Here is a 71234-nt window from a genome sequence, read left to right as displayed (position 1 = left end):
GCTATTACTATTTTGGCTATTATTACTGTGCATTCCCGCTGTCAGCACCCTGAGCAACGGGGCCGTTTCGTCCGTTCTGTCCCATGCTCTCTCTATTCTGCAAGCACGTGGAGACCCTCCTAGGTGCCAGGCTTCAAAATTCATGCTGAGTCTACAGACCTCTGCACAGAGCTGGGACCTGGCAGGGGGAGACAGCAGAAACAGACAGTTCAGAATTTAGTGCTGGACTTTGCCACTCCCCTTAAAGTCTGTCCCTCCTGAGACAGCCCTGTGCAATGGCCATGACAATTTACAGTTCAAACAGGGAGCCCCAGAGGGGCCAGAGGCTGCAAACATCTAGGTCTGACCTCTTCCCTTCGGCTCTCTCTGTCTCCCGGAAGGCGGAAGGACGCAGAACCTTCTAGAACCCGAGGCTTTGCTCCCAATTCCTCCCTCACTAAAATGATGCCTCTCTTTCCTTAATCCTTTCTTGGGGCTGTGCCATCTTTTCCAGTTTTCATCATCATTAGGATTGGGGCGTGCTGACCCACACGCCGAAATGAAGCAAATCAAATAAAATATAAAGAGGCCTGTCGAAGTCCTTTCAAGACAGCCAAGGGGAAGTTACCCCAAATTAAGGCAGCGCCTGTGAGCACGGTTTCTCAGAGAGAAAACCTTTTAGCTGAAACCAAGAACATTCCCGGGTGAGGTATTTCATTATTATAATGGTCTATCTTGGATGAACAATTTAGGAGAAAGGTTAGCGGCTGAATACAGTTCTTACCAGAAGAATGCTGGAAGGGCTGTACAGGAACCTGTACATTCTTCAGTTCGAGGCAGGGAATTTGATTCAATTCATGGAGCTTTTAGATTTATTTCCCTGGGTTTGAGGCCTGTGCATTGTAGGTGATCTTTGTTTTCAAACTTCCAAAGGAAGGCTTGGCTGTCATACTCCGATGGGAGTCTAATTACGTCCAGCCACCCATTAGTTAATTGCTCCCAGGAGAGGTGAGAAGCTAGGCGCATGATGATCCCAGGGTACCTACTAGTCGTGGGACTCAGAGAGTGGGATGGGGCAGACACAAGTCTCCAGGCCCATCTGAGTTCAGAGTCCTGACTGCGTGTCCCCGTGAGAGAGGAGTCCTATCGGACGGAAGCTGTCGTGGCTGTGTGGCTCTCGGGTGACATAAACAGTGACAGCCCTTGATAACACTCGACTAACATGGTGCGAAGGAGCCTGAATTCATGTATGCATGCAAGGACTGTTTACCGAGGACCTACTGTGTGCTCCTGACAAGACACGGTTGATGCTCTCGTGGGGTTGACATTTACCGGGCAGATGGCCAGCACAGAAATCGCGTAGGATAGGGTATGTGTTCATTTCCCGAGGGCTTCGAACAACAGAAATGTATTCTCTCGCAATTCTGGAGGCCAAAGTCCTTACTCAGGGTAGGGCCCTCCTCTGTCGGAAGCCTGGACTCTTCCTGGACTCTTTCCTTAACTCTTCCAGCTTTGGGAGGGGGCACATCCTCCTTGGCTGCGTCACCTCAAGTCCCGCCTCTCTTTTCCCATGGCGTTCTTCCTGTGTGTCTCTTCTCACCGTCTCATGAGGACATCAGTCATATTGGATCCGGGCCCTCCTTAGGACCTCATCTTGACTTGATGACATCTGCAAAGACCCTGTTTCCAAATCAGGTCACATTCACCGGCAATCTGGGCTTACGACCTCAACGTGTTTGTTTTAGGGGACGTAATTCAACCCCTAGCAGGGCATAATGGAGGCACCGCTCAAGCCTTGGAGGGGAGGTGGTGGTGCATCGGGGGGATCATAAGGCTTCTCGGAAAAGCAGAAGGCTGGAGAATGTGGAAGACACGACGTCTGTCTTTGGGGAGTGGGCAAATGGAGTTGGCGGGGGTTTGGACCGAGTCATAAACGCAATTCAAAAACCAGGAGAACACCTAGTGATTAGCTCCCAGGTCTTTAAACCTGTGCTGGCATCCTCACAAGTCAAGTGCATCTTTATCAAACCCCGCCCCCCCCCCAAATTAACTGGCTACACTTTTCTTTATTCCTAAGAGCTTGCTTGGTGCCCGGTCTATGCCTGGCGTTATACCCAGGCTGCAGGTAAAGAAAAGGAAATCAAACTAAGGTAGAAAACAATACAATTAAATTGACGGTACTCTCCAAGTGTCCTCCACTTGAATGATGACGGAAAGGCAGATAATCCTAAGAGGTGGTCCACCAAGGGGACAACGGTCAGGCTTTAGGATACAGAGAAATGGGTCTAATTCTAGCTTTGTTGCTTCCGAGCTTATGTGAACTTGGCCGGGCGAGGTGACCTGTCGGTGCCTTAGTTTCTTATCAGCAAAATGAGATGCTAATCCCCGTCTTTCCAGCTGGCGGTCCAGAACAGGTGAGTTAGTTAGCGTTGGCAAAAGTTCAAGTGCTTTGTTGGGCCCGTAGGAAGTGCCCAAGAGATGGTGATGACGATTTAGCCAGGCAGCTAAGGAGGTAAAATGTCCACATATAAGAAATGAAATCCTAAAACGCTTGACCCCAACGTCAAGGTGGGGATAGAAGCCATATTACAGAGAGTAGTTAACCGCCCGCTAAACTGTACGAATAATAACTGGTGTAAGAGACTGGGCTTGAGAGGGGAGATTTGTGGGTGAAAAGGGGCCAAAATGGGGGCATCCCTTGCAGAGACGATGGGGTAAATGGAGTCGTGGGGTGGGCAAGTTTGGAGTGTGTTTTTGTCTTTTTAATTATTTATTTATTTAATTGTATTTATTTTTTGAGAAAGAAAGAGAGACACAGAGTGCAAACAGGAAAGAGGCAGAGAGAGAGGGGAGACACAGAATCCGAAGCAGGCTCCGGGCTCTGAGCCGTCGGCACAGAGCCTGACGCGGGGCCGGAACCCATGAGCTGTGAGATCATGACCTGAGCCGATGTCGGGTGCTTCCCCGACTGAGCCACCCAGGCGCCCCTTGAGTGTGTTTTTAAAATAATGAGTAGACATAAGCGGATCTTGAGAAACTTAACCGGAGACCATGGGGGAAGGAGAGGGGGAAAACAGTTATAAGGAGAGGGAGAGAGGCAGATCATAAGAGACTCTTAAATACAGAGAACTAACTGAGGGTTGATGGGGGGACGCGGGGGAAGGGGAAAATGGGTGACGGGCATCGCGGAGGGCGCTTGTTGGGATGAGCGCTGGGTATTGTATGTAAGCAATGAATCATGGGAATCTCCTCCCGAAGCCAAGAGCACACTGCATACTCTGTATGTGAGCTAACTTGACAATAAATTATATTAAAAAAATAAAAAATAAAGAACATAAAATAAAAATGAAAAATAAAGTAACATAATGAGTAGGGCAGGTTGACCGGAAGCAGCTGGCTTACTTGAAAAATGCAAGCCGGGCTCATTCATTGGAAAAGGAGTTTGGGGCCGGAAGTGCTTTTAAACTACACTCACGAACTCTTTGACACTTCTATCAAGGGGTAGGTGTTCAGGCGCCTGGGTGGCTCGGTGCGTTAAGCGTCCGCGTCCGACTTCGGCTCAGGTCATGATCTCACGGTTCGTGAGTTCGAGCCCGGCACTGGGCTCTGTGCTGACCGTGCGGAGCCTGCTTGGATCCTCTGTCTCCCTCTCCCTGCCCCTCCCCTGCGCTCTCTCTCTCAAAAATAAAAACATTAAGAAAGAGAGAAGTAGGTTTTCATTCCCCTGTGTTGAAAATGGGCGATCCTGGTGATCGGTCACAGAAATGATGCTGTGTGGGTTCTGAGGCTAGGTCATAAAGAGAGATACAGCATCCGCCTGACCTTGTCCTTCGGGACATTCACCTTGGGAGCTCTGGATGTGTTCTGAAGCTGCCGTGTTGGAGGGAACACGTGGAGAGATCGCAAAGAACAGGGAGGGATGCTTTACATTTTCCCAGTCTCAAGGAGCTTTACATTTTCCCAGTCCCGGTGCCATATGTATAAGGGAAGAAGCCTTCAAGATGACTCCAGCCCCAGCCTCTTTCTGCCTCCAGTGACGTGGGAGGGTCTACGCACAAACTGCCCTGCGGAGCCCAGGTGTCCCCTAGAGCGAGAGGAATAATACATGAGAGTTGTTTTGTTTCATCCAGTTGGAGGTGATTTGTTGTACAGCAATGGATAACCAGAGCAGGACGGGGCTAGGAAAGTCTGCTGAAGAGGCGTGGATGTAAAAGCGCGGCCAGTGGGAGCCATGGAAGGTGTTTGAGCTATAACATGATCAAAGGAGTGCTTTAGGAAGATTAATCGGAAGGCCTCAGCCAGGTACGGGGGGGGGGGGGGGGGGAGGAAGGAGAAATGGACAGGAGACACCTGTTAAAGAGGTGAAGGTGGAATCCTTGGTCTGTTTTCTCCCGCTTGCATGGCCTATAATCTGTCCCCGGGAGATGGTGACTTGGCCCCGGGCAGCGGAGCCCCGCTTACTACTGAGAAGGGAGGGTTCGCCTTGCCCAAGAACAGACATCGAGGAGAACACCGAGATGGCGGGGTTCGAGGAGATACTGCGGGAGGTCCCCAGGCCTTTCTGTTCCTCTCTCCAGCCTCTCTGGCTCTGGGGGCGTGGGCGTTAGTGTCCCGAGTGAGCTTAGGGTCTGAAGGTAAGCTTGGGGGAAGTTGTAAGTGTGTAATTTACCCGTGAATCACCTGGTAGAGCATTAACATAAAATTTATAGCCCCGGGTGGCAATTAGTGTAATTAAACAGCCTGAGATGCTTTGGAGTTGGAGGCACCTCTGTTCACTTTTGAGACAGAGCAAATAGGCAACCTGGCAGATAAGCTGGGGGGAGGGGGGGGAGACCCGGAGGGGTCAAAGGCCTTGGCAGGTAATTCACCGGTAATTTGCAGAACAGTCACAGGATGTCTGTGGGCCCTTTTCAGAAATGTAGATTTCCTGCTGGGGGCAGGGTGAGCTCTGAGGTCTTGGACCGTCCTCTCAAAAGCTTCAGCGATTGGTAGAAATCAATCGCAGGCATTGGCTAGCCCAGGGTGCAATACTTTTTTTGCAGTGCTCACCTGGGGACAGGTCTTCCAAATGCAGATGCAGAGGCCCTGCCCCAGATCTGCTGCATAAGAGCAGCTGAGAGGTGGGCCTGGGGGCTGGGTTTTAGTGGGCAGCAAGTTGTAATTACCCCCTGTGAAGTATGAGACATCCTCCTTTTCCTGGAGGAAAGTTCAACTTGGTTTTCTTCTTCTTTTTTTTTAATTTTTTTTTTAATGTTTATTTTTGACAGAGAGAGAGAGAGGGAGGGAGACAGAGCATGAGCAGGGGAGGGGCAGAGAGAGAGGGAGACACAGAATCCAAAGCAGGCTCCAAGCCCTGAGCTGGCAGCACAGAGCCCGATGCGGGGCTCAAACTCACGGACTGCGAGATCGTGACCTGAGCCGAAGTCGGACGCTCAACCGACTGAGCCACCCAGGCGCCCCTCGTCTTGGTTTTCTCTCCGACTTTGCACATGAAGAGTTGTTGCGTTTTTTTTTTAAAGTAATTACAATAGTAACACATGTTTACTGTAACCATTTAGGAAAATCTGGTCTGCTTTTAATAAGCAATTAAAAAGGGAAGATTCACAGAATGATTCGTGTGCCAGTGCTCACCAGGGTGGTTTCTCCTTCCCAGTGCGCATCTCTGGATAGAACAGCTAGGTTCGCTAAACGGAGAGAGAGGGAAAAACACCCCCAGCGTTGCCGAAGCAGCCTTGCACAGGGCGGCTACCATTCGCTGCACAGGGCGGCTACCATTCGTGAGAATTCAGCCTGAAGCCTTTTCAAAGCTCCCAGGACGTGCGGGGCTGGGGCAGCCAGGGTGAACGGGTGGAAAGAGCCTGCTCAGAATGTTTTGCGTTACAGCCAGAAGCTCAGCACATCCAGCCAACTCAACAACGATTTAGGCAATTGCCTGGACACTGGTGATGCAGCAGTTAACAGCCCTTGTGATTCCGGTCCCTTCCGGAGTCCGGTGGGGGCCAGATGACAGTGGGCCCGTGGAAGGATGCAAAACCAAATGCATTCGCCTTTCCAGGAAAATCTTACCCTTAAGACGGGTCTTGTTTTGGGGGCGCCTGGGTGGCTCCGTCGGTTAAATGTCCCAACTCTTGATGTTGGCTCAGGTCATGATCTCGCAGTGCGTGAAATCGAGTCCCGCAGTGGGCCCTGCGCTGAGTGTGGGTTCTCTCTCTCTCTCCCTCCCTCTGCCCTGCTCGCACTCTCTCCCTAAAAAAAAGGGGGGGGGGGTCTTCTTTTGACCTTGGACAGAAGACAGCTCCGGAAATGCTGGTACACATATCCGAGGATCTCACACGCTTGGTACAGCAGAGATCTACAAACTGTGGCCGATGGGCTCAACTGGGACGGCCACCTATTTGAACTGGCACACGGCCGTGCTTGCTCCTTCCTTTCTTTACCTCTTGCCTCTGGCTGCTCTTGTGCTCTGGCAGGTAGTGGAGTTGTGGCAACAGAATCGGAAATACTTAGTCTCTGGTCCTTTGCAGACAGCCTGCCAACTCTGTGGTAGAGAGCCACAAGGGGGTCCAGATAGGGAGGTCTCCTGGGTATCCACGTGGCTGGGGGACAGCCGCAAACCTTAGTTCCTGCCGGCCCTCTGGGATTCAGGGAGAGGAGAGACCTCCGTCTGCCCGGGCACTCTGGGGTCTTGCTTCCGGGGTGGCGTTTCCCGGGCTTGTCGAGGTCCGATGACGGCTCCGTCAAAGGTCACACCCCTTCTCTGCCCTGTGCCCTTCCGTTCAGGCCCCCCAGGTGAGGTCTGGGAATTCTGCCTTCATCCACCAACAAGCCCTGGATGCGGATTTAAACCCTGCTTGGCTCTTTAGCGGATCTGCAGATAATTCTCGAAGGACAGGGGCCTGTGGAGCCAGGGTCGATAGAGATCAGACAGAAGTCGTTTGGGAGGCCGAAGGCAGGGCCGTAACCATGTTGACAAGACTCCCATGTCGGTGACTGGCCGGATTCTTCCTTCTCCCCTCTCGCCAGGGTTCCTCCCTGTCAGGGGTTGTGATTACAGGTAGTGGGGAGGCCGAAAGGCCCTGAATCCCCAGATACACTGGATGGATTCACGCTCCAAGGTGGCTTTGCTATTATCCTACAGTCATTCTCTGGCCAGACTAGAATCTCCAATCCTTGGTGCGCTGTGCCTTCTGGGAGGCTGATGACGCTTTGTGAAGGCCGCCAGCTCCCGCGGGGACGAGTGAATGACCCCAGAGCTGAGTTTCTGACAGCTTCCCAAGCTCACGACTCAAAGGGTTCTGACCGAGGACGTGGAGAGGGGAAGGGAGCCTGGCAGACCACGGGCACAGGTTTAAATCCCACCTCTGCCCTTGGAACCCAGCTACCCTGGGGCCAGGAGAACGCCATTCCTCTTCAGACCTCAGTTTTCTCAACTGTAAAACAACCTAATAGAACGGTTGAGGGGACCGCGTTAAATGCCATCGGCTGCCAGTCCCATTGTCGGTACCCAGTAAAGGTGTCCTTCCTTTTGTGCACTCCTCCTCTGTTCTGAAACCTTACATGGCTCCCTGCTGCCCACCCGATCAAAGCTGGGGGAGAGACGCAGCCCGTGAAGAATGGGCAGGGAAGACAGTGGGTGCACAGACCTGTGCATATTCACGGGTGTGGGGTGTTTGAGAATCAGCTAGAAGGCATGTGGCCAGCGCGGGCAAGGGGTAGGAGTTCTGGCCGGGCCAAGTCAGCAGGGGCGTCCAAAGGACTTTGGATCTGATGAAAGAAAGAAAAAACTTGGGGCGCCGGGGTGGCTCAGTCGGTTGAGTGTCCCACTTCGGCTCAGGTCACGATCTTGCGGTTCGCGAGTTCGAGCCCCGCGTCGGGCCCGCTGCTACCAGCGCAGAGCTCACTTTGGATTCACTGCCCCCCCCCCCGCCCCTCCCCTGCTCATGCTCTCTCTCAAAAATGAATGAACGTTTATTTAAAAGGAAAAGGAAAAGAAAAATCAAATGCGGAGGCTTTCAGCAGAGGAGTGATTCGATCTTGCACCGGGTTAAGATGTCGCCTCTGGCTGTTGCAAGGGGAATCCTGGCACTTGCTTCCGGAAAGCACCCGGTGGGTGCCTTTGTCCGTGCGACCTTCCTCCGTGCCTGAGTTTTCAGAGAGTTGAGGTCTGAAAGGGCTGGGAAGCGAGAGAGAAAAGCCTGTTCGTATTGAGAGCCCCCAAGGCCAAGTGGAGAGGCCTGGATCCCTGCCTGGGCTGCATGAAAGCCCTGTTATTTCCCAGAAAAGAAAGGCGGCGGGCACAGGTGCCCTGGTCTTGCCTTCGTCCCTCTGGCTGCTTCCTGCCGTCAGGGCTGCTTCACCCCAAGGAAGTGAAGCCCGCAGTGTAGGCGGCGGCTAGGTGGCCAGACTTCACCTTGAACTGTGGCCCTGCCGCTTCCCAGCTGGGAAGCTTCTCCGAGCCACCGAGTCTTGATTTTCTCATCCGCAGAATGGGAATAACAACAGTGCTGACTTTACAGCACGGGTCTGAGCCCTGAGAGAGGGACGGCATATACCACAGTCCCTCGATAACGGGCACACGCTGCTATCGTTAGCTGCGAGATGAGTGGCTCCTATTTTTAAAATTTTTTTGCAGGAATTTGAAAAATAAAATAGAAAGAGGATGATAGTTCTGGGTAATTCCAACACCTAGAATGCAATGAAGTTGGTTTTTTTTTAATGTTTTTTAATTTTTAAAAAAATTAAATTAAAACATTTAATTAATTTTAATTTTTTAATTTTTTATTTATTTTTATTTTTTTTAATTTTTTAAAATTTAAAGAAAAATTATTTTATTTTTTGAGAGAGAGAGAGAGAGAGAGAGAGCACGAGCAGGGTAGGAGCAGAGAGAGAGAGGGAGAGAGAATCCCAAGGAGGCTCCGCGCTGTCAGCACGGAGTGGGGCGTGAGGCTCAAACTTCACGAACCGCGAGAGCACGACCTGAGCCGGGATCGAGAGTCGGATGCTTCACTGACGGAGCCACCCAGGCGCCGCCCCCCCCCCCCCCCGCCCCGCACCGCCAAAGAAGTTTTAATATCTCTAAATCTAAGTTTAAAATCTATACATCTAAATCTCTATCCATTTAGGATATTTATATCCTAAATAATTGTGGGTAAACTCTCAGGACCTTTGAAAATCCGGGCAATGACAGAACCTCAGACTTGACACGCCGGTAAGTCTGAACTTGAATTCCTGGATCCCCAGCCTCCTCGCTGTGCGACTTTGGGCCTTCCACAACACTCCGAGCCTGTCTCTTCCTCTTGAAGACCGGGCTTCTTTTTTTCCGCACAGTGACAAGGGCTATCAAGAAGGAACGTCACTGAAAATGAGCTTTAAGTAGCTGCAGCGTTCAGTGCACCTTGTTCTAATTCTTTGAGACGCGGTCATTCACGCGTCGCGGGTGAGATGGCCGGGGGACACGCTGTGTGTTTTATTTTTTTTTTTTTTTAATTTTTTTTTTTCAACGTTTATTTATTTTTGGGACAGAGAGAGACAGAGCATGAACAGGGGAGGGGCAGAGAAAGAGGGAGACACAGAATCGGAAACAGGCTCCAGGCTCTGAGCCCTCAGCCCAGAGCCCGACGCGGGGCTCGAACTCACGGACCGCGAGATCGTGACCTGGCTGAAGTCGGACGCTTAACCGACTGCGCCACTCAGGTGCCCCACGCTGTGTGTTTTAAACACGAGGTCCCCGCAGGGGAGGATGTGGGGGACAGGGAGGGGGTCCTCTCTGCAGTCCATCCCCTGGGGCCATTGGCAGGCCAGCTCATTTTGGGGGAAGCCCTTCCTTCCGGTCTCCCCGTGCCGTGTTCACACCTCTTACCCCAACAACCAAGGGAGGTTTTGAAAATGAGGTTGTGTCGCTCAGCTTTCAACCTTCCAGTGGCTTCAGTGGATCCTGGAATAAAACTCAGGCGCCCCGCATGGCGCTCACAGCACCAGGGCCCGGGGTGCGGGACTCCGGAAGCTTCGACCGCCCCGCCTTCCGCATATTCTTTGCACCTTTGTCTGGTTCTCAAGGGGTGGAGGGAGGAAATTGAAGGGACGCCGATTTTGTCCCCCAGAGGACAATTTGGCGATATCCAGTCGTCACAATTTTCCGGGGGGGGGGGGTTCTACTTACTGAGTTTTCGTGAATAAAGGCCAGGGCGGCCTCTGTGACAGTCAACGGGTCCAAAGTGTCAATAATGTCAAGGTTGAGAAACTGGTGTAGGCTTTTACCTCCTCCAGAAGCCTTTCCCGAATCCCTGGACCTGAGCAGACATGCCCCTTGGGGGGCACCACATCCTGATCTTGCCCGTCGAAGCCTCCATCACCCCGTGTGGTCTCTGGACTCCAGGTGAAGAACCCGCGTGTCAACCTACGTCTTTGTCGTTCTTCCCCTCTAGCTCGCGAGTCTCCAGAGGTCAGGGACCGTGTCTTGTCCACAGCTGTGCCTCCAAGGTCTAGAGTGGAGCCTGACACGCTGTGGGCACCCAGTAATTGCCTGTTGAATGTATGAATCCAAGAATGAATGAGTGAACGGGCAGTGAGCTCAAGAAAACTGGTCTGTCGCCTCCGTTGCCCTCATCAGGCTGTCACTGGGAGTGCCATTAGCCTTGCTCTTGGTTCCGGTCCCTGGGTTCAAGTTGGCTTAGGAAGTTGTCCCTGTAGCTTGGTCTTTGTGAAAGGACACGGGCTCGTGTGGCTAGAAGTGTGCCGAGATCCCTGTGGAAGAAAGGACGCACCCTCTTGACCTAAGGTATTATTATTCTCATGTGTCACCCTGATAATATCTGCTGTCCCAGCCAAGCCAGGGAGAAGCCCTGGGTCAAGCCTTTGTGCTGTGAATAGTAGAGCTAAACAGTCTCCTGGGTCTTGATCTCGCATCTATGACTTTATTTTGGAAAACTCCGCTGGCTCCTAGTTTGCTAATGCCTTCCACAAAGATCCCGGGAAGGGGAAATAGGATTGAGTTATTCCTCTCCCCCGCCCCCCCCCCCCCGCCGCCCCACCCCAAATATCCCCACCCCGGAGTGGGTGGAGGGACTAGCGGGTCCCACCCCTCATTCAATCTCACTATCAGCTCCCCACACGCCCTTGAGAATCACCAAGTAGGGTTTAAAACAATGAAGAGTTCGAAGAGGAAAAAAACAACAACAACAATAGATTGGGGCTGTTCCCCGACCCGTTGTCGCTGGGGACTGGGGACGTCTTTGTGATGTGGGGCTATTCAGTGCCCTGTAGGGTGGAGAGCGGGACACCTTGGCTTCACAGCAGCAAACACTAGCATTTCAAGCTGGATTGGGGAAGGGCATTGCTCAGGATTTTTATCTGTGTCAATTTGGGGAGGGTGAAACCTTGGGCTAGTAACATGGGTCCTGAAGCCTCCCCGCAAGTGCTTCATAAGCCAGCTGAGTGGCCTTGGGCAAGTCGACAGACCCCTCCGAGTGGTAGGGTCCTGATGGATAAATGACTTCTCCGTTGACTGACCCACTCACTTGCATGGGTCCGCGATCTAAAATCTGTCCTTGCGAATCTATTAGGTAAATGGGCCAGCCGATGGTTGAATTCTCGGGACCACTTTATAAAGTTATGTCCCTCGCCTCATCTATTCCCCACTCCTTATGCATACACACCCCCCACTCCTGGCTTTCCTACTGTTCCTCTAATACACTGGACCCACTCCCACCTCAGGGCTTTTGCACGTGCTATTCCCTTTGCCTGAAACACTTTTCACCAGGTCTCTTCACGGTTTGCTCTCTCGCCTCTCACCTTGGATCTTCTCCCAAACATCATCTTAGGCCTTTCTGGATCATTCTGTCAACCTCCCCCCCCCACACACACACACAATCCCCCCTCCCTTCTTTGGTTTTTCTGAACTTAACTCGTTATGAGATTTTCTTCCCTATTGTGCTTGTGATTGATCATCCTGCACAAAAGTGAGGGTAGGATCTGTGTCTGTGTTTATTCGCTGATCTGTCTCCAGTGCCTCGCTCAAAGTTAGTGCTCAGAAACAAATATATAAGTGCCAGGATGAATGAATAAAAACAATCGTTACAATCCCTTGTTTTCCAGAAACTGAGGCTCAGAGGGGTTAAAGGACAGGTTATACCCAGTAAAAGGCAGAGCCAAGGTCGAGCCCTGTGCTGCCCGCCCCATGAGCTACATGGCCCTTTTGAGGTAACGACCCCTCTACCTGGCCACGAAGAAAGGCAGGGTTGCCACACATAATTACACACGGAATGAACTAATCATGAGTTTATAAGAGCTGCTTATAAGAGTTCAGGTGCGTGTGCCCCCAGAGATTTCACCAGGGAGCTGATTCAAATATTTAGGGTCTGTCTGAAGATCTCTTTATCTTTTTTAACAATTAAAGGAAGGGGCACGGGGTGGCTCCGTCGGTTAAGCGTCCGACTTCGGCTCAGGTCATGATCTCACGGTTCCCGAGTTTGAGCCCCGCGTCGGGCTCTGTGCCGACGGCTCGGAGCCTGGATCCTGCTTCGGATTCTGTGTCTCCCTCTCTCACTGTCCCTCCCCCACTCACACTCTGTCTTCCAAAAATAAGTAAACGTTAAAGATTTAAAAAAATAATAATAATAAAAAAAACCCATCTCCACCGTGGGATGTCTGTGTCTAGGGTCATTTGGGGTTCAGGTTTCAACAGAAGTCCGAGCAAATGAAGGAAAAAGCATCACCGCTCGCGAATGTTCATCCTCATTGTTTCAAACTCAGCCAGCCACGGCATTCTGCTTTTTAAATAGCCTTTCTGAAAAAACCAACGATATCCACCGGCCCCCCGCGCCCTCGCTAACTCCTCCAAAACAAAACTGCCATAAATAGGACTTGGGAAGTAATCGCTCCCTTGCGCGACCTCAAATATGTACGGAGTACATTTCAACAACAGCACGGACACAATGGCCGGTTCCTGGGGGGAGTGCGTGTGTGCGTGTGCGTGTGTGCGTGTGCGTGTGTGCACTGGAGGAGCTGGGGGCGGTGGCCGGAGGTCTTGCACTGGACAAACGAGGGCCACCTGCCTCGTTTCTTGAAAGCTTGCATGCCCACGGGGTGACACTTTGGATTCCGGTGTATGAGGCAGGAGGCTCCCAGGCCCCGACACCCATTGTAGCATCGTAATAGCTGACGAGCTGACTCCGCCTGCCCGCTGTGGGCACCATGCGCACTGGGCCTGATGGTCCTTGGAAGACACCCGCGTGGCATGCTCTGGGGCTTGGGGGGTGCCCTCAGCCTGGCCCCTTACAGTAATGACAGTGAACCTTCACAGTGAACTCCCCTTTGCTGGGTCTTGTTGCTGGTACTTTGTGCCGTATATGAGCCACTTGCTCGCATACACATCTCGCCCGACGTTCAGTTTGTGTTTCTTTTTTTTAAATAGATTAAAAAAATTTTTTTTATGTTTATTCTTTGAGAGAGAGAGAGAGACAGAGTGAGAGTAGGGGAGGGGCAGACAGAGGGAGACACAGAATCAGAAGCGGGCTCCAGGCTCTGAGCTGTCAGCCCAGAGCCGGACGCGGGGCTCGAACTCATGGACCGGGAGATCATGACCTGAGCTGAAGTTGGACGCTTAACCGACTGAGCCACTCAGGTGTCCCATTTTTTAAGATTTTTAAATTGTTATTTGTTTTTGAGAGAGAGAGAGAGAGAGAGAGAGAGAGAGAAACATGAGCAGGGAGGGACAGAGAGAGAGAGAGACAGAGGATCCGAAGCAGGCTCTTTTACCAACAGCAGAGAGCCTGATGCGGGGCTCGAACTCACAAACCATGAGATCACGACCTGAGCCGAAGTCGGACATTTAACTGACTGAGCCACCCAGGTGTCCCTTATTTATTTACATAATTTAAAAAGCTTCTTTATTTTGAGGGGGAGGGCGGAAGGACCGAGAGAAAGGGAGATTGGGAATCCCAAGTAGGCTCCACCCTGTCGGTGCCGAGGCCGACGCGGGGCTCGAACCCATGAACCGCGAGATCATGACCTGAGCCGAAGTCGGATGCTTCACCAACCGAGTCACCCAGGCGCCCCTCAGCTTGTGTTTCTAAGGCTCTCCCTCCCCAGAAGCAAATAATGTCATCCCCTAATTTAAAATGTATTGAGTCCCTTCTTGGATGACTCTGATTTCTGGAAATCCTCCCCTCAGGGGCCCGAACTAACCATTTCCGTGGCCTGGGGAAGCCAGGCTCAGGAAAGTTAAGACACGGATAGGATTCCACAGCCAGGAAGCGGATGGAGCGAACCCCTACATGTCTCGGTTCAACTTAGGAATTCGTTCTTGTGTTATACGGCCGTTCTGTTCTTCTCTTGCATCCTCCACCCACATCCGCCCCGCTGGCCGAGTTTGGTGTTCTCCCACTTCTCATTTGTAGTCTCGGTCAAATTATTTAATCTCTCCGAGCCTCAGTCTTCCCATCTTTGAGTTGGACTTAAATTTCCACTGGGCTTAAAACAGGGCTGATAACGTTACCCGCTTCGGAGAATTATCGTAAAGACCTGATGGGCTCCGATGAACCTTAGAACAATGCCTGGCGTGTGAGCAATGATTATGGTTACATTTATTGTCATTAATCGTATTGCTCCTCATGAGAAGTTGTTTGCCCACCGCGAACTTTTTCAGTGAGTCGGCACTGTCTCTTGGTCATTTCCGTCGACCCAACTTTACTTACTTCCTGTCCTCAAACCCCTAAATCCTATCGTCTTTGACAGCTACCACCTCCATGAAGCCTCCCTTGGTTTCTCCAGGTCTCATGGACTTCTGTCCCCTCTGCAAGTTACTCTGGCCTGTATCAGGCAGCCCCACGCAGAACCCGGCGCTGCCATGAATATGCCCAGTTGCCAGACGGTCATCATGGCCTCCTCCATCAGGCACCGCTCCGCACGCTACGAGTATGCCCGAGTTCTGGAGAAATAGTCCTGTCCCGGATCAGACAGCAATCTCTAGACTTCATCGTCCGTTGGCCCAGAGGGCTTAGGAAAGTGCTGAGGCCGCTGTGGGATCCTGGGAGGAATGCCAGGCTTGGGGAGGGAATCCTGGCTTGACCACCTACCCTCATTCAACCTCTCAGGCCTTGGGGTCCTTCACAACATGTAGGAGAGAAGCATCCCTGCCTTTCTAAGGTGGTTAGAAGCAGGGGGAGAATGAACATGTCAGTGCCCTCGACAGACGCTGCATTGAAGTCTTCTTACGTTGTTGGTGATGGCAGCTCAGGAGGGGTCATTCTCGAACTATGTGCCAGACCCTGCGCCGTATATTTTAAATCTATTATTCTGTCATTTAAATAATCGTTCAAGGGACATCAAAAGCACCGGCCACCGAAAGAAAACTCGAGAAATCGGACTTCACCAAATTTGAAGACTTTGGCACTTCAAAAAACTTTACGTTTTTATTTATTTTTGAGAGAGAGAGAGAGAGAGAGAGGGAGGGAGGCGCGAGTGGGGGAGGGGCAGAGAGAGAGAGGGAGACACAGAATCCGAAGCAGGCTCCAGGCTCCGAGCTGTCAGCCCAGAGCCCGACGCGGGACTCGAACTCACGAACTGTGAGATCGTGACCTGAGCCCAAGTTGGACGCTTAACCGACTGAGCCACCGTGGTGCCCCAAAGGCTTTTGCGCTTTAAAGGACACAATCAAGAAAGTGAAATGACAACCCACAGGCTAGGAAGAAATATTCGACATACTGAATTAAGACGTAAGAAATATTAACATAGAATAGAAATATGTAAGTAATTGATAAATAAGAAAATATTTGCGAATCATATATCCCATAAGGGACCAGTATCCAGAACATATAAAGAGCTCTTCCAATTCAAGAAAAGACATGGGGCGCCTGGGAAGCTCAGTCGGTCGAGTGTCTGACTCTTGATTTCGGCTCAGTTCGCGATCCCGGGGTTGCGGGATCAAGCCCCGTGTTGGGCTCTGTGCGGAGTATGGATCCTGCTTAAGATTCTCTCTCTCTCTCTCTCTCTCTCTCTCCCTGCCCCTCCCCCTGCTCACTCTCTCTATAAAATTAAAAAAAAAAGAAAAGAAAAGAACGAATGTTGGTGAGGTTGGGGAGAAATGGGAACCCTTGTACAGTGCTGGTGGGAATATAAAATGATGCAGCTTCTGGGACAGACAGGCACGTCCTCAGATGACCGAACGCAGTTACCATATGAACCAGGGCTTCCGCCTCTGGCCGTTGGGAGGCAATGAGGTGGAATGAGAAAAGCCAAGAGGAGCGAACAGATAAGTGAAAACACAAGCCCACGCAGAAATTGTACGAATGTTTGTAGCGACTTTATTCATAACAGCCAAAAGGTGCAAACGACCCGCGTGGTCGTCGGCAGATGAACGGATAAACACAATGTGGTCTATCCCTATACTGGAATATTCTTCAGCTCTGAAAAGAAGTGAACCACCGATCTGTGCTAGAACATGGGTGAACCTTACGACTATCATGCTAAGAGAGAGTGGCCCGTCAAAAAAGGCCATGCAGTATGTGATTCCATTGGCTTGTAATGTCCACAACAGGCGAACATATACAGGCAGAAAGTATCTTAGTGGTTGCTGAAGGCGAGGGGAAGGGCTGGGGGTTTAAAGAGGTGACAGCTGATGGGTACAGAGTTCTTTTTTGAGGTGGCAAAAGTGTTCTAAAGTTGACTGTGGTAATGGTGGCTCACGGCCGTGCATATACTAAAAGTCACAGAATTGTGCGCCTTACGTGGATGAATTGTGCACCTTACGTGATGAGTTCTATCTCAATAAAGCTCTCATAAAGATGGCCATTCGGTGCTTATGCTCTAAGAAACAAAATCAGAAGGGATATTGCTGTCAACTACAAGAAAGAGTTTCTTGGTTCTTGGAGAAGATCCTGGATCATGGTTATATGTCCCCAAATATACCCTGGTTGTTGCTGCACCAAGTGACCACAAGCTTGGTGGCTGAACACAATGCACGCTAATGATTATTGTCCAGTTCTTCGGGTCTGAGGTCTGGGATCAGTTTCACTGGGTAAAACCCAGGTGTCGGCAGGTGCGTCTTTGTTTTGGAGGCTCCCGGGAAGACTCCATTTACTTGTCTCTTCCCAGCTTCTAGAATCCACCTTGGCTCAGGGCCCCCGTGAGCATCTTGGCATGACTTTGACCTCCGTTTCCATCTCCTTCGCTGACTCTGACCCTCTAAACTCCTCTTTAAGGTCCCGGTGATAGACTGGGCCCACCTGGATAATCCAGGATGATCTCCCTCCTCTCAAGAGGCTAAACTCTGCAAAGTCCCATTTGCCATGTCTGGTAACGTGTTTCTAGGTTCTGGGGACGTGGGCATCTTTAAGGGGGCGTTATTCCACCTCGCACAAGATGTTAGAGTTCCCACCCCTTTATTATTAATTTTCTTAATATTTGTTTATTTTTGAGAGAGTGTGAGCGGGGGGAGGGGCAGAGAGCGAGAGGGAGACACAGAATCCGAAGCAGGTTCCAGGCTCCGAGCTGTCAGCACAGAGCCCGATGTGAGGCTCAGACCCATGAACCGTGAGATCACGACCTGAGCCGCAGTCAGACGCTCACCCGACCGAGGAACCCAGGCGCCCCGTGCCATCCCTTTAAAAGGGAAGTGGTCCCTCACCTGTCCTCTGTGACAAGACAGGAGATTTTCAGAGGTCCCTTCTGGCCTGGTGCTTCTGATGACTTCTTTTCGTTTCTGCCTTTCTTTGCGTTTATTCCTACTTCTTCCGTTGGAACTGGTTGAAGGGTGGATGAGGGTCTTGGGCTCTCAGGTCAAGTATTTGCGTCTTAGCTGTGCTACTTACTCGTTGCAAGAACGTGGGAGAATGAAGGAGCCTCTTTAAGCCTAAATTCCTCCCCCTCGACACGAGGATTATAGCATCCAGCTCATAAAGTCCATGTGCAACATAAGCAACGACCCAGGCGCACAGGAGGTGGTTGTCATGGACGTATTTCCCCCGTCCTCACCTGTGGCTCTTTACTTTGCATCACGGGAGTTTGCACACCCCACTGAAATAGCCGTTCTCTTGTCTCTCACTGCCCGTGAGCCCCTTGAAGGAACGAACGACGGTCCTCCTTCTCTGAGGGTCTCGCAAAGAGCAGAGGGGTGGATGAATGGATAGTGGACGCATGGCTGGATGAAAGGTAGACGATGCATTGCTGAGGGGGTAAGTGAATGAACGGGCGCGTGGAGAGATAGACGACGGATAGGAGGCTGTAAACACTGTATGTAAGTGTGGATGCGTGTGTATAGGTAGGTACGTATTTATGTGCGCGTGTACGCGTTCGTAGATGAATGCATGAGTGCATGGATGGATGGAGGGAAGGGTATATGTATGAATAGATGAATGGATATTTGGATGGATGCATCGATGGCTAGACAGATTATATAAATGGTTATTATGTAAATGCACGGGTGAGGGGATGGGCGTATGCATATGTGAATAGATCAGTGGCTGGATGGAAGTTTGGATGATTGGATGGATGGATACGTGTGTGTGTGTGTGTGTGTGTGTGTGTGTGTGTGTGTGAATGGGCCGCATGTATGCATGTGTGGATCCAGGGATAAACTGATGAATGGATTGATTAAGGGACAGATGATGGAAACACGTGTACATCTATAAGCGGATGGGTGATTTGATAGTTTTAAGGATGAATGAGTGATCGTTTGAGCAACTGCTCAAGTTCTGGCAAGCGCTGGAGTGTTCTGGCACTCAGCACATTATTCGCCTTCTCAATCTTTACCGCTGATGTTTTGTCTGAACCCAAGCATGGGAAAAGAACATACTAGAACAACCTACTCCGCGGTCCTTAAAAGGAGGCCCGGGAGAGGGTGGCACCATATTAAAATGATACGGATCAATCTCACTGCAGAAATGTTCACTAGAATCATCGCTAAGTGCCTTCTCAATAGGGTATCCTCGGGGCTACGGGGCCAAAGCTTGGCCCCGCTTCCTCAGCACGAAATGATAGGGTCACACGGGATCCCAGACATGCGGAAATCAAACCCCAGAGGAGGGAAAGGACTTGCCCAAGGTCATGTGGCAGATGAGTACCAGATCTGAAAGAAGAAACTCAGACACCCAGGCCAGGGATTTTGCTACGAGATGCCACCTGGCTTCATGTGTCCCGTCCTCCCTGTCCCCAGACGCCTCTCCCGGCCGACCTCACGTGCCGTCCCCCAAGTAAAGAGACCTTCTCTCTCTCTCTCACTCTCTCTGGCTCCGATACCCACAGGGCCTCGAGCCAACCTGATCTTGCTCATCTCCTGTGTGACAGTCCTTAACTTAGCTGCCAACACCTGGCCGGCTGAACAGTCGCAAGGATTCAGAGAGACAAGGAATTTGCCTTATGTGGCTAGATCCCGAAGATGCCCTCTGGGGTTTCAGCATTTAATGCTCTTGTCTCCTGCTTTTCTAAAGGGAAATCTTTCTTCTCATTCTCTTTCATTAGTGGAATAAAAGGGAGGGAGACAGACACACACACAGAATTTGCCCTAGTTAGTCAACCAAGGCATGCCACAAGGCTTGTATTTGTTCAGCTCCGAGGCCGTGGGGGCCCTGGGAGCCTTCCTGTGATCTTCGGAGTGGTTGGTGGTGGTGAACTCAAGGCCCTTCCTGCTCGAAGGTTAGATCCTCCCTTCCTCCCCCCTCCTCCCTCCTGCCTGGGGAAGTCAGGTGGGTGGATATTGGGCCGACCCCTGTGCAGTGGTTTTGCAGATCAGCCCCACCTATCTCTGGATTCCTGAACATTCCAGTTGGAAAGAATCTAGGCCCCTGCAGAGAGGAGCCCTCTCATCTGCGGGAGTCACCTCATCTAGCCCCGGGACCCTGTGTGGGAACAACAATATGAGTAATAATAGCCACTGCACAGTGAGCCCCTGTCACTTGCCCAAGGACACACAGCTGAAGGATGACAGAGCTTTGTACTGTCTCTGCTTGGCAGTGGCTTTTGTCAGTTGTACTTTATGGAATTATCAAGTCGTAAATATTTGGGGGGCGCCCGGGTGGCTCAGTCGGTTGAGCGTCCGGCTTCGGCTCAGGTCATGATGTCGCGGTTGGGGAGTTCGAGCCCCGCGTCGGGCTCTGTGCTGACGGCTCGGAGCTCGGAGCCTGTTTCGGATTCTGTGTCTCCCTCTCTCTCTTCTCCTCCCTGTTCGTGCTCTGTCTCTGTCTCTGTCTCAAAAATAAATAAGCATTAAAAACAATTTTAAAAAAGTCATAAATATTTGGGGCTAGATGGGGCTATGAGGAGTATCTGGCTAAAATCTCATAGGTCCAGAACAAGACCCACAGAGGCAAAGCAACTCACTAGACATCACACAGCTTTGTTAGCTGCAGACTTCCTGGCAGAGTTGTAGAATTGTTATCGTATCTTAAAGCTGTAAATTATTATGATAATATTTAAATTATTATTAAGATTCTTATAGCATTGTTCCTATTTAATAATTGTATATTTTTAAAATCTTTTAAATTATTATTATTTTAAGAATTGCAACAGACCTTGGGGAAGTTTTGTAAGTGTGCACTGTGCGAATCACATTGCAAAGTCATTAAAATAATAATGACTTGTTGGGGCCGCTGGGTGGTTCAGTCGGTTGGGCGTCTGACCTCGGCTCGGGTCATGATCTCACGGTTAGCGAGTTCGAGCCCCACGTCGGGCTCTGTGCTGACAGCCTGCTTCGGATTCTGTGTCTCCCTCTCTCCGACCCTCTCCCACTCTCACTTTGTCTCTCTCTTGCTCAAAAATAAAGAAACATTAAAAAAAATAATAACTACTTGCTAAGCAGACTGGCAGGGGTATTTGAGAGCAGCACATACCCGCTCACACACACTCAATACGATGCACACACAACATACATACTCAACACAGATACACATACAACACGCTCACACCCACAAACACACACATCCCTCTTCCGTGGGCAGTGCTCTGGGGTTTAGGGGTGTGTGTGTGTGTGTGTGTGTGTGTTTCCGTTTGCCCCTTGGACAGCTCTCAAAGGTGAGGCGGTCAGGGGCATCTGTGTCCCGGAGCAAATTGTCTTTACTACATTCTGACTTCCAGTTTCCTGCAAAGAAGTGTGGCTGGGACGAGCAGGGGGAAGTCATCGAGAAAGCTGACGAATGGTGAGGGCTGGGCACGGGCGCAGCACAGAGAAATGGGCTGGGTGCTTCTGCCTGGGAAAAGCTGGGGAAGTGGCATTTCAGTTTTGCGGCCAACCCAGGGCGGGCCCCCGGGGCTCTGTAAGCTTGTGTGCCGGGGCTGGGAGAAACGGGGCAGGCTATGTGGATGGGGGGGGGGGGGGGGGCAAGAAATGGCAGAGAGCCTCCAGGTGTCGTGGACCCCAACCACATATTTAGATCCCCGAAGCCAAGCGGTCATCTCAATGATCTTCCAGAACACGATTTCTTGATCCGAGAGAGACTTTCAGGAGGGACAGGTACAGGACGTTACCTACCACGGTGAAGATAATACGGAACGACCCTTGTCTCGGGAGATCTCGTTCTGGATGAGAAATGGAGCGTTGGCAGACGGGGGAAGCGTGGGGCGGGAGCGCCTTTTTCCGATTCACACGAAGGTGCTTTGCCCGTGGGCTCTGAGCCTGAAAGCTGGCAGCAGCTGGGCGGTTCAAGACAGGCGTGGCTCGATGCTGTAACAAATGATCCCCAGGCTTCGGTGGCCCCACCCAGTGGACGTTTATCCCAGTCGCGCTAAAGGCCAATCAGATGCGCCTCGTGGGGGACGTGTTTCCATGTGGTCATTCAGAGACCCAAGTTCCCTCCATCTGGTGGCTTGGCCCTCCGCCAGGACTTTCATCCCATTGGCCACACCTCTGTCACGTGACGACACCTAACCTCAAGGGCGTCTGGGAAATACAGTCTAGCCCTTTACTGGGGTGGAAAAAGATGGGGGTTGGGTGGGCAGCTAGTCTGTCTCTGCATTCAATTGATTTATTCCATATTCACTCAACATCTCTTTATTCATTTCACCATTTCAACATTTATTCATTCAGTACTTGCCGAGCGCCAGTCCGGTGCTGAGCACTTTTGCGCCTCGACTTAATTCAAGAAAGTGATGGTTTCACCCTTTTCATATGTGTTTGGAGATCATTTATGAGATATGTCTGAGAAATTCATTGCACATAGTGTATTTTCAGTTAAAAGGAGTGATGAGTCTACTCTTGCCTTGTGTTCAGAGATAACCTGTGAGATGATGTCTGAGAAACAAATTGCACATACGATGGTGTATTTAAATTATCTTTTCAGAAATAATCACCATCTTCGGGGAGATGCTAGAGGGCGAGGGCCACGTCTTAGACATGATTCCCAGATACCTAACACTTGGCCAGGCACATGAATGTTTTGTGGGAAAGCACATAGAAAAGAAGTTTCTAGAAACAAGGACCATATCGGATGTGTAAGGGACTAACAACCAAGATCCTCACCTACATTGTTGTCTCATTAGCCGAGAACAGACGCCCAAGACTAAAAGGAAGGTTGCCCTTGGCTTGCTTCCCATCTCCTGTCGCCGTGGGGACATGCTGTCCGGCAGCCGCAGGATAGGAGAGGCTGGGGACCCTGGAAAGTCTTCAGGGCCTCCTATCAACGAGCCCTGTCTCCCTTCTTTCATCCAAGGCACAGGTGGTATTTTCTGCTTAATAAGGTCTATATGAACTTGCCTGTTGAACTCATCCATAGGTGACTTCCTCCAACAAGTGGGGTTCAGATAATCTCAGGAGAGTGGTGAGTTTGGTTAGCTCTTTCTTAAATGTTGAGTGCAGTCTGCCACTCGTTCTTAAAAATAGTTTATTCATTCACTTGTTCGTTCATTCATTCATTCATTCATTCATCTAACTTGTATTGAATCCAAATCGTATGCATTCCTTTGTGTAAGTCGTATCTTTGGACATCCTCCTTGGGGATGGTTTGTGGGTCTTTGTCCCTGCTCCATGAACCCCACTGACACCGCCCCACAAACACTCATAATCTCCTAGGACATTTTTCTCCACCCCTTCACGTGATTCCCATGGCTAATCTGACACTAGTAAAACACATGCCCTTAAACATGTATTCTGGAACCTTTTCTCATGTCTTTAGCATCATCTGTCAGTATCTCTCTCTTACCTCCATAGTAATTTGGCTCTTTAGCAAAGATTTTTAAGCCGGGAAGGACATAAGGGTAGATATGTTTTATTTCACTTTAGAATGCTAATTCTGGGGGCGCCTGGGTGACTCCGTCGTTTACGCGTCTGACTTTGGCTCAGGTCATAGTCTCACGGTTCATGTAACGTTTATTTATGTTTGAGAGACAGAGCGTGAGCAGGGGAGGGGCAGAGAGCGAGAGGGAGACCCGGAATCCGAAGCGGGCTCCAGGCCCCGAGCTGTCAGCGCAGGGCCCGACGCGGGGCTCGAACTCATGAGCCCTGAGATCGTGACCTGAGCCGAAGCCGGACGCTTACCCGACTGAGCCACCCAGGCGCCCCCGTGTAAAGCCACTCTTGAGCGATAGCTGTGGCACATGGTGGGCACTCTGGTAGGGTTAGCTGGCATCCTTATGGCTCTGGTGGCAGGACAGGTGAGGATTGCTGGGGGAGGGGGGGGCGTCAAAGTGCTTTTGTGCGCCTGCGTGAGTGATGGGGCGTTTGGCCCAGGCATGAAAGATTGGAGCTAATCGAGGGAAGGATGGGGAGCCGGGGGTGGGCTTTGTTGGCCCACTTATGGCCTCCTCGCCCCGGGTCCCCCGTCAGCGCGTTCTTGGCAAGTCCGGGGACTGGCTAACCTGGGCTTCGGCATGTAGATGACCTGAAGCCTTGGGACCAAGAGGCACAGACTTCTCTGCTCTCTCTTGTGTTCGCGTTGCTATTCGAGAGAGCCTCTGGGGTCTAGGGCGTCTGGTCGCACAACAGCAGAAGGGAAGCATCTTTCCCACGTTGGAAAATGCAACTGGGTCCTGTCGCCCTCTCGTTGAGAGCCTCCCGTGGTGTCTCCTTTTGCTCTCACGACAGAAGCTGAGCTCTGGAACTACCACTGCGCACCGGTTTCCCCCGGAAGCGGGCTCTGTGTGGAGTGACGTGCACAGCATGAATTTTCAGGGGTCTTCTTGGAGCGAGCACCGGTGGAGAGGGGAGGAAGGACGCGGGAGCAGACAGAGGAGACGCGGGCCTGACCCCGGACTTGGCCAACCCCATGGAGGACCCTGGAGCCAGAAAGGCCCTCCAGCGTTGTTTTGCACTGCGCTGGCACAACCAGACCTTTATATTCCTTCGAAAGGAATCGGTCGCTGGACATAGGTCCCCCTGAGAAGGGGTGTGACCTCGGGCTAGGCGGCTCTCTGCTACTGGAGGAATCCTTGAAGAGGCTGATGGCTGCAGGTCAACCCAACTGCTCACAGTATTTTGGGCAGCTGGGGTGACACATTTTTCCTTAGAGGGATCTAGAGAGCGTGTCTCTGTCCACCTCAGTGGCCTTCTAGGTCCTGCATGATCTGGCTCGAAAGACCTCCCCAGTCTTTTCTCACTTAATTTCCCCTTCAATCACTATCCTTTAGCCACAGTGGACTTCCCGTCATGGCAGGTGCCACATGCCTTTTTGTGCCACAGGGCCTTTGCACATTCAATAGCTGAAATGCTCTCTCTCTGCCTGTTTTTACCTGACCAGCGTCGACTTGCGTTTCCAATTTCAGTTCCAGTGTCACTTCCTCCTGGAAGCCTTCCTTGAAACTCAGACACGTTCAGACTCCCCTCTCTTGTACAAACAGTATCCTGTGCACTTCCCATTCACCATTTGCAATTTCAGCGTTTTTTTTGTGTGCATCTTTCCTTGATGGCTCTTTTCCTTATGTGGCTAAAAGCTCCATGACAGCAGGATCCAGGGGGCCTAGGGCTGACCACCGTGTCTACCTGGTCCGTAGGGGTGCTCCAGAATGATCGGTTTCCTCTTCCCTATTCCCACTGGGTTATAGAAGACTTCCTTCTTTGGCACAGTTTTATTCTGACCCTCCCCCCCCCCCCTCAAAATGCATTCATAGGTTCTGATATTTAGGATTTTCCATTACGAAGACACAGAATTTACCCTTTCAGTCAAAAGCTGAAATATATTTTTAAGAAAAATGGCTTTGCTGAAAGGCAAACGTGACTTTGAATCTTCATTCCTCCACCTGCTAGCTGTGCGACCTTGGGCAAGCCACTTCGCTTCTCTGAACCTTAGCCTTCTCTTCGGAAAATTGCTCCCTCCCTCTTAGGAGAAATTGGGACATTGTACGGAGCCCAGCATACTACCCGACACGTAGTAGGTGCTCAGTGGACACTTGCTCGTCTCTCCTCAGATGCAGCTTGGACTCTCGCCACTTTGCTGTCTGTCGAGAAGACAGACAAGCCTCAGACAAACATACTGGCTTAAGTGCCTCGCCCTCCTGGCTGCTGACCTCACGGGGGCCAAGGCTTGTTTCCCTTGGAAGATGCACCGATGGCTCCCAAGGTGATTTATTGAACTCCTGGCCTTTGAGGGCTGGGTCTAGGGACCGGGAGACCCAGAGGCTCCTGGTCAGGTCAAAGGGGCTTGGCAGACAAGCTGGGGCAGAAGCCTGGTGACGCACTGATCCGAAGAGGAGTGACTGCCTAATCTCTGTTGCTCTTGGAAAGGTGGCTCTGTGTGCCGCCTATGGAGACAGGGGAGGCCTTTTCGTTCCTTGTTGATGGCTCGGCATTTAAACAAGAATATGCAAGAGGAAGTATATTCATTGAAAGTGGCAGCTGTAGAGAGCGATTCGCAGGCCCACAGGGGTCCTGGTGTGGGATCCTCTGTTCCAGATGTTGGATGGCCGATGCCGGTGATGGGGCTTCACGGGATGCATCTGGCCCCAACAGGCCTGCGACCTCTTCTTTCCTGTTCATCACCTTCATTAATTACTACCTGTTGAACTCCCCTGGTGTACTCAGCTCCAAGACCTGGCCACCGTTCTGCTGGGTTCACTTGTCACGTTGGTGCGCCCCTCATAAGCACAGCGCAAATTGAATTATAATGCTGAATGCATCCAGGGAGCTTATTAAAAGGAGTCTTATGCGGGAATTCTGCAGAAAACAATTAATTATTTTGCTGAGTAACCCTCTTTATAATTTACCACTCTTATAAATTTGGTGGTTGCACATTATCCATCTATCCATCCATCGTCCATCTTTTCCCTTATTTACCTATTCACCTGCCCATTGATTTATCCATTTATTCACACGTTCATCTAGCCTCCATTCGTCCATTCCTCCATACTTTATGTATCTACCCATCTACCTTTCCATCTATCCATTTTACTAGCCATACATTTATCAATGCATCCATCCCTCTATCCATCCCTCTATCCATCCATCCATTCATCCATCTATCCATCCGTCCATCTATCCATCCATCCATCCATCCATCCATTCATCCATCCATTCAACCATCTGTCCATTCAACCATCCATCCATCCATCCATCCATCCATCTATCCACCCATCCACCCATCCACCCATCCATCTATCCATCCATCCATCTATCCATCCATCCATCTATCCATCCATCCATCCATCCATCCATCCATTCATCCATCTATCCATCCGTCCATCTATCCATCCATCCATCCATCCATCCATCCATCTATCCATCCATCCATTCATCCATCCATTCAACCATCTATCCATTCAACCATCCATCCATCCATCCATCCATCCATCCATTCAACTATCTATCCATCCATCCATCTATCCATCCATCCATTCATCCATCCATTCAACCATCTATCCATTCAACCATCCATCCATCCATCCATCCATCCATTCATCCATCTATCCATCCATCTATCCATCCATCCATCCATCCATCCATCCATCCATTCAACTATCTATCCATCCATCCATCTATCCATCCATCCATTCATCCATCCATTCAACCATCTATCCATTCAACCATCCATCCATCCATCCATCCATCCATCCATCCATCCATTCATCCATCTATCCATCCATCTATCCATCCATCCATCCATCCATCCATTCAACTATCTATCCATCCATCCATCTATCCATCCATCCACCCATCCACCCATCCACCCATCCACCCATCCATCCACCCATCCATCCATCCATCCATCCATTCAACTATCTATCCATCCATCCATCTATCCATCCATCCATCCATCCATCCATCCATCCGTCCACCCACCCCCCACATCTGTCTAACCACCAAGGATCCATTCAATCATTCACTCACTTTCTCCTCTATTCTTTCATTAATTACTCCTCCAGTGGACGTTTACAGAGTCCTTACTATGTCTCTAGTCTCATTTTGGGCATTGGAAAGATAAGACACTAGCTTTCAGGGAGCACATGGTCTCCAGGAAGAACCAACACATCACCAGATATGACATCCAGCAAGATGGGGGGAGATTTGGGTTTCTTAAGGCTGGGCACAGCTTTATGCCACGTAAATGTCACTCTCTGAGTGTCCTAGGATAGGTTCTTTCACTTTTTTTTTTCTTACTATGAAAATGCCTCAATAGTGGCATCTGTACAGCACGTGACATCAGGACAGGTAGCACAAGAACCCACAGAGGCATGGCTCTCGGAGGAGAGGTTGTGAGTGATAAAGAGCTCACACGGCTTCCATGCTTTCCCGGATACCAGAAAACTCTAGGCCACTTCCTTCTCAAACTCGCCCTCCTCCTCGGCCATGGCCTCCTGGTTCTGCTGTTAGTTGGACACCAGGTCATTCATGCTACTTTCGGCCTCAGTGAGCTTCATCTCGTCCGTGCCCTGTGCACTGGGGCAGAATGGCCATGGCCGCGAATTGCTCTGAGATGTGCTTGAACGGCTCCTGGATGGCTGTGCTGTTGCCGATCAAAGGGGTAGATGTTTTTAGTCCCCGGGTGGGATGTCACAGACAGCTGTTCCCACATTATTGGGGATCCACTCAACAAAATAGCTGCTGTTCTTGTTTCGGGTGTCAAGCATCGCTTGTGCAACTCCTTCATGGATATGCGGCCCCCAAACATGGCGTCCCTGGTCAGGTAGCGGCCATGGTGAAGGTCACAGACGGCCATTGTGTTCTTGGTACCCACCATGTGTGGGGTGAGCTGGCGCACTGTCAGGGCCCAGGACTGGGGTGAATCTGGGCACGAAGGGGTGCGGGCGGGGGGGAAGGGACCACCTTGAGAGCCAGCTTGCCCAGGTCAGCATCGAACCCAGGGAAGCACAGGCAGGTAGCACCCCTACTCAGGGTGGCTGACACCAGGAGGCTGAAGTCCCCGAGGTGGGTGTGGTCCGTTTTAGGGTTCCGAAGCAGATGTCAGAGAGGGCCTCCTTATCACTGCAGTGGATTTCGTCTGTGTTTTCCAGGAGCTGGTGGACCAGATTCCTTTACTTTTAAGAAAGGGACGCAGCACGTACAACTGGGGGAAGACGGCAAGTTAACTTGTCCCTTCAAACTCCTTAGCCCCTTTTACACCGTCTGTTGGCTTTTCAACTGGTTCCCTTTTCTAGCAACCTGACTTCTAGAAATCAGCTCGGAGACAGCCCACATCTCCAGCCACAGAAAACTGATCAAATGGGTCACGGTACATCCAAACGGTAGGGTATGTGCAACTTTTGAAATGCAAGGGGCAGAAGCGCCTGGGCTGATAGCGAAGGGTTCAATGACTATTTTTTAAACACAGAAAATTAAGCTGCCGACCCGTGTGTCTGGCAGTCATTCCGGGGGGCGGGTGTGAGATGCCCGGATGTAACCAGGGCCCTTCCCTCGTTAGAGCAGCTCGCTCCGATGTTTGGGGCTGCGGAGGGAAACTTTCTAGAAGAACCGGGGTCCGCTTCTCCTCGCCAAACCTAGAACAGTGTCTGACACATAGTAGGCATGTAATAAATATCTGCTGAGCGAATGAATGGATGGTGAAAGCAACAAGCGGTCACTATTTACCCCGGGGTGTGTGATTCAAGATTTTTGGAGGGGGACTTTTGGCTTCTGTTCTACGATACAACATACACGAACGGTAAACTTGAAAAACAAAGTCAAAACGTATTTCCCTCAAAGCGTTCAGCCTTCCCGCTCTCCGGGAGGGGCGCACACACCTGGGGTGACGTGGGTCTGTTTACCCAAATTGTTGTTGGCGTCCAGTTAGGGAAGGAGGACCTTCTGTGTTTCAAGCTCCGCCTCTCCCACCGGGGAAATACCAGACCTGTCCGCGAAAACAAACAGCCGCTCTGTGTGTGTGTGTGTGTGTGTGTGTGTGTGTGTGTGTTCCAGCCCAGCCACTTAGGCCTGTAAAACCCCGGACCCCCTTTCGGGGGTAGGAGCCTACCTTCGGGAGCTGTTGACAGCCCCCCCCCCCCATCTGACCTCTTGCACAATGGCCGGGGACAACTCAGCAGCTTAGAAAAAGGAAGAAAACAAACCGAACAGTCGGCCGAGTCGGTTTGTTCTGAGGAAACTCACGGAGGTGTTTGACAGTCAGTAAAGGCCAGCGTGGCTCTTGTTTTCCAAGGAGGCAGGGGCAGGGGTGGGGGTGGGAGGGAGGAGGGCAGTAAAGGGAGGGGAAAGAAGAGAGGGAGCTGGAGGGGTGGGGGGGCAGGGCAGGTGGAGGTCAAGTGACAGGGGATCCTTTGAAGGAACTGGTTTGGGACTCCTCTGGGAGCTCCTGGGGCCCAGGGCTGTGTCTGAATCCTTTGTTTAGTCATACTTATGTGTCCATTCCCGTGTGTCCTTCCCTCCCTCTCTCCCTTCCCCCCTCCTTCCTTCCTCCTCTCTTTTTATCGCTATTTATTGAGGGCCTACTATGGGCAAGAGTGTGCTGTGGTCGGTGACTTAGCTGGACAGTTGTGCGCCCCATTGAGGCTTCATCAGGGACCGGAGGCACAGAGGCTGCTGGGGTGTGACGCAGGGGGGCGGGGTTCCAGGGGTGTGACCTGAGATCATCACCGTGGACTTCGGCATGGCAACAGACGGGTGGCCTGGAGCGTTGGGACCACCGTGGGGCGCTCTAAGGGAGACCCAAAGTAGGTCCGTCTTTTTCCCTCCAGGGTCCAAGCACCTCTGAGGTGCTGTGGTTCCCTGTGGCCAAGAGAACCGTAGGGTGGATGCTGGAATGAGACAGACCCGCGTGAAGCTCCACGGCAGAGTCCCTAGTGTCTCTGGGCCATAGTTTGTTCCTCTGTAAGATGGGTGAAATGAGACCCAACCCCAGGGCGTTTGCGAGGACTAAACGGGACGACTGCCGTGTTTCCTGCAAGGATCCTCTCTAAGCTCTCAATACCCGACCTGAGCTTTCCTCGGAAGCAGAACAGGACGGTCGGTTAGTCAAGAGTTTGCGGTATTTGGCCAAAAGAAAATGGCCTTCGTGAACGGCCGAAAAGAATCAGGGCTCCCGAAAGACGGTGCACACCTACCCGGACCTCTGCGGATGGCGGAGATCCAGCATTCAGCCCAGCAGACCAACGGAGCCTGCAGGTGGCCCTAGAATGCACCTCGAAACAGGGCTCCCGGGGGCCCAGCCACCTGCAGCGCACTGAAATTGGCTTTCAGGATAAATGCTGTCTGCTTGCCCTGAATGAGAGAGCAGGCCTCAGCAGATGCGTATCTTGTGAAAGGCGAGGCCGTGGGCCTGGCTCAGGGATGGCTTCGAGAACCCCCGAATGAAGGAAGGAAGGAATGAGGGCCGAGAAGGGGGGATGGCATGTGCAAAGGGAAATGGCGATGATGTGAGTTGCTCGTATAACCCGGATAGAGACAGAAGTAGTCCAGTGACAGGGGGAAGGTGAACTAGGCTCTATAACGAAATTTTATGTTCCCGTATCGTGTTTGGTGCCGATGTGTTTTTTTTTAAGTCCTCTGAGCAAGCTTTGGAACCAGGTGCTGTTATTATAGCCGTGGGGGAAACTGAGGCATGGAGAAAAACGTTAACGCGCCCAGGGTCAAACATCCCGTAAGCGGTAACGAATACCTGAACGGGTTAAATCTATTTCAGGATGAAATTGAGCAAAATATCCCCCCCCCCACCCCCACCGCCCCCCGTCCCACAATATTTTAGCTAAGAAAAGAAATTTTTTTTAAATTTCTGGTCAGAACCAAAGGATTTGTTCCCTTCTTTCTGTAGCAGTGGGGGGCAAGAAACTCATCTTTTATGAGGCTGATGGCAGCTGTTCTCACCCCCACCCAGCTGTCCTTTCCTGAAATAGGATCGGGAAAGAATTAGAAATGTTCACAGAGAGCGGGGGAAGAGTCTTGGAGCTGGAGCACTGGGTTTGAATCCCGGCCCATCCGTCACGCTCTGGGTAACCCCGGGGCCCGATTCTGCCCCTCGGCCTCTGTCCTCATCCGCAGGTGTAGACGCGCCCGTCTCCATTGGGTTCCTGTGATCACAATGAAGAGGCAGGAGCCAGTCTGCAGACGCAGAAGCACTTGGTCTAAGGTACGCATATATGCAGCCTGCGGTGTATTTGTCCTCGGTGGCAAGTCCCGCGTGCAGAACAACAGAGTTATTTCCACAGCCATTATTATTATTTGATATCTGCCTCCGGAACTCACTCAGAGACCTCGGATGCACGCTTCCAACCCCCTTGCCTCGCCTGTCTGACTCCAGCCACCGTTCGGGGTCCAGTTCTATGCAGAGTCTGACCACATTCCACGCAGGTGCAACGCACGTGGCTTCCCCCCCCCCGCCCCCCGCCCGCCCTGTTGCACTTCTCGCCTCCGGCCGCAGGCCTGTCCTTTGGGTGTCACGGCGTGGGACGCGGCAGAGGACGCATCGTCCTGGAGACGGGGGGAACTCGTGACCCGTTCGGATGGCCCTTTTGACGAAGGGGGAATGGGAGCGTGAGATGAGACTCCCCTCCACCTCCTTGCAGACGAATGGGCCCGAGGTCCATTTCGTGTGGTTTCTCAGACACGATGGCAGCCTCGTGGTGGCTCGACAGTAACGCGTTCTTGCGTGGGCTCTTTCCTGCACGTGCTCTCTGGGATCATACTTGCCGTCGGTGTGCTAATGCAAACGTCTTGGCCTCAGTTTCCCGCGGACCCCAGGCTTCAGTAGGGCTGAATCCAGAGTCTGGGAGTTGGACCGTCCCCACCGCCACTCACACGTGTAGGCCCCGCTAACGGGCCACACACAGTGTCTCACACATAACAGGTGCCCAATGAACACTTCTGAGCGCGTGAATAAATGAATGAGATGCTTAGGTCTCAGGATCAGAGCACAGGACAAATTCGATTTGTGGAACGAGACAGCCAAGGGTAGTAGTGGTTTCTGGTCAAGACTCCAGAGCTCAGAAGCCGGATCCAAATACTACCTGGGTAGCATAGTAGCTGTTGCCGCGTGTCAAATTACCCGGTCTCTTACAGGTTGGTGTCCTTGTCCATAAAATGGGTTAAAGAGTTTGCCGCAGATTCAGTGACATCCTCTGTGTAAAGTACGTGCCACCCAGGTTTAAATCAATCAAAGGAATGATCGTTCTTCGTTACAGTAGCGTGACAAATATTACATGAGAAGGAACAGCTTGAAAAGCTGGAGGAGAGGGTTCAAAAGGCATGCGTGTGATTTGGGGCACATCGCTGAATGCCACCGACGCCCCTCGTCCGTTGCTTTCTTTATGCAGGGCTGGTAATTTCTCAGCCACCCGTGTTTTTTTTACGTGATGATCTTGCGAGCGCTTTGCAAAGGATAAAGAAACAGTCTAGACGTGGAAGGGACTGCTTTTCCTCCGTGGTATTTTGGAGGAGGATCGGTGCCATCCAGAAAGCATGTCTGAGGGCTGAAGAAAGGGCTCCGTCTGGGGAAGATGGAAACTCATCCGTCATTTCCGAAAGGTGATCTCCCCAGCTGACCACAGCAGGATCGCCCGCTGAGATGTACGTAAATCCCCAAGACATGTGAATGGAAACCAGGTTCCCGGAGTCCTGAAAGGTGAAACTGGTCCCATAGTTCACATGTGGCTTAAGCCCATTATGGCTGATGAAAACAGGATTTTTAAAGGACATGTTTCTTTCACCCCTTCAACCTCATTCAGCGGACCTTTGGCCAAGAGCTGGAGGTAGTGTGTGCCTCCAGAGAATTTCTGGTATTTCCTGTGATGTCACTGGGCTGAGACATAGGAGGAATTCCTTTTCACCTCATCTGCAGGGTAGAAGCAATTATGCTCCTCCTTTGATCATATTTTATCAACTTAGAATATGCCAAACATTCCTCTTGCTTTATCGTATCGTATCGTATTGTATCATACCATCGTATCGTATCGTATCGTATCGTATCCTATTGTAAGCACTGTATTGTATTGTGTTGTGTACATTGTATTTTCCCTCTTTGTTCTATTCCCCATTCTTATCTCCCTTCCCGCTAAAGGCAGCTAAAGGCATTCACATTCATGTCTGAACATGCCCTTAAATATTTTCCCTTTAAAAACCGACAGGGCTCAGTCGGTTAAGTGTCTGACTCTTGGTTTCAGCTCAGGTCACGATCTCACAGTTCATGGGTTCGAGACCTGTGTCAGGCTCCATGCTGACAGTGCAGAGCCTGCTTGGGATTCTCTCTCACCCTCTCTGTCTCTCTCTCTCTCTCTGCCTCTCCCACGCTGGCTCTCTCTGTCTCTTGCTCAAAAATTAAAAAATTTAAAATTAAAAAATTAAAAAAGACAGATATTAGAAGGGTTAGACTTAAAAATATATATATGAAGAAAAATATATGTAATAGGTCTTTGTGCATGAACTTACTTTACATAAGAGTCAGTGAGGGGCGCCTGGGTGGCGCAGTCGGTTAAGCGTCCGACTTCAGCCAGGTCACGATCTCGCGGTCCGGGAGTTCGAGCCCCGCGTCGGGCTCTGGGCTGATGGCTCAGAGCCTGGAGCCTGTTTCCGATTCTGTGTCTCCCTCTCTCTCTGCCCCTCCCCCGTTCATGCTCTGTCTCTCTCTGTCCCAAAAAAAAATAAATAAACGTTGAAAAAAAAAAGAGTCAGTGAGCTAATGATCTCATTTTGTTCATTTTTTTTAACTCAACACCATGTGGCTGAAAACCCTCCTTGTCGCCATGTGAACATATTAAGACACAAGTGTGTATGTCGTGTGTGCGTGTATTTGTTTCTAATGCACGGGGCTCCGTAGTGCACCTGCCCCCCATTTTCTCTATCGTTCCCCTAGAGTTGGACACCTAGCTTACTTCCAATTCTCCACCACAACCCGCACGGTAGAGATCTGTGTCAGATTTTTCCTGGAGGTAGATTGTTGGGTCTTAAGCTACATCGTACTTAAATCAAGATAGATTCTATTTAACTCGTGTTGAAGTAAAGATACCAAAGCCACTTGGTGGGTAACTTTGCCCAAGCCCCTTGCTCTCTGTGGTTCCCTTCATTGGTATAGAGAGGAGGTTTGGGTGAGAAAATCTCTAAGGGTTCCCTGCATTTAGATCCACTACTCGCTTCTAAGCCAGCTGTGTTTATCAAACAAATGGAAGAAAAGTTGGACAAAATTTGGTAGTCCATCATCCAAATATTTGGAAGTAGACAGATGTTTACCATCTTGTAGACACCCTTTCGGAGGCTTTTGCCAGTGCTCTGAGGTGGCTTTCTCAGGGGTATTTGTGTCCTTTAGGTTTCCAAGGATTCTATTCCTCTTTCTCTCAGAGAGTTAATATGGATTCAGGCTTGCAAGGATCCTAGGAATTTGGGCTTCAGTTTTGTTCACTGTAGGTCTGACAACTATCTATCTATCTATCTATCTATCTATCTATCTATCTTATCTATCTTCTATTTGTCTATCAATCTATTATCTCTATATATCATTTGTCTACCTCTCATATCTATCATTTATTTACTCACTCATTTATTGATATATTTATGGGGGGATTCAATACTAAGGGGTTAATTGACTCCAAAATTAAATAACATGTTTCAGACAGATGGGTGTTCGAATGACTAGCTGTTTCACTACTTGATAGCTCAGGTTTCTTATCTACACATTACAAAGAACTTAGCTCGGGACTTGATGCAGAGTAAACCTTGTTTACACACACACACACACACACACACACACACTGAGCCCCCCAAATATTTTGATACTCTTCCCGTGGGGAAATAACATCTACGACTCTTCCGGTTGATTCTGGGTAGGCTTGTGACCGCTTCAACTGGGAGAGTATGGCAGAAGGGACACTGGGAGACTCCTGGGCTACGTTCTACACGGTAAGGCAACTTTTGCCTTATTCACCAGGACACTAGTCACTGGGAAGGAAACCAAACTACCCTGAGGCTGCCATATTGGAGAAGTCTCTGGAAGGCGGGGCGGCTAACAGGCCTGTCCGAACCCAGCCTTCCAAGGTCCCAGACACTTAGAAACAGGCTGTCTAGTCCCAGCTGCTGAAGTCTTCCCCGCTGACGCTAGACATCATGGAGCGGAGACCAGCCACCCACTCTGTGCCCCGTCCCAAGGCCTGACTCACGGAATAAAGGAACACGATGGAACAGTTGTGGTTCCATGCCGCTACGTCTGGAGGTAGAACGTTCTACAGTAGTGATACAGAGCACCCTGAACTATTAGTGTTATTCTGCTCCTTTGAGGCGACACTCAAATATTAGGTCTTCTGGGAAGACATTTTTTTTAAGCCTCACTGAGGTGTAACTAACATAATTGTAAGATGTATGTATTGTAAACTCTCATGATTTGGTATATGGGTACATCGTGAAAAGACCCCCAGCACTGATTTCATTAGTACATCCCTCACCTTACGCGTGTATCTTTTCTGATGTGTGTGTGTGTATGTGCGCGTGCGTGTGCATGTGAGTGCACGTGCGTGAGAACATTTAACTCCGACTCTCAGCAAATTCCAGTTCTACAACAGAGCGTTAACAGCTATCGTCTCCACGTTCTACATCAGGTCGTCAGACTGTATTCATCTTATCACCGAAGATGCGTACCCGTTTACCAACCTCTCCCTATTTCCCCCACTCTCCTACTCTCTGTTCCTACGAGTTTGGCTTTTGCTTTTTAAGACTCCACACGTAAGACACACCGTGCGTTTATCTGTCTTTCTGTGTCTTGTTTATTTCACTTAGCATAATGCCTTTCAGTTTCCCCCATGTCGTTCCAAATGACAAGATTTCCTTCTTGTTCAAGGCTGACTAATATTCCACTGCGTGCATGCATTACATTTTCTTTCCTTTTTTAAAGTGTATTTATTTGCGGGCGGGGAGGGGCAGAGAGAGAAGGAGAGACAGAGTCCCAAGCAGGGTCTGGGTCAGCACGGAGCCCGGCGCAGCGCGGGGCTCGATTTCACGAATCGTGAGATCGTGACTGAGCCGAAACCAAGAATCGGATGGTCGACCAGCTGAACTACCCAAGGTGCCCCGTATACACCACATTTTCTTGATCCCTTCATCCCTCGATGGACAACTTAGTTTGCTTCCAGACATTGGCTATTGTGAATACTACTGCAACGGATGTGGGAATGCAGACATTTCTGCAAGATGATGGTTTTGTGGGGAAGACATGTTCTCACACTGATAGCGTCTGACATTTATTCAGTGCTTGCTGTATGCCTGGTATTGTGTTAAGAGCTTTATGGGTCTGTAGTCGTCTAATCTCACGACAGCACTGTGAGGTTGGTATACTCTAGTTACATTTCAGTGATGAGGGAACAGAAACGTAAATAATTTCCTCAAAGCCACGGAGCCACGAAGCTGGTAAACTTGCATTTGAACCCTCCTCTCTTTGACCCGCATAATGAGTGTTCGTGGCATGTCCGGGCTGGACGTTGTAGTTATAGAGACAGCATTTATTTCTGGTGGCTGTGGCGACACGAACTGTGACACTTGATAGGATGTTTTCTTCCTCTGCACCCCCCCCCCCACTTCCCATTCCAAAACTAAGCTAGTTGTGCCACAGCAACAATTCGGTATCAGTTCTTCTAGAGGTAGGGATGGGGGGTAAAGCTCCCCGGAGAAACCTGAGAGAAAGGAAGTTTCCATCACGGGCAGGGGGACTTCGTTACGAAGAGGTGACTCCAAGGAATGCAATTTCCCCAAATGGGACGGGTCCCCCAAACTGACGGAGCCCCCCCCCCCCAATCTGAGGGCGTCAGATGCTTTGGGCCAAGCAGGTCCGGAAACTGACGGAAGGACCCTCAGGCCGCTTCTCCTACCCCACCCCCTACCTTAAATCCACAACTCTAAGTGAGCATAACCATAAAGCCACTAATAAAAACATCTCCACCGGCCCTGTTTACCCAGCTGTGCATCTCAGGATCTGCCGTTGACATTTTTAATACTCTCTCGTTTCTCTGTCTTCCACAGGATTCATTTGAGGCAGCCCACAGGGAGGGGTGTCGCTGAGGAAACAGAATCCAGGCCCCCCAGGCCTCTGACGGAAGGGACTGGAGCATGCTGGGAAAACACATCCACCTGAGGAGCACAAAAGACCCCAGGGGTGGAGGAAGCTGGCCCGAGGCCAACCGGAGGTACCCGAGGGGCTGGGCCCGAGGAGGGGGGTCTGACCGGGGGCTCCGGGGCACTTATGCCCCCAGTGCTAAGGCAAACAGTGATCCCGGGAAGCTTTGGCTGCAGGGAGGACATTGCCCACTGATGTTGGAAGGAAGCAACAGGGGAGGCCCCCCGATATCGGTAAACCTTTTCATAAATTGTAGTGTATCGGGGGGGGGGAGGACCCCATAAAACTTAAAGGTACAGCTTCAGAAAATCACAAAGTGAACACTCGTCCAACCACACCCAGGCCGAGAAACAGGACGTCGCCCGCGCCCCCCAGCAGTCTCCCTTCTGTGCCCCCCGAGCCGCCAGACTTGACCCCTTCCTCGAGGGAACCCCCGTCTTGACTTTTGCCTGGTTCTGTTACTGACACGTGTTCTCCCGCGGCTGGGCTCTCCGGTGCAGAACTGGTCGTGGCTCTGGCCCTGCCGCGGCCGAAGCTGTCCGTGTTTTGTTGGGTGTCATTCCATTGCGCGAGTATGTTACGACGCGTTGAGGGATTCCAGCGTTCGTGGGCATGTGGTGGGTCGCCAGTTTGGGAGTCTTGGCTGTGATTGCACCACGAAGGTTCCTCTCCCTGTCTCACGGTGCATTTACTTCTGTCAGGTCCGTGTGTGGTACTGGGATTGCGGCATCAAAACCTACATATGTCAGACCGTCTTCTACAGTGTTTGCACCGAATTCTGCCCACCCCCCCACCCCCAGCAATGCGTAAGAGCTCCGTTTGCTCCATACCCTTGCCAACACGTGCTATCATCGGTCGTTCTGACTGGCCACCGTTCTAGTAAGTGTGCAGGGGTATCCCATTGTGTCTTAAATCTTTTTCACCGTTTATTTATTTCTTTATGGTCAACGGATTGATTGTGTTTTTATAAAAAAAATTTTTTTTAACATTTATTTATCCTTGAGATGCAGAGAGAGACAGAGTGCGAACGGAGCAGGGAGAGAGGGAGGCACAGAATCCAGAGCGGGCTCCAGGCTCCGAGCTGTCAGCACAGAGCCCGACGCGGGGCTCGAACCTGCAAACGGTGAGACGGCGACCTGAGCCAAAGTCCGAAGTCGGACGCTTAGCCGACTGAGCCACCCAGGCGCCCCTCATTGTGTTTTATTTATTTATTATTATTTTTTTTATTTATTATTTTTTTTAAATTTTTTTTAACGTTTATTTATTTTTGAGACAGAGACAGAGCATGAACGGGGGAGGGGCAGAGAGAGAGGGAGACACAGAATCGGAAACAGGCTCCAGGCTCCGAGCCATCAGCCCAGAGCCCGACGCGGGGCTTGAACTCGCCGACCGCGAAATCGTGACCTGAGCTGAAGTCGGACGCTTAACCGACTGAGCCACCCAGGCGCCCCTCCTCATTGTGTTTTAAACTAGCATTTCAATGACTACTGTTGAGGCGGAAGGCCTTTTCATTTTTATGAAATGCCTGTTCCAGTCTTCTGCCCATTTTCCTATCATGTTATTTCTCTCTCTCACTCTTTCTCCTTTGACTGACTTGTCAAGCTGTCTATATTCTGAAAATGAACTTTTACCAGGTTATAAATGTTACAGGTAACTTTTGACTCTGTGACTTACCTCTTAACGAGGTCTCTTTACAATTAGAAATCTTTAAATTAGACTTTTTTTCACTCATTTTTTTTAAGTAAGCTCCATCCCCCATGTAGGGCTTGAACTCACAACCCTGGGTCGCACACTCTACTGACTGAGCCAGTCAAATGCCCCTAAATTTTATTAGTCTTTTCCTTTAAGGTCGATTTAAAGGAAAAGCAATTGTCCTTTTGCTTAAGAAATTCTTCCCTGGCTGAGTAAAAATTTTTAAAAATTCTCCTACTCCATCTTCTTCAAAGTATCAGGAGATGTCCTTAGAGTTTGGAAGCTAGGTCCAGAACAGGTGGATGAACGAAGAGCTGGTAGTCACAAAAGACAGTGCATGATCACAATAATAAGGGCAGGACAAAGGAATCTTCTAGAAGGGGCTGCCTGCCATTGTTTGGGCTGCTAACATTCTCACTTCATTAGGGATAGGTAGCTCCTCCCCTTTGATAAATTAGTCCTGCCTCCTTTCTTGCATGGAAGTTGCCCATCCTTGTTGCTCCCCATCCTGTCTTAGCTGATTGGTGCAGAGTTGCACATGTGACTTCAGAGGGCCAATGAGAGCACTTCCCTGGGATTTTTCTCAGCCAAAGCAGGAAAAAAAAAACATCCTGTCCTTATTTTGGTGAATCTGTGAGGGGTAAGATGTTCTCCACCCCATGGAAGGAACTGGTTTACAGGACAAGGGAACAGAAATGAAGACAGAATTTTCGAGGGGGCATTTGACTTTTCCTGCTTCTGCTTTTTCCTGAGGCTCCCCATTATGCCTGCCTTTCTTGAGTTGGGTGAGCCTTCCGGTACATTTCCTGTCGTGCCTAAGCTAACTTCAGTTGGGCTTTCTGTCACTTGCAAGCAACCCGAGAGTCTTGACTGATCTGCCATTCATACCTTGACAGTCAAGAAGCATGATGTCATTGATAAACACACAAATTCAGTGAAACCAGTTGGGTTACATCCTTGATCCACTGTTAGAAGTCAACAGTGTCCTTTGGAAAGTCATGTAATCTCTCAGTGCCTGAGCTTTCTCCTCAATAAAATAGAGGGTAATAATGGGAAATCTTTGTGGCTCCCCCTCAATGCGGTTTTAAACGTACAACTTTGCTTTAAAAAATAGCCTTAATAATAGTCATAGTCCCTGGCTCATGGGGCTGTTGTGAGGATGATTCAGATGCTGGAGGTAAAGGTCCTAACATGTTCACTGGCACATGGTCCACATTCACTAGGTGGAATCCCACTATTACCAAGAACGTGCTAGGTCCAAGTCAAGGGCAAGGGTAACTGCGAGTTTGTACACGTGCTTTGACAAACCATCTCAATTAGAAATTCCTGTCCTGCATTCTATGGATTTTAGAGGGATTCGTGGATGTGAATCCACTTCAAGAGACCATGAAGCCCGTGAAATGATACGTGGAAATTTGTATCTACTTCATTTGGTAGAAGGCATGTGGCTTTTATCAACGTTTCAAAGTCATCAGAAATCTCTCCCTGCCTCGTAGCTGACTCCCCATGTCCTGGAGCAGTCCATTTACATCCAGCCCTCAGCTGCTTCTCAACCTCTCTGTTCCATGACACCCCGTATCTGTGGCATTCTTTTTCTAAGTGTATTTCCTTAAGAGAGAGAAAGAGAGAATCCCGAGCAGGCTCCACACTGCCAGCGAGGAGCCCGACGCGGACCTCGAGCTCACCAACTGCGAGATCACGACCTGCGCCAAAGTGGGATGCTTCACCGACTGAGCCGCTCAGGAACCGTGGTATCCGTAGCATTTCTACAGAGCTTTGCGTAAGGACATCCCTTGGCTTTCACCTTGATGTATCAGCCTGTCTTTTCAATCCATTCCTTTCTATGCTTCTTCATCACCATCCTTCTTCCTTTATTTCTGAAAGCGACAGAAGCTAATATCTACCGGGGGCGTGGTCCTGCGTGCCAGACTCTTTGGAGTATGCGCCTCACTCAGGTATGCCCACAGGGCAATACAGCACAATATTCGCCAAAGAATATCATCCCATATCGTAGGGGAGAAAACTGAGGCACACTAAGCATGCCTTTTCAATACGTGATGCTGGGAACATGGGATGGCCGCGTGCCAACGCATGAAGTTGGACCCTTATCCTGCACCACGTACAAAAATCAACTCAAAGTGGATTAAAGACTTAAACATAAGCCCTGAAACTGTAAGACTCCCAGAAGAGAACACAGGAGAGAAACGTCTTGATGTTGGCCTTGGCAATGCTTTCTTGGATGTAACCACAAAAGCACAGACAGCGATAGGAAAAACAGACAATAGCCTACATCCAACTAAAAAGCTTCTTGCCCCCCCCCCGCTCCCGCGGGGGACATGGTCCACAAAATGAAAAGGCAGCCCACAGAACGGGAGAAAATATGTGCAAACCGTATATCGGATATCCAGAATATATAAGGAACTCCATTACAGTAAAACAAAGAACTCCATTTAAAAAGAGCCAAAAGAACCGAAGAGACCTTTCTCCAAAAGAGACGCACATGTGGCCAAACGGCTACACGGGCAAGTGCTCCGCGTCACCAATCGTCAGGGCCGTGCAAATCACGTAGGGGGAGGAGATACCAGCTCGCACGGGTTAGGGTGGCTATTAATTAAAAGCAAACAAACAAAAACAACAAAACCCCAACCAAACTCGAGGTAACAGGGGTCAGCGAGGACGTGGAGAAAGGGGACCCCTCGTGCACGGTTGGTGGGAATGGGTATTGGGGCCGCCACGGTGGGAAAACAGGATGGAGGGTCCTCAAAAAGTAAAGATAGGACTACCCTGTGACCCAGCAGCCCTACTCGTGGGTATGTCTCCAAAGAAGTGGAAATCAGGACCTCGAAGGGATTATCTGGACTCCCACGTCCCCTGCAGAAGTATCCACCACGGCCAAGACCCGGAAGCAACCTGAATGTCCATCAGTGGCTGAGGGAGGGGATAAAGGGAATGTGGTAGTCACGTGCAGTGAAGATTCTTCAGCCTTAAAAAGAAGGAAACCCTGGGGCGCCTGGGTGGCTCGGTCGGTGAAGCGGCCGACTTCGGCTCAGGTCATGATCTTGCGGTCCGTGAGTTTGAGCCCCGCGTCGGGCTCTGTGCTGACAGCTCGGAGCCTGGAGCCTGCTTCGGATTCTGTGTCTCCCTCTCTCTGCCCCTCCCCCACTCGTGCTCTCTGTCTCTCTCTCTCTCTCTCAAAAATAAATAAAATGTAAAAAAAAATTTTTTTTTAATCTTAAATATCATCTAATAAGATCCCTGGTTGGAGTATCTTATGTGCCTACGCAGGATACTTCTGTTAAAGCGAGTAATTTTGTATTATGTGTGTGGGAGTGGGTATTTTCACATATTTTGCCTTTTCAGACCCTGTGACATTAGCTGCCTAGGCTCTGTGTACTTTTGAGTTGGCAATCTCCTTCTTAGGTCTTGTTTTCCATAAATTAGATTGTATTTTAAAAAAAAATTACTTGCCATTCCAAAGAGAGAGGGAGAGAGAGAGAGTCTTAAGTGACTAACAGACGAGAGAGTCTAAAGGTCTCCTTCTGCCAAAAACCAAATAGGAATTCGCCAAGGGAAGAATAGGGAAAAGGGTATTCTAAGTCAAGGGAACAGCACATTCAAAGGCCCTAAGGCAGAAAAGAGTTCAACTGAAGAGCTCTCAAAAGCTCAGTGTGGCCCGAGCTCAGAGACTGGGGGGAGGGGGGTGGGGCGTGGGTTGGGGCAGCGTTAGGGAAGGTTACATGAGCCAAAACTGGGCTGCACTGGAAATCTGAGATCGAATCCTAAGGGTCACCCTTGTGCTTGGAGCAGACGTGTGACACAATAACAGGTGCACCTTTGCCTTCAGCAAAAATGTCAGAGCTCGGGATGGAGAGGGGCAGATGATGAGCCAAGAGTTCAGTTCAGATCCACTGGCCTTGACGTGTGCCCATGACCCTTAGCTCTTGGCGTTAGGCTTACGAGGACAGTAGAGACAGTCCGAGTGTGGCTACTTCCTGAAGGAAGGTCCCTACTTTGAGTGGACGTCTGCTGAGGGCGGGGCCAGAAAAGTGAGAAGTCATCATGAAACTCACACGCTTCTTTTTTTTTTTTTAATTTTTTACTGTTTTTATTTATATTGGAGAGAGAGGCAGACAGACAGACAGAGCATGAGCAGGGGAGGGGCAGACCGAAAGCGAGGGAGACACAGAATCCAAAGCAGGCTCCAGGCTCTGCGCTGTCGGCACAGAGCCCGACGCGGGGCTCGAACCCACAAACTGCGAGATCGTGACCTGAGCCGAAGTCAGACGGTTAACGGGCTGAGCCACCCAGGTGCCCCGAGACTCACATTCTTCTGAAAGAAGCCAGACTGCACTTATATATCTTGCTTCATCTCTTCCCACACGGAGCTGTGGGCATTTAATAACGTATCAGGCATTCACCAAACTCAGGGATTTCCTGGGTAGCAGGCACCTGATTCTCTGGTTCTTGCGTGGAGTGGGGTGGGTCTGGGTACAAACATCCCAGCGCCCCTCTCCGGGGTCCCGTGGTATAAAGTTGGAAGCCACGGAACCAAGGGGAGGGGGCAGGCTGAGGTTTGGAAGGAAGGGACCTTCCTCACCTATTTACCGCTTACGTGACCGGGCACATTCCAAACGCATAGTTGTTACGCGTGCAAGGTGGTCAGGCCTTCACCTCTGTGGGTTTCGTCCTTACCGAGATAGGTTTTCAGATACATCTGTACACGCACGCGGTGAAAACAGCCAGAGACAACACCTGACCAGACAGGTGGCGGCCGAATTTGGCCCATGCGCTGCCCTGGCCAACTCCTATCTGGTTTATAACTCAAGGCCCTCAGGCTTCGGTTAATTCTGGGATAGTCTGGTGGCCTAGAGTACGAAGCAGCCTTGACTTTGAGACATCAGCACCGCCCTACGAGGAGCGGGTTTTGGGAACCCCCACCAGAATACACCCCAGCCTGGTTCCGGTGCCTTTCCCCCTGTGCTCCTTGGGTTTCTTTCTGTCGGAGGATGTGATTTCCGGATGGCTTAGAGTTTTCCTCTAGAAACGTGCCAACGACGACGGAGCGTTCTCTCAGGGTGAGAATGATGTCCCCCGGGTCCTGGCATGGTAACGGGGATACACGAAGCATTCACCTCATTACGAATGATTCGCCTCCGTGTGGGGCAAGGATGTTGAGCCCTGGCCCGGGATCTCTGCTGTAGGAGGACTTAAGAAAAATCTCGATGATAAAATGCTTGCCTGGAAGATCCTACATGTAGGTGTGGGGGTGGGGGTGGAGAAGAAACATCCTTGTTCTCAAAGGTGAGCCTCTGGGCGCTCACAACCCTAGTGAGGAGTGTTTGGTTATCGGTCAGCTGAGAGAACACAAGTCCCTTATCCTGATAATGCCTCTCTGGCCTTTGGAACCATGCGTAAACAGCTCTAATGTTTCCTGGGGCTTCTGTTGTTGCTTTTCCTGAAAGCAAGTGAGTCCTAAACCTAGATGTGTATTTTTTTTTTCTTCTCCTTTAGTCCCTGGAAGCTTGGATCTGGGGAGATTTGTTTGGCGACCTGTCTCTGGGTGGGTGGGTGGGGGGGGGTGCTGGGTAGCCTCCAGGGCTCAGACCGGCTTCAGGGAAACACAGGTCAGCAGGTGGGATGAATTTCGCACAGAAGCAGCCCAGCAGGGAGGGAGGGAGCAGCGGATTTGAACTTGGATGGGTCAGGACCTTGCATGGGCACAGATAACGAAGGCGACCGCCCACGGCTTCGGAGCCCTTCCGAGGGCCGACATCAGTCTAAGCATCTGGCATCTGTCTAGTCTTACTTTATAGAGGATGCAGCTGAGGCACAGAGAAGGTCAGTAACAGGTGCAAAGTCCCCCAGCTCGGGCGGTGGGAGAACCGCAACTGGAAACCCGAGCCGGGGCTTGTAACCACCGGGCTCAGGTCGCCCCGGGGTATCTGCTTAGTGCTTGTCCGGCCTCTTGCCTCACTCTTGCAGGGACCTCTTGGGAACCTCGTGCTAACTTCACTCCCGCTGCAGTGGGCAACCTGGGAGAGCTCGTGCCCCGGAAAGGGAACCCCCGCCCCGGGTTTGTCCCCCTCTTCCTTAAAAACAATTCCCTGCCCTACGCCTCTGGTTTCCGACCTTGGCTTTGCTGCACGCCGCAGGACCTCCCCTGACGCGCTAACCACGCTTCAGGCGGATTCGACCTTCTGAAATCCTCTTTTGGTGAAATCTCTACTCTGTCTTCCCAGCCCGGTCCCCCTGCGAAGTCGGCCAGGACAGTGACTCAGAGCCCGAAGCCACGGCCTCCACAGATAACATGCAAATAAGTACGTGTGGCTGTGTTCAGATAAAAAGGGAAGAGAGGGCCAGATTTGCCCTGGGGGGGGGGGGGGGCGTCGTGCGCTGACCCCTGGTCGTCCGTGGCCCTTCCCCGCCGATCAGTCAACGTCTATTAAATGAACGAGCCAACCTCCACCGCGAAAGAAACCAGCTCGTGGCGAGCAGTCACGTACCGATCGCTGCAGAGCTCAACACGCTTGTTCAGAATGACGTAGATCACTTAGGAGAGCCCGCGCCTATTAATGGTGGGCGAGGAAGGGAGTAAATGAATGAGTGGATAGAAGCCACAGTCCCGATGGTGTCGCCTCCCCGGCACCCATTTGTGTTCCGAGGAAAGGTGTTTTGTTCCTGTGGTCTTCGTCGGGCACCAAAGCCTCCCCAGACGCGGGGGGATAAACCAACCGTTTTATTTGGCAACATTGTGTGAGTCAGGGTTTGGTCTGAGGACGATGCTGATAACAGATATCTGCTCGGGGTCATCTGATGTCTTAACTGGGCAGAGTCTAATGGCTGGGAGTGACTCTACAGGTGGGGAGCCGGGCTCCTTTAGAAATGCCTTCGCTGGGCATTGCGGCCCGGGCTTCCTCACAGGCTGGTGGCCTCAGGGCTGGCTGGACCTCCTGTGTGGGCTCTTGGGGTCCCAGCGTGAGCGTCCCAGGGGGCCAGCTGGATCGCTCGGAGACCCAAGCTCTGAAGCCGCACGGTTTCACTTCCGCCACGCTCCGTTGGAACTCCGTTGGCCAAAAGCACGCACAACCCACCAAGATTCAGAGTGGGGGGCGGCTCAGACCCCACTGCCGGAAGGGACCGTGGCAAGGCCGCACGGTCGAAGAGCATACGGGATGGGGTGCCTGGGTGGCTCAGTCGCTTAAGCGTCCTACTCTGGATTTCGAGTTGGGTCCTGATCTCACTGTTCGTGAGATCGAGCCCCACGCTGGGCTCCACGCCGACAGTTCAGAGCCTGCTTGGGATTCTCTCTCTCCCCCTCTCTCTCTGCCCCTCCCCTGCTCACGTGCGCATACGCTCTCTCTCTCTCTCTCTCTCTCTCTCATAATAAATAAAAATAAGCTCAAAAAAAAAAGGAGCACATGGGATACGAGGTATCGCCATGGTCTCATTGGAAAGTATAACCTACCGTTCAACTTCAACCAAATAAGTTGGTCTGGGAGGGAGTTTCTGGCTCTGGAGACAGATCTGTTTCAGCACTCCTGGAATCAAAGTCTTAAGACCACCTTCTGGAGAAACCATCTGTACCACAGCTCCGTCCAGCGTGAGATCGTCCCACCGAGACTCACAAAGGGGTAAAAGGCGCAGCAGGTAGCAAAATGGCCGCCCAAATATGGCCGAGTGGTAACCCCTGCCACAGGGCCCCGGGGCTCCCTGACATACAAGGGCCCTTGTAATGCGCCCGTCTCGAGATGGGCGATGATCAGAGGGAGGCAGGAGTGTCAGAGTCAGAGAAGGGAAGGTGTTGGCAGAAGCAGATCACAAAGGCTCCCTCTCCAACAATGGCACAGTTAGCTTTGATGATGAGGACGGAGCCTGGAGCCCCGGAATGCAGGTGGCCTGCGGGGGCTGGAAAAGGCACACAATAGACCCCCCCCCCCACCCCGGGGGCACCCAGAAGGGACACAGCGCTGTCCTGATTCTTAGATCAGTGAGACCCGCGCTCCGACTTCTGCCTTCCAGAACCTTCTGCTGCCTTTGATTCTCGAACTTTCTCCTTGCGGCTGCCCTCGGAACTCTGCGGACGGGCTGTTCCCTCGGAGGCAGCCCGAACCTGGAAGCTGGTTGCAATGGCTTCTGAAGCTCTACCCAAGATGGCCTCGATATTTAGGAGAGAATGTTTCACACGAGAAGATATTGGGAAGGGCCTGTCTGTGCTTCCTCATCGAAGTGCTTCAAAGCCTTGCTGCTCAAAGTGTGGTCCCCAGACCGGAAGCTGCGTATCTTCTGGGCAAACCAGCAGGGGATACAGAGAATCTCAAGGCCCGGCCCACACACACCAAGTCAGGGGTCTGCATGGTCGAAAGATGCCCAGGAGACTGATGTGTGCGCTAAAGTTTGTGATGTGCCGTTTTAGAGATTTGACGGCACGGGCCCAGCTCTCCAGAAGTCCTCAGAGAGAGCATGGGATGGTCGTTTCCTTTTTAATTTTCTTTATGGTTTATTCATGTTTTGACAGAGAGAGAGACAGACAGACAGAGCATGAGCGGGGGAGGGGCAGAGTGAGAGAGAGAGACGGAGGGAGACACTGAATCCAAAGCAGGCCCCGGCCTCCGAGCTGTCCGCACAGAGCCCGACGCGGGGCTCGAACCCACGAACCGCGAGATCGTGACCTGAGCCGAAGTCGGACGCTCAACCGACTGAGCCCCCCAGGCGCCCCTGTCTTTCCCTTTTTAAAAATAACCGGAGGTGGGTCCGAGTGTGAGCAGGCAGGCAAAAGCAGAATGCGTGTCCCCCGGTCACCAGTGCTGGGGGTCTGATTCGTGACGCCCGTGAGGCTCAGCAGTCACTTGATGTTGTTTCCAGGCCGAGCAGAAACCACACACCTGTGTTTTCTCCAGCAAACACGTACAGAGAGAAGTTCACGGTGTTCTAGGAAAGGAGCCGGAGCAAGGCTCCCTCAAAAGGGTGGATGAACAACAGAATACTCGTGTTTCCTTCAAAACGGTCCTAATTTGATTTCTGTGCAGTGTCGCCTGGGGACATCACAGGCACTCAGAAGCTCAGAAGCTGATTTGTTTTTTTGTTTTGTTTTGTTTTTTTAAGTCCTACAAGGTGGCTGCTTCTGTCCAAGTTCTCCCTGAGGAAAGCCACACCGATGCCGTGTTTGTGAGTCTAGGAACACACACGTGGAGCGTGTGAAGGAAGGAGGCGGCGGGCGAGAGGAAGGGGGACAGCCTGGGGGACTTCTCAGACCAACACCCGTTGCTTAGGACCTCGGCAAGACTCTGCTTTGATTCCAGACCCAATGCGTGTCCATTTCGGAAATGGATTCGGGCTGAAAACGAGAGAGAGGAGGTGTGAGGGATCCACGCGGGAATTCTTGAGACTGAGAAACTGCCAGCATCATGAAAGAAAAGGGGGGGGGGGCGGGGATCCTTCCTGTGTCTCGGGAGGAAGATTGCTCTCATGTTCCATTTTCCCATTTCCTTCAGCGACACTGCGGGCAAGTAGGAGATTTGGATACTCAGGGCTGAGAGTTGCGTGTAGCATTTTCGTTAAAGACGTGTGGAAACTGGACAGTTGGATCGTTGGCATTGGGTTTTCTCTAACGGGGTTAAGACCCTGTCGGGGACCGTTATTCCGCCTGGTCTGTAATTATTCAAAGTAACGAGAGAAGGACGCTTTGATTTGGAATTATTTGAAAAATGGACTATTTTAAACAACACGCGGCACACAATCAACGTCGGGTTTGACCTCACCGATTACGCAACCAACCAAGCCAATTGACCACAAAGCCCGGTATGTAAATACACAGACTCTTCGAGACGCCAGGGTTATGAATAAGTGGAGAGACACAGACGAGTGGCAGACAGACTCTGAGCGTCTCTCCAAGGCGCTGGGCTGAAGGACTTACACGCATTTTCTCCTGTGCCGCTCAACAGCTTCTCACAGTGCGTGCGATGTCGTGCTCCGATTTGGCCGACGAGCCGCCCTACGGTGAGCTGAAGCCCATCTGTCGGGGTTCGCAGGGAAGCTGGGGCTCGGGTCAAACCAAATCTGAGTTCCTCTCCCCGAATTCCCGCCACAAACCCTCGGGGTGGTGGTGGTGACCCATTTTCCGGATAAAGAAACTGAGAATCGGTGACGGAGTCACTCAGCCGTCACGTGGCAGGGTCTGGCTTCCACCTGAGTACTCTCTGATCTCAGCGCTAGACCTTGTCGTGGGCTGAGGTTGTCCTCTTGAGGAAAGCCCTTTGTGCTGATGAAACAGTTCCCTATCTTGACCAGGATGCCGGTTACATAAATGCACGCATGGGATAACATTTCGCGGACTTCTGTATACACCACACAGGCACACACACGTACGTGTGAGAATTGGCCAAATCTAAATAAGGTCTGGACCCGACTTACTAAGCCCTGTGGCCGATTTCCTGTTCTTGACAATATATTATGGTTCTGTGAGATATTATCATGGAGGGGGAAGCTCCGTGAAGAGTAAAGAACTCTCTGTACTATTTTGCAACTTCTGACGAGTCTGACCAGGAAACCAAAGAACGGCCTTCAAATTCTTTGATGCTTCTCCAGTGGAAAGATGGGATCTCTGTTTCCTCCCGTTGAATCTGGGAAGGCTCTATAATGACATATGGAATCGGGGGTGGGGGTGCGCAGGCCAGATCGCAGGCTCGAATCTCGAGAACCTGGAAGCCTCCCTGCCTCCGTCTCCCTGCACTGGATCTAGAAGTCCTGAGCCACGGGTGTGGCCATTCTAGTCAATGAGCCCGGATGAACCCGGCCTTCCATCGGTCCCTGCTAAACTGCCAGCCCCAGGGGAGTAAAGCTCCAGACCAGCCCATTCTCCGGCTGATGAGCACCGAGTGACGTCCATCAACACCACGCAGGGCAGAAAAATGCCCGGCTGAGCCCTGCTGAAGTTCTTGACTCACAGTAGCCAGGCTTATCGCGGGGGATCAGTCTGTGATGTCTAAAAATGTTGAATCGCTCTCACGTACACCTGAAACTAATAGGGTACACTGTGTCAATTACACTTCAAAAAAAAAAAAAAAAAAGTTCCTGAACCATGAAATCGTGAGACATAGGAAAATATGGTTGGAAGCCTCTGAGTTGTGGGCAGTTTGCTATGTAGTAACAGAAAATAAGATAGACTCTTCTTAGTCAAAAAAAAAAAAAAAAAGGCGAGGCTGATGAAAAGTAGCTCGATGTGTGGCATTAGATGACGCGTATAGTAGGCATGTTCCTTCCCCTCTGTTGGCCTCAAGAACACTGGCTTCACCTGGGGGCGCCTGGGTGGCTCAGTCGGTTGAGGGTCCGACCTCAGCTCAGGTCATGGTCTCGCAGTTCGTGGGTTCGAGCCCGCGTCGGGCTCTGTGCTAACAAACAGCTCGGAGCCTGGCACTTGCTTCGGATTCTGTCTCTCTCTCTCTCTCTCTCTCTCTCTCTCTCTGTTTCCCCCTTCCCTGCTCATGCTCTGCCTCTCTCTGTCTCTCAAAAGTAAATAAATGTTAAAAAAATTAAAAAAAAAAAAAACTGGCTTCACCTTGAACATCGCCTCCTCCAGGAAGCCTCCCCCGATGTTATAGTCTGGATTAGATGCCTCCTTGTGTTCTTCCCCTTCTCCCCCCGGGGTCAGCAGGCATGAGAAGTATCCTGATGCTGTGCTGTGTTTATTTCTCTCTCCCTCCCACCAGACAGCGAATTCCATGAAGTCAAAGACGGATTTTGTCTAAGTCATCACTGCTCCACTCTGCCTAGGACATGACCTTCAGGAGGTGGTTGGGGAATGAATAAATAAAGAGGCAGGTGCCCTCCAGGGTCCTGCTCAGCTCTGGCCTCCTACGGTTCTTCATCCCTGGAGCTTTGGGGCAGGTGAGAAAGATCCAGGTGTCTCCACCTCGCAGGCACCAGCTTTCTCTCTGGGACTCCCAAGATCCTAAGTCCACATATCCATCTGCTGGGCAATAGCTCAGAAGCAGCAGGAGCTGGGAAGGCAGAGAGATGAGAGGTGTGCCCGCCAGTCCCCCACCAAGCCGGCGTCACCCTGCTTTGGTTATTTTCTTGCTCAGCTGCTTTAGCCAGAGGGGGGCCATCACCACAGGCTCCTGCCTCCCCAGTCATCTCCGTGGGAGGTCTCCAGTCCCTCCCAATGTTTGCCTTTACATCTGCCTCTATTCTCATTTAGGCTCTGCCGGGGTGGGGGGGGGGGGGATCTGGCTCCTCCCGGGCTGCCCTTGACAATCCCAATCACAGCGACACAACAAATATTTACTGAGCATTACTCTCCCAACAATGCTCTGGGCTGGACCAGGCGTCAACCTCCGGGGGCTGAAGATCTCAGTGGGGTGATTATCTGCTGGAAGCGGGGGGATGGTGAAAGAAAACCGAGCCACGGGCATGCTCCTGAGAAAGTGCCAGCAGCCAGGGGCTTGCGAGAGCCGATTGATAAGCATTTAGGAATTTCGTGAGCCACTTGTCAAACCATCAGTGGCTTGAGATTGGCCACGGTGGGAGCATATATATCGAGAAAGTCAGCACACGCTAGAATCCAGCACCCTGACACCAAATTCACCTCCCCTTTCTGAGGCTCTTTCCCTATCTGAAAAACAGGAATAAAAATCCTTATCTTGAGCCATTTCCCAAGTATTGACGCAGAATGGAGCTTGGCACATAGCAGGTGCTCAGGAATTACTAGTTCCCTCTCCAGCCCTCTCTCTCCTTCCTGAACTAATATTGAAAGTAAACAACGGGTTCAGTTTTCCTTTGGATTTATGGGTTGGTGAATAAATGTCACTGAGCAGGAAAAGAATACACATTTTAGGGTGAAGCATGGGACTGTTTCCTAGGGACTGTTTTCAGCTTTCCCAGGAGAGATCTTAAAACTTTTCAGGAGCTTCTGTCACCTCGGCATTGATAAGGGGGCAGAAGGATAAAATCGGGGAGAGAGATTGAGGGGGTCAACATTTGAGGGGCTGGGTGGTTTTGCAAGTCGCCCCGTCCGGGACAAGGGTGTGCCCGTGGTACTTCTGTTTGGTCACTCAAGCATTCACTCAAAATATATTTATCGTGTATCCCAATAGGCCAGCCAATTTCTGTGCGAGACTCTGGGTCTGCAGCTATGAACAAATGTTTTCCCTGCCTTTATGGAACCTAACGGGTTATTGGTGAATACAATCATCAAGGCAAGTGAAGAGAAGGGCACAGGTGTAATTTAAGGGAAATGCAGGTTACCGTGTGGGCATGTAAGGGGTGGGGAGGGATTTCAGTTGGAAGTTTCAAGCTTCTCTAAAGAAGTGACATGTAAGCAAAGATCTGAGGGGACATGGTTTTGTTTTGTTTTGTTTTGTTTTGTTTTGTTTTTCAGGCTAGGGGAAGAATATGGCCGACTCCAGGATGGCCCCCATGATCCCTGCTCCTGGTGTCTGTGCCCTTGAGGGTGGGCAGGACGGGTGACTTTCTCCATAGCTTAAGGCAAAAGCAATGCAATGTCCTTTCCATTATTATATTATGTAAGACTGTAACTTCTGTCTTGGAAGCCGACCCTTTCTTTTGCTGTCTTAGCTTACGTGCGCAGATGAGAGGGCCGTGCTGGAGAGTTCCACGTGATAGGGAATTGAAAGCAGCCTCCAGCCAATAGCCAGCCAGGAACTGAGGCTCTCAGTCCAACAGCCCATGAGGAGCTGAATCCTGTAAACAGCCCAGTGGGCTTGGAACGGTGCTCTTCCCTCGTTGAGCTTTCAGATGAGACCTCAGCCCTGAGTGAGAAGTTGGTTGTAGCTACGTGGGACACCCAAAGCAGAGGACCCAGCTAAGCCAGGCTCAGACCCTTGATCCACAGAGACTGGGAGATAATAAATGTATTTTGACCCTAAGCCACTAAGTTCGTGATTAATTTGTTATACGGCATAGCGCCCTGATATGAAGAGGGAACAGGAATTTATTCCAGGCAGGCAGAAGGGGGTGAAATAAAGACAGTCCGAGCGCTGGAGGAAGGACAAGCATGTTGGTGTGACCGCAGTGAACATGAGAGCAAGAGTGTGCTGAGCTGTGAAGCAGGAAGGTTAGCCCAGGCCACGTCCCACAGGCCCACGGAAGCCACGGAACAGATTCTGGCACTTATCCTGGGAACTCTGGGGAGTCAGTGAAAATTTCGCAACGGTGACCTTGATGAAATCTGCCTTTGAGAGCGCCACTCTGGTTGCAGTGGAGAATGGAACGGAGGGGGGCACAGGTAGATGTGGGGAGACCCCTTGGATGACTAAGAAACATGCCACGGTGGCTTGGGCCCAGAGTTGATGGTCGACTCACAGAGAAGCGGACACTTTCAAGAGCTATTTTGGAGGTGGGAGGGCCGGGGTTTGATGACAGAGTGGACACAGGGAGAACGAGAAGTAGAATCATCTGTCGAAATGGAGAAAAAGGTTTACGGTTAGAGTTATTTTTAAGGGAACCAGAACATTCTGGATGAGTCTGGGAAGATTCGAAACGGCAGCGGAAATCAGTCTTTTGATCCCAGCTTCTGTCTGGGTCATTCTGACCTCCCCTGAGCAAGGCAGTTGAGGATTTGCCTGGCTACTGAGCACGATTAACACACTATGTAGACATTTGATTAGCGTGTGAAGAACGACTGGCTGTAGAATAAATCTCCATGTCATTTTATTGCTGCTAATTATTTCATCTGAAAACACTCAAGAGTGTGGCTGCACATTTATCGGAGGAAAGTTATTTATGTCCCTGGGGATAGAGCCAGAGCTCAAAACGATATGGATTTATTGTGAATGTATGAAGTCCTTTACCATCCCGTTGTAGACTTGAGAGATGGAATATTGCAAGATGTGAGCGTGGGGGGGACCATGAAATTAAGTGGGCTTGTTCTATTTAGGGGGGGGCATTAATTCATTCTCTCTTCATTTATGCATCCACGCTGTCTTTTCCTTCTTACATAGAAATCACTTGGAAAAGCTTTGAGGATCATCCCAGAACGTCGCCTAACTTTTCCGTGCCTTGGTTTCCTCCCGTGTGAGGGTTGGAATGCCACACATCAGTCTGGACCCAACTCTTGATGGAGCCAAGGCTGATCTCCTACAGAACACAAGCCTCAGGAAGGCAGGCATGTGGGCAACGTCTTCACGGCTGTGTCCCCGGTGACTTAGGAAACTGCCTAGCTCGCTATTTATTTGCTGAATAAATAAATGACATATGTATACAGCGTATGATGGCCCTTAGAAAATGGCGGCCCCCTTCTTTCTTTTCTTCTTTGCTCTTCCTCCCTGCTCTGTTCCGTTCCCCCTCTTTTTCACCCTTCTCCTCCAGTATCTGCTCTTGGGTTTGGGAAGAAGAAACCAGAAAGCAGCTCTCACTACTGGGTTTCGGATTTGCTGTTGGCTTGTCCAGCCTGTGTATCATCACGTTTCTTTCTTTCCGTAAGATCAGGGGGATCATGACTTCTGGGGAGAACTGGTTAAACTCAGCAGTAGAAACCAGTGCTATGGGGGGTGGCCCGGTTCAGTTCTTCCTTTGAAAGGATATTTATATTTTGGGAGGTGGTTGCTGAGTGTGACAGTTGTTCCTTGGTTCAGATGTTATTTGCCTCAACTCATGGAAAATGCGAAGTGACCTGAGAATTGAGAGGGTGAGCAGGCTAGACTTTCATTTTGCTGCTTCTCAAGATGGGACACATAGAACTTCATTTATCCACCCATATGCATCCATTCATCCCTGCGTCCATCTGTCCATCCACTTAGCCATCTACTGTACCGTCCGTCTATCCATCCATCCATCCATCCACCCACTCATTCCTCATTCACTCCCTCCCTCCCTCCCTCCCTCCCTCGCGAGTTCATCCATTTTTCCATTTAAGGGACATTTGTGGCGCATCTGCTCTATAATCGGCTTCGTGCTATGACCTAGACCACCCCACAGTGATGAAAATGGATATAGGTTCTTCCCCAAAGGAGCTCACCGTTTAGCGCAGGTAATTCACAGGCTCTCGCGGAGTAGAAAATTCTGCGCGAAAAAGATGGCAAAGCTTTCTGGCACGTGATTTTACTCAATAGTAAGTAGGGGAAACACTGTTTTTATTGTAAAGGAGATTGGCAATGAGCTTTTGAAGACAATGGGGGTGAAACTCCCTCACTGGATATTAATCGACGAATACTGAGTGTGTCCCTTCTACGTGCAGAGGTCTCTGTCGGGCATTGTGACGTGGGGAGAATGGCAGGCATACGTGAGCATCTCAGCTCATGCTTCCTCCTCAGAACTGTCCCTCCCTCCCACCCTTTCTGAAGCAGTAAACTGAGGCAGGCCTGCCTGCGTTAGGGGCCCTGTGACCCTTATCTGATTCGTCCAAGTGTAGTCCAGAGGCACAATCAACCCAATTCTTCACGTTGGGGAATTGATCCAAGAAGCATGAGTCTAAGGGGGGAGGGGCAGTCTGGTCTCCAGGGTTGGGACCAGAGCCCCCTGATTGCAGAAGGAGCTGCTCGAGTCTTTAAACACAGCTGGTGGTCAGAGGGAGAGAACCCAAGGTAGCATACAGCAGAGATGGGCTGTATGTGTCCCTAGAGAGAGGGGCTGGGGGCCCGTGGGGCTGGGCTTTCCTTCTTCAAGTCGACTTTGTTGAGATTCTCCTGATTTTCATAATCCCCTTTTGTGTTAGCTAACTTGTCTGGGTATCTACTTCTTAGCATCCTCATGAAATATAGGAAAAGTGATCAAAAAAAAAAAATTCTAGGAACACGATTCCTGCCCTCGATGAGCTTACTAGCTAAACAAAATGATGCCAGTAATCGCAACAGTAATGGCTAGCACGCTCTGAACTCATGCTATGTAGACCACGTCCCTTGCAGGATCACAGCTGAGCCTCACAGCCCTCTGTAGTACCCAGGGTTGTCACTGGCATCGGGTTAATTAGGGACCCGGACTTAGGGAGACCCGGCTACTGCCCTGCAGCCCACACCATTAGCCACTGATGGAGTCCGGTGTGGATGTGGGCAGTCTGTCCCGGAGCCCTCTCTCTTACCCGATACGCTTTGCTGACCACGTGGAGAAAGAAGGGAGGCGGGACCAGAGAGGATGAGGTGAGCGGCCGATGAATGAGAGGCCCTCTAGTTAATCAGAGGAGAGGAAATGTGACCGTGGGCTGCTGTCTGGCGATGAGCAGAGAAGGACCCGGAAAGTAAGTTTCGGGGCTCGGGGGGGGGGGGGGCCGCATCTGTGAAGGCACACTCAGTCATTTCACAATCAGTGAGGTGGATTTAGGACGCTGATCGATAGAGAGCCCTGAAACTGACGCGGTCTTTAAGGGAGACGTTTTGGCCGCAGGCATCAGGACCCCTAAAAAGGCCCACGGTGTTCAGCAAGCTGCTGCCACGTTGGCGGATGTTTCACAAACCAAGTCCTCTGCGGGCGCTCAAAGCTGCAGGTGCAGAAGACCACCACCGAAGCCATATCTATCATGGCAAAGGATTGGCAACACCCTAACGTCCAGCGTGGGGGACTCATCAAAGTAGGTAACAACCACACAGCGACGGCGTCATTGCCTTTCGGCTCCGATTCCATCCTTCTAGGCTTGGCTTTGTGATGCGGAGGCTGGGACTCTGTGAAAAGTTCTACCAGCAGGTGGCTCGTAGAGATGATGGAAGGCGGGAGGAGGGAGGAACTCCTTCCTGGTGGCCTCCTGTCCCTATCAGATCACCCCGGCCGCAGTGACTCATTTCAACGTTTTAATTATTTTTGAGACAGGGAGAGACAGAGCATGAACGGGGGAGGGTCAGAGAGAGAGGGAGACACAGAAGCCGAAGCAGGCTCCAGGCTCTGAGCCGTCAGCACCGAGCCCGACGCGGGGCTCGAACTCACGGCCGCGAGATCACGACCTGAGCCGAAGTCGGCCGCTTCCCCGACCGAGCCACCCAGGCGCCCCCGCAGTGACTCATTTCAGCAGCAGCCTGTGGATCCGCTTTGCAACTTTTCTACCCTGTCGGAGCCAGGCTCTCTCTGCGCTCCCTCAAAGGTACCCGTGCCAGCCGGGCGGTACCTGTCCTCTGGGGTCTGGGTCTGGGCTCTGCCGGGACTTCCCAACTGAGCTGAATGATCTCAATCTCTTCTTTTCATCTTCCCAGTCTTTCCACAGTTACCATCATGTGATGCCTCACCACGCTCTGTCTTCTCTCTTTACCGTCGCTGGTCACCACTTAGCATGACCCTCATCCTGCAAGACGGCGAGTGAAATGGGCTGCCTGGGTGGCTCCGTCGGTTAAGCGTCCGACTTCGGCTCAGGGCATAATCTCGCAGTTCGTGGGTTCGAGCCCCGCGTCGGGCTCTGTGCTGATGGCTCAGAGCCTGGAGCCTGCTTTGGATTCTTTGTCTCCCTCTCTCTTTGCCCCTCCCCCAGTCATACTCTGTCTCTCTTTCAAAAATAAATAAACATTAGAAAAGTGTTTTTAAAAAGATGGCTTGTGAAGCAATTTTGAAGTGATAGCCAATGAGCTAATTACCCCCCCCCCCCCAGAGCGAGGACAAACAACACAATGCATAATATACCTCAATTAGATTATCTCTGTTAAAATAACCCGTAGGCTTTCTGTCTCCAGCCTGGACCCTGACCAGCAATGTGAAAGATAAATAACATGTGACCTTGTTTACTTTCTACTATGAAATGGGTAAAAAGCAGGAAGTAAAACCATAAGAACGATATGACCAGAATCTTATCTTCTTTTCCTCAGCCACTTTTTTAATGTATAGATAAAGTCGCCTTTTTCACTAAAAATTTAAAAAAAAATTTTTTTTAAAATTTCACCTGGGTGGCTCAGTCGCTTAAGTGTCCGATGTGACTCAGGTCATGATGTCACTGTTGGTGAGTTCTAGCCCCGTATCAGGCTCCGTGCTGGCAGCTGGGGGCCTGGAGCCTGCTTCGGATTCTGTGTCTCCCTCTTTCTGTGCCCCTCCCCTGCTGGCCCTCTGTTTCTCTCTCTCTCAAAAATAAATAAACATTTAAAAATACATGAAAATAAAAATTTACAAAAATTATTGACATATAGCATTATATATGCATCGTATAGCAATGTATAGAATGTTGGCATATAGCATTGTATTGGTTTCAGGTATACGACATAGTGATTCATCTATTGATATCTATTGATATATAGATATCGATATCGATATATCAATATGTAGATATCGATAGCTATCCATAGATGAATCACTATGTTGTATACCTGAAACAATATAATAGATAGATATCTATCGACATTGATGTATAGATACATAAAGAGTGAAATAATTCTCTTTTTTTTTAATTTTTTTTTTCAACGTTTATTTATTTTTGGGACAGAGAGAGACAGAGCTTGAACGGGGGAGGGGCAGAGACAGAGGGAGACACAGAATCGGAAACAGGCTCCAGGCTCGGAGCCATCAGCCCAGAGCCTGATGCGGGGCTCGAACTCACGGACCGCGAGATCGTGACCTGGCTGAAGTCGGACGCTCAACCGACTGCGCCACCCAGGCGCCCCTAATTCTCTTTAAAAAAAAATTTTTTTTAACATTTATTCTTGAGAGACAGAGAGAGAGAGAGAGACAGAGCGTGAGTGGAGGAGGGGGCAGAGAGAGAAGGAGACACAGAGCCTGAAGCAGGCTCCAGGCTCTGAGCTGTCAGCACAGAGCCGGATGCGGGGCTCGAACCCACGAACCGTGAGATCACGACCGGAACTGAAGTCGGACACTTATCCAACGGAGCCACCCAGGCGCCCCGAAATAATTCTCAACAAGCCTAATTACCATCCATTACCGCACATGGTTACAGTTTTCTTTTTCTTGTGATGAGAACTTTTAAGATTTCCTCCTTTAGCAACTTTCAAATGGACTCTGAAGTATTCACTGTAGTCTCCATGCTGTGCATTACATCCCCGGGACTCATTAATTTTATAACTGGAAGTTTCTACTTCGGAGGGCGCCCCTCCACCACCGCGGATAACCCCCAGTCCGTTCTCTGTGTTCAAGAGGACCTTTTTTTTTTTTTTCAAGCATAGAGAAAAAAGAATGAAAACAGATGTCAAAAGTAGTGTGACCAGTGGAAGCCTCCGATGGCTGGCACGCAGCCCCAAGGCATGGAAACCCCCTAAGGTCACACTTGGCTCGGTCCTTCCTTCCCCTGCCGTGTCTGGCTTGGGACGCTTGGGAATTTTTCCTACTGTCCCCCCCCCCCCCACCCCCCCCCTCCCCCCCCCCCCCCCCCCGCCTGCCCTCTTTAGAGGCTCGGTGGGGTCCCGGGCGCGGTGCACGCCATCAGCGAGCATGGGAAGACCCTCTTTGATGTGGGCACCGTCAGGGAAGGAACCACTTCTGCAGGACAGCCTGGCAGATCTCGGGTCGCCATTTCCATGGCAACGAAGTGGCAAAGGCTGAATGTCTGATTTTGTTTGGGGCTGTGGTGGCCGCTAATTACAGGCAGCTCTCTGTGTCCCTTTGCTCTCCCTTAGAAAGGTCTCTATTTATTTGTTGGCAAGGTTTATTTACCTCCCCCCCCCCCCCGCCCCCTTTTTGGATTTTATTCTCTCTCCTCTTCATTCACTTCACCCTTTAGAAAAAAAAAAATCTTTGTTGTAGCTGGGGGGGGGGGGGGGCGCGTATTTGTTTTCCTGGTTGTTATGGAGATGAAAAGTCAGATTACAGAGCGGGGGCTCCTGAGAGGAAGAATGATCAGCGGGACCCAAGGTAGCCCTTGGCCCGGCTGGATAGGGGTGCGAAGCAAAAGAGGCAGGTTGGGGCCCCCAGGAGAGCACAGGAGGTGAAGGGAAGTGCGAACAGAAGAGGCAGCCCCCGAGGAGGTGGGTCAGGCCCGAGGCTCAGGAGCGGATTCCTGAGAAGACTCCCGAGATGGCCAGGGGCCTGTCTGTTTGCAATCGGCTTGTCTTCATCGCACGTTTCGAGTTGCTGGGCGATCCGCTTCCTTCTTTCCGAAAGCGCGATCCGCAAACTTGTCTGCTTAGGAGGCTGGCCCAGCCTTCGGGGCTTTGGTGAATACCTCTGGGGGAAAAGGCTTGCTGCCTTGCCCGGGGACCCTCTGCGGGAACCCCTCGGGGGGCTGACGGGCGGTGACGGCAGGACGAGGTCTCAGGCTAGCCCTGCCCTGCCCAAGATGGTGAGCGCTGGATGGCTATGGAAATTAACGAACGTGAAATCAAATGGAAAATGCAGTCCCTTCTAAGTACTTTCTGCTCAGTTTTCCTGTAAACCCAAAATGTCTCCGAAAAATAAAGTCTGTGAATCAAAACTCAGTACAGTACCTCCTTTGCTCTGTTTCAAGTGCTCAATAACCACATGTAGCTGATGGATACTGGGTGGGAAAACTCAGACGTAGCATGTCTCCATCATCACAGAAAGTTCTGTTGGAGAACTTGGGTCTAGTAAATAGCAGACCTTTCTGGACTGGGGTGAAAGGAAACCAATGCCTCATAGCCATTCACTCATTCATTCGTTCAACAAATATTTACTCTTTGCCAGGATTAAGATTTGCTTGACACAGGCAGCTCCTGTCCTCATGAAGCTTGTATGCTGGTATATAATAGTAAGGGTCCAGGGGCGCCCGCCCGGGTGGCTCAGTCGGTCAAGTGTCCGACTTCGGTCAGGGTCTTGATCTCGCAGTTGGTGAGTTCGAGCCCCACATCCAGACCTGTGCTGACAGCTCAGAACCTGGAGCCTGCTTCGGATTCTGTGTCTCCCTCTCTTTCTATCCCTAGCCCGCTTGCTCTCTCTCACAAAAATAAATACACATTTAAAAAAGAAAAAGTGTTCCATAGATATAAATAGAATTTAGCTCTGGAGAAAAATGAAGTGGGTGAAGGGAGATTAGAGAATGCTGGGTGCTAAGAAAGTGGAGAGGGGTCTATTTTATTTTATTTTTTTAATGTTTATTTATTTTTGAGAGAGAGCGAGCGGAGAAGAGAGAGGGAGACAGAGAATCCCAAGCAGGCTCCATCCACTCTCAGACACGCGGCTGGAGCCCACCAAGTCGTGAGATCACGGCCTGAGCCAAAATTAAGAGTCGGATGCTTAATCAACTGAGTCACCCGGGCACCCCGAGAGGCGTATATAAAGGGCAGTCAGGGGCGCCTGGGTGGCGCAGTCGGTTAAGCGTCCAACTTCAGCCAGGTCACGATCTCGCGGTCCGGGAGTTCGAGCCCCGCGTCGGGCTCTGGGCTGATGGCTCGGAGCCTGGAGTCTGTTTCCGATTCCGTGTCTCCCTCTCTCTCTGCCCCTCCCCCGTTCATGCTCTGTCTCTCTCTGTCCCAAAAATAAATAAACGTTGGGAAAAAAAAGGGCCGTCAGAGTCGGCTCAGCAGGAAGGTAACAACAAAAACAACAAAAAACAACAAAACATAAAACACACACAAAAAAAACCCAAAAACAATAACAACAAAACGAAAACGAAAACACTCAAAAAGCAAAAAATCAAATCACAACAACAAAAAGATTGCAGCTTCCGAGGGCAAAGAATCCCAAGCAGAGGGAACCACTGTGCAAAGGCCCTGTGGAAGCCTGCTGGAGAGTTTTGAGCAGGTGGGTGAAATCATCTAACTAGCTCTGAGCAGGACCCCTCTGGCTGGTGAGGGGAGAATGAACCAGAGGGGGAAGGAGAGAGGTGTCTCAGAGAGATCGGCGGGGCGGAGGGGTGCGGGGGGGGGGGGGGTTGCTGTAACCCCGGTGAGAAGTGACAGCGGCTCAGACCTCGACAGGAGCAGTGGGAGAGGCAAGAAGTCGTCAGATTTCAGGAGGTAGTTCGGAAGCAGATGTTTCTGGTAGGTTCGTGTGGGATGTGAGAAAGAGAGGGGTCAAGGATAGTTGCAAAGGTTTGAGGACCTGGAAAGAGAGGGTTTCCTTTCACAGAGATGGGAAAGGTGGGGGCAACTGCAAGGTGGGGAATGGTCGGGACCTTAGCTGTGGACACACAAGTCCAAGATGCGTGGCGAATATCTGAGCGATGGTCTCAAGTGCCACGTGAGTTGAATAGACAAGTGCATTCGCTCACCAGGACTTAAGTCACCCTGGGCATAAGAGACTCACAGTAACTTCATTCTTATTTCCAATTTTCTTTGGCTGATCATTAAAAAAAGAGACATCTTGGGGGGCTCCTGGGGGGGCTCCGTCGGTTAAGCGTCCGACTTCGGCTCAGGTCATCATCTCACAGTTCGTGAGTTCGAGCCCCGCGTCCCGGAGCCCGGAGCCCGCTTCCCATTCTGCGTCTCCCTCTCTCTCTGCCCCTCCCCTGCTTGCACTCCGTCTCTCTCTGTCTCTCAAAAATGAACGCACACTGAAAACAAACGTCAAAAGAAAAACAGAAACATCTTGTTTCTGCCGTTTGTACACCAGCTTGCAAATCTAACGTCCACACTGAGCAGACAGACGCGTGGCTAACAGGTTCCTTGATTCTACCGCCCTCACCCCCCCCTTTTTTTTTTCAGTTCATCCAGTTCACAGCCAGACGCCAAGGGGGGCACGAAGAGCCTGGAAGGCCGGCCCAGCCCTTGAGAAGCTGACAGCTGGTAGGAGTCGCCACGACCCGGAACAAAGCTCTTGGGCCTTGGACCCATCAAACCTGATTCCCCAAACTGGCTCCAGTACTCACCAGGTCCTTGTCCTGGGGCCATGCACTTGGCCTCTCTGAACTCATGTGCTCCTCTGTGTAATGGGGCACCTGATATCAGCGCCGAGGGCTGTCGGCAGGATTAAAGGAGAAGCACGCAACTGCTCCAGCACAATGCCTGACACGCACAAGGGCTCACTTAGTAAGTGGTTGTGAGGATTAACTTCACTGTTCGCGAGCGAAACAGGCGCGTAATGGGAAAGATCATAGCGTGTGGGGTCACGTGCTTACGCGAATGTTTGCTGTGAATGTAAAGAGGGTGATATGTGTAAAGGAGGGGGCACAGCTCTTGGCTCCTAGGACCCGCTCGGTCAATGTCAGTGGCCGCTAGTTGCGCGGCGATGCGGGGAGCCCAGGGGAAGCTCTCCGGAGGAAAAAGAGAATCAGAGGGGGACGCACGCATTCGAAATCAGGGAGAGGAAAGCGCAAAGCAAAACAGAACAGAACGAAGCCCTTTCCTGGGTCTGTAGGAAGGCAGCCCAGGCGGTTCCCCGTCTGGTGTTCCCTGGGAGGATCCTGAGGCTCCTCAAGCTTTCAGGCTCCCCAGCAAATCTGCTTTGGCCGAGGCAGGGCAATGGGGGACATTTGGGGCTGGATGTGGACGTGCCCGGGGTGAATGTGCTTGGGGGGCTGTATTTTTATCAAGGCACGTTTAAGCGAACTGGAACCTTCTCTTCCCAAGCCCACGGGGGCTTTGACATCATCCCAGATGCCAACTCCAGACCTTGCATGAGCCGGGCAGGAAGTGAGTGCCTGTCCGAGTCCCCCCCAGGGCGGCGTAATCAGTTCGTAGGCAAAGTTTCCCCCGAGCTGGTAAGTTGACGAAAGCTTCCACTAACGGCAGCCTTGGCTGGCCTGGAGCTTCCCTGTAGACATCACCAGGAATCCAGAAGCGAAGGGCGAGGGGTGAGTCATCTCCCTTCGCTACGATGTGCTCAAAGCACCTCACTTGCTCGGTCGGGGTTAACCCTCTCAAGAGTGAAGAGTGAGCCTTGCTCTCTGCGCCCTCGGCGAATAAACGCCCCCCTGTTGGTTCTCTTAGCCTGGTGAGGCAGACTACAGGCATCTGGCAAATAAGTCAGGCAACCCGGGCTGTGAACCCTGGCCTTGCTACTTAGTAGCTGAAAGCAAGTTGTTCAAGTCCCTCTTTCTGGATTTCCTCTTCTTGCAAAAAGAGTTGCAAACAGTTAACGTCTATAAATGGCAACGTCTAGGTCAAAGGCTCTTGTAAGGCTTGGATGCAAATACATGTGCCCTAATACTTAAGTAGCCATATGCTAGGCATTGTTCTTAACGCCCTACCTTCATACATTTCTCTCCTCTTCCCACCGCCTAAGGTAAGAGCTGTTAGCCTCTCCATCTTACAGATGGAGAAGGAGACAGAGAGGTGAAGACTTTCCCAAGGTCACTTAGTTAAGTGGTGGAATGGACATTCAAACGTTGCCTGGCTCCGGGTCGTGCGTCCTTAACCATTAGGTAACGCTCCCTTTCAGTAAAAGATCCCTGTTAAAATTCTACTCATCCAGTCTTTCCTGGGTGCCCTGTAAGCTGTGTGCCTCCCACCAGGAACCCAGAAAGAACCCCAAGCTTTGTCTTATCCCCACCACGGAGGACAGTGGCTGATCGATCTCAGGCCAGGGGGATCTGTACCAGTCTTATTTAATGCAAGACACAACTAAATTCTACCCACCCGGTCCCGCTTGCCCCATCTCTCTCCTCTCTCTCTTTCTCTCTCTCGCTCCCTGGGGGCCTCTTAGAAGCTTATTTGGAGTGAACACCATCCGGAAAAAAAATTTTTGCCAAGAAAAACAGGAATCAAGACATCAGGACAGGTTGCCGACAGGACCTTTGATCTGGCCAGAAATAAATATCAGCAAAGCTGTCGAGAGCTCTCTTGCCCCATTTCCGTCTAAAGCAATGGAAGTGAGCCTCGGTCACCGAGCCGCCCCCCCCCCCACTGGCCCCCAGGGCTGGCGAGCGTGGAACTGTGATCCCCACTCTGTGGTGGGGAGCCGGCGCCCCTCTAGAGTGTGTCCCGAGGGCCGGCTGGGGAGAAAAGCCTGCATTGGTCACTTCCGCATTACTCACAACAGCCGAGATACCCACCTGTCAAGGGACGGATGGATCAAGACATTACGGTATTCAGCCTTACAAAAGAAGGAGATCTCGCCTTTGAAGACAACACGGATGGAACTGGAGGACGCAATGCTAAGTGAGATAAGGCAGACACAGAAAGAAAAATACTACACGATCTCACTGATGTGCGGAATCTAAAAAAGTCGAATCCGTAGAAGCAGAAAGCGGGCTGGTCACCAGGGGCAGGGAGGCCGGGGCCATGGGGAGATGTTGGCCGAAGGGTCCTGCTGCATAGACAAATACCTGTTATGACCGTCACACCCTTTGTTTATGCTGTGCCACGCGCCTAAATGTATTAGCGTGCTTAACCATAGCTTCGTCCTAAGACGTATGGATTGTATTATCATTTCCATTTCACAGATGAGAAAACTGAGTCCGCAGTGCTTTAGTAGGTTGCCCAGGGCCCCACGAGCTGAGGTGGAGGGGAGGAGGAATTCGAATCCGGGCTCTGGGACTCCAATATCTGGACGTTCAACCACAAATCTGTTCTTAAGTAATAACTGGAACCCAGGAACGCGAGTTTTCCAGGGGGAGCTTGCTTGTTCATGAAGTTGGTCCCACAGCTGCAGAACTGCAGAGCCACTGAAGTGAATCTTGGCATTTATCGGGTGCTTGTGGTATGCTTATCACCGTATAAGGGATTCCTTAGAGTCAAAGAGCAGTGTAGAGGACAGGGCTCAAGGGAAGAGTAGGTGAGGGGGAGAGCGGACCCAGGGATGGTTTGATTAGGAGATGATGTAGACCCACGTATCTGGCTTGGGTGACGGGGTAGATGGTGGAACCAATCACCAGATTAGGGCACTGAAGGAAAAATCTGGGGGAGATGGTGAGACAGACCAGCCAGGAGCCATTTCCTGTATTTCCTACCAGTAGATTTTGTTCGTGTTTTGGCCTGTGGGCTAGTGGTGGTCACGTGACCCAATTCTTGTCCATGAGACTTGGATAGGGCAACAACGATGACTGGAAACATTGCCTACAAACATTGATCAAAGGAAAAGGTAATTCCAGGAAAAGACCCCCCCACCCACCCCCCCCTACACTTTGTGCCTTTGGCGGAGGTCACGATATCTGGACTTGTGACCGCCATCTCGTAAGCAGGGGTGGCTCAGCAGGAAAAGTCAATATACTGAGCCCCAGAAAGGACAGATGGGCACAGCTTGTTTTGATGCCCAGCTGACTGGCTGCTCGCACCTGGAAAATAACCGCTTGCCTACGGATGTCCAAAATATGCCCAAATGCGGTATCTTTAAGGTTTAGTGCATGGCGCGTGGGCTTTTCTGTTCCTTCTGTTCCTGACTGGTGTCGCTGCTAAGTTTAGCGCCTGGGCCCTTCAGCGTCCGGGAGGTCTCTCGGCACACTTCCTGGGAACGACGAAGGAAGAAGGAGAGATGTGGCAACGAAGTTGTATTCGGTGGTACTGGGAGGACGGAGCGAGAAGGGGTGAATGCGTTTGCTGGAACAGAGAGCTACGAGGGCTCGGAGCACATGCAGCTCTCCTGGCGGATGGCGCTTTCGAAGCTGGTCCTCTGGCTCCCGCACGGGCACCCTTCCTGCTGTGCCCGGGAGGCCAAATGGTGCAACTTGGGAGCTAAACGTCTCTCTCTGGGTGTCTTTCCTCAAGGTCCGATTCCGGGGTGGCAGGCAGGTCCCACTGAGGAGGAAGTGGCCGCGGATTCATGGCCAGTGCAGCTCAGGCTGGGAACTTGGGTAGGGGGAGCTCCCTGCGTTCGGGGCCCCTCCGCACCAGCCCGCCGGTGGTAGGATGCTCTCGGTCGAGGGGACGTTGCCGTGCGTTCCTCCTCCTGCAAAAGGGGGTCCCAGTTCCGGTAACCCCGGTTGCCTCTGTGCTGTGCTCCCAGGCATCGAGATGCGATTTGTTCTCTGCTCCCCGTTGCCTCCATCTGCAAAGCATTTGCGTGTCCCCTGTCTCTGGGGATTGGAGACCTGACCTCTTCCTCCCACCGTCTTCCTCCTCCCACCCCCCTCTACTTCCTCCCGTGACATCTGAGAGGGGCAGGAGGCCTCGTGCGTCCCAGTTACCGTCTTTGAAAGCTTCCTGCACGCGCCTCCTTCCCGACGCACTCTCCCGGCCCCAGCCTGGATGCTGTCCCTCACGGCCCTCTTATTTGGCACCAGATGTTAGAGGTTAGACACCGACCCCCCTCGCGTTCACATCTTCCTTTATTTTATTCGCCTCCCCTCTTCCCGAAGCTCTGCCCACAACCCCCCACGCCCCCCTCCCATCCTGGCGTGCGTGTGTGCTGACCTCCGCACGCTCCTGAGTCAACCGATTGCGCCTGAATCCACTTAAAGGTGAAAGGATAAAGCAATTTTCTTCAAGATGTGGCCTAAACTGTTTAGTCTTGGAGGCCTCCAAAGGGCAGGAATGAAAGGGTGCCCCCCCACCCCCACCCACCCCCACCCCTGTCTCCAAGCACCCAGTCTGGGCTCGCCTTGATCTATGCAATTTGGAAGAGCTTAATCTTCCGCCCCTGGGCGGGTGTGTCAGACCTCTGCTGAATTAGGCGCATAATGTATGGACCGTGTCAGCGATTGCCTGGTTAGCAGACTTGGGGGGTGGGGCGTAAAATTAAAAAGGGTAATAATCAATTGTTCCTGCGTCCAAAAGTCAGGAGGCATCAATCCAAAAGGAGAAAGTTGCAATCCATCAACCCAACAGAGGGCCAATGAGTTTAGAGTTTTAATTGTTAAGGGAGGGACTGGAAGGTGGGGGGTGGGGGGTGGAACCAAAGGAGCTCTCGGCCCCATCCACCACCAAAGCACACCCGGCCCCACGGACCCCCGGAGGTTTTGGATCGGGGGAAAGATTTGTGTTAGATCTGGATTGAACCTCACAGAGGGTGTCAGCACTCGGTCCCGCAGCATGGAGGGCCCGGAGAGGTTTTCTCGTCCAGGGGCTGATTCTAGGTTCCCTGTTTCTAGAAGGGGTCTTTCTTCGGCAGCCTTCGAGATGGTCTGTGAAGCACGCTGCAAATGACCCATCCAACGGTACTGATCGTCATCCCCTGGTGGTTTATTTTGTTTCTCCCACCAGTTTGTGAGCTTTCTGTAGGCAAGAGCCCCATGGTGTAGTCTCCCAGTAATCTGCATCCGCGTGACTTTGGGCAAGCGACTGTCCGAGGCTCCGTTTGTCCAGCTGGAGAAATGAGATTCAAAGGTTAGTAGTCTCCCCCTAAGAGAATGGCAAGAATTGAACGGGCAATCCAGGCACACCGCTGGACACGGGGTAAGTATTCAGCTCATGTTCATCGTGTTATTACCATAACTATTGTGGTTGTCCCTGAAGGGCTGCCCCCTTGAATCTCAGGCATATTCGTTTCGAGCCAGCTCCACCCCAGGCAGACTGTAAGTATATTCTTCCCCTCATGGGGTCTCTGGACGGTGTCCCATCCCAAGGGCCCAAGGTGCGGGGAAACTCACTAGATGGAATCTACGTGAAATTCCTCCTCTGTTCCCTCCGAATGCGGGCATCTGCCAGTCTTTAAAAGGCCGATTAAATTCGGGTCATTCTGCCAAATGCCTTCACAGATATCGTGAGCTCTACCCAGAATTCATGGCGGCTTGGACGGTCCGTCGGACCTCCTAAAAACCACTTAAAGGCAAATGTGTGCGCCTAGGAATTCTCTCTGTTTCTCTCCTAGAGAACTACTTGCAAATGGTCGTGAAGAAGCACATTAAAAAAAAAAAAAAAAAAGATGGCCGCTGCCATCGTATTTGCAAGAGCACAAAACATGAGACGGCCTAAATGCTCATCGGTGGGAGACTGGTCAAGTTAATCATGGCATTGCCCACGCACGGGAAGAGCGTTCAGCAGTTTAAAGAGGTGATCTGGGGAAGGATCTCCAGGATATGTTGATAAGTGAGGGGAAAAAAAAAAAAACCCAAACCAAATGGCACAGCAGTTGCATCCGTGTAAAACCACAATTTAAAAGCTTCCCCTTGTGCATTGCCTAGATCTGTGCACCGATGCAGAGAGCAATGTCTTGAACGAAACTCAGCAAACCAGGAAGAACGGAGCTGAGTTAAGCTGGGATGGGAAGGAGAAAGGAAAGCAAAAGAAACTTCGCTGCTTGCCCTCACCTGAAGTGATGGAATTTATTTTTTGCCACAAGAATATATTACGCATTCCTATCGTCAACTGGAGAGTGAGGCGCGCACACACACACACACACACACACACACAGGGAAGGTTAACGCTCCAGTACAAAAGGGCAGGATTTCAGTCAACTTCGGTAAGAATGAATAAATCCCAAGGGCCTCTCGAGAGGAGGATGGAAATAAACTGGGGCCCGTGGGCAGACTGGAACCCTCTATGCTCGTGGGAAGAAACAAACCCCAGCTACCCACAGCGCTGCTCTTTTTCTTGGTCTGGGCACACGTTACACCAATTTGTTTGTGAAACTAAGCGGAACACTTAGGATTTGTGCGCTCTTCGGCAGGTATGCGATAGTCCGTAAAAGTTCAAAAAAAAAAAAAATCAATACTCAAAAAAAAAAGGTTTTTTTTTTTTTAATATGACAGGAGGGAAAAAGCCCTTTATCTTTCTAGGAAAAAAAAGAAAAAAGAACCCCCCTCCCCCCCGCCATAAACCCGTCTTAACCATTTGTGAAGCCTTTGGTGCAAGTAAATAATCATTTATTTAATGAAGGGAGGAGCCCGTGCCTGTCATCACATTTTCAAAGGGAACCTTCACCCCCTGGAAGATTAAGAACAAAAGCTGTGCTATTTTGCAGGAGAGGTGGGCAAGGTGGGGGGAGGGTGGGGGAGGGGGGTGATTATTAAAAAAAAAAAAAGAAAAAGAAAAAAAGAAAACTCCTTGGGAGAAATTTGCTTCCTGCTCTAAAGGTATCGGCCATGAAACGTCAGGCTAAAAGCTGCTGCAAGTGGGAAAGGTCAGGATGAGTTCCTCCAACAACCAGCCACCCTTTCCAAGTTCTTGGCCAACCTTGCCTTCTGTCTTCACTCACCTTGCCATTCTCCACACATCTGTGGTTTACGGCAGTATGTGCTGCTGGGCGGGTGATTTATAGCTCTGCTCAGGCTTTGGGTAAAGGTTTCTGGGGGAAGGTTTCCGCCCCCCCCAGTTCGTTTGTAATTTAGGGGCATTTCTGGAATTCCCCGAGGCCAGTGGCTCCTGGCAGACAATGAATGTGGGTCGTTTCTAGAATAGATGCTCCCCAACATATGCGTTCCTGTGAAGAGAGATGCTTGGTCAAGGGAAGTGGCTTTGTCCCATAAATCACTGTGCATTTGGAATGTGTTGTCTCTCCTTATGAGATATGAGAGAGAGAGAGAGAGAGAGAGAGAGGAGAGAGAGAGGCTGGGCTCACGTGCAGGGCACTCTCACAGGAAGGAACGCGTCAGGGGGAGGAGGTCAGCACCTGGGGGCTGTCTGGGACAGAGCAGCTTAAGGGGATCCCCACCCAGCCGTGGCAGGATGCCGCCAGGCCACATGGTGGACCCATTTTCCACATCGGGGTGCTCTGTGTCTCTCCTCTGTTCCTCCCCTCCCCATCTGCTGTTTCCCTCTCTGAACAGTGTCGAGGAGAGCGGTTTACAGACTTGAGTTCAAGTCCCAGCTCTGGGTCTCGCCTAAGCTCTCTCCTGATGGTCTCAACGGGTCCCCTTCCTTTTGCTTTAATTCCTCGCTTTTCTTCCTCCCTTTTATTTCTTCTCTTTTTTTTTCCAGCTCACCCTCAGGCGGGAACGGAGGGGCCCAAGCCCTCTCTGCTGTGGTTACCCATGCGCAATTTCAAAGCCTACTTCTGAACACAACGTGACCTGTTTCCAGGGGACGGTTTGCTTGTCTGGTTTCTTTCTCTTTCACCCCCTGGCTCTGGTTATTAAACTTCGGTTCCTGTGAGAGGAAGGGGTGAGCTTTGAAAAGCTCCGGAATAAAACGCTCCTCGGGGCCTTCTTATCACTTCCCCCTCACCCCCTTGCCTTTCCTCCTTTGGTGGCAAGAGTTGGGGATCGCAGACCCCCGGGCGGGCCGCCCTCCTCGCTCCTCTGAGTCCCGATGGCCCTGGTCTTATCAAGCAGTCCCTCCTGCCCCACGCATCTGAGCACCACCTGGCCAGCCCTGCCCGCGGGACCAGAGTGGGGAGTGAGTCTCCCACCCTGGGCGTGCGCTCCTGCCTCGCTCCCCCACCCCTACCGCCGCCAGCAAGAACCTCCACCCTCTCGGAGGGTCTGTGGTAAACCAGTCCCTTGTAAGTCAAGGAAGAGAGCCCCACTCCACCTTGACCGGGCGTGCTCTGTGCACCGACATATTGCTAAGTGTTTTTCCAGGCACGATCGCATTCAACCCTCGCACCCAACCCAAGGCCTTGGCTGTTTCGTTGTTCCCGTGTTAAAGATGATGAAGTCCA

At 51.1% G+C, this 71234-nt stretch overlaps 1 long non-coding RNA gene across 2 annotated transcripts; it reads left to right on the top strand.

Annotated features, from left to right (window-relative positions):
* Window positions 1-48029: 48029 nt before the first annotated feature.
* Window positions 48030-54361, top strand: LOC125149599 (uncharacterized). Of its 2 annotated transcripts, none has more exons than XR_007145978.1 (3): window positions 48030-49052; window positions 50762-50939; window positions 54014-54361. It is a non-coding gene; the product is annotated as an uncharacterized LOC125149599 (long non-coding RNA). The 2 variants fall into 2 exon arrangements; XR_007145977.1 differs by lacking the exon at window positions 54014-54361 and adding an exon at window positions 52148-52287.
* Window positions 54362-71234: the final 16873 nt, after the last annotated feature.

This window comes from Prionailurus viverrinus, chromosome D3 (assembly GCF_022837055.1).
Source record: "Prionailurus viverrinus isolate Anna chromosome D3, UM_Priviv_1.0, whole genome shotgun sequence".
NCBI classification, from domain to species: domain Eukaryota; kingdom Metazoa; phylum Chordata; class Mammalia; order Carnivora; family Felidae; genus Prionailurus; species Prionailurus viverrinus.
The sequence above is the reverse complement of the archived record's forward strand: the minus strand, read 5'-3'. Positions and strand labels throughout refer to the sequence as shown.